Source organism: Camelus ferus, chromosome 12, assembly GCF_009834535.1.
Source record: "Camelus ferus isolate YT-003-E chromosome 12, BCGSAC_Cfer_1.0, whole genome shotgun sequence".
Classification (NCBI taxonomy): Eukaryota; Metazoa; Chordata; class Mammalia; order Artiodactyla; family Camelidae; genus Camelus; species Camelus ferus.
This window is the reverse complement of record NC_045707.1, coordinates 3,140,576-3,209,437: the sequence shown is the minus strand read 5'-3', so window position 1 is coordinate 3,209,437 and position 68,862 is coordinate 3,140,576. Positions and strand designations below refer to the sequence as shown.

General features: G+C 53.2%; 3 protein-coding genes across 8 annotated transcripts; all 3 read left to right on the top strand.

Moving 5' to 3' along the window:
- The first annotated feature begins 12,036 nt into the window (after positions 1 to 12,036).
- RAC2 (Rac family small GTPase 2) lies at positions 12,037 to 29,294 on the top strand. 2 transcript variants are annotated; one of them, XM_006174918.3, is made up of 7 exons: positions 12,038 to 12,215; positions 14,130 to 14,201; positions 21,483 to 21,600; positions 22,362 to 22,424; positions 22,849 to 23,008; positions 26,348 to 26,480; positions 27,075 to 29,294. In XM_006174918.3, the coding sequence occupies exons 1-6, from the start codon at positions 12,181 to 12,183 to the stop codon at positions 26,476 to 26,478; spliced, it is 579 nt and encodes a 192-aa protein (XP_006174980.1). In that variant the 5' UTR covers positions 12,038 to 12,180; the 3' UTR covers positions 26,479 to 26,480; positions 27,075 to 29,294. The 2 variants fall into 2 exon arrangements, with proteins under 2 accessions (XP_032348071.1, XP_006174980.1); XM_032492180.1 differs by lacking the exon at positions 27,075 to 29,294 and having other exon boundaries at positions 12,037 to 12,215; positions 22,849 to 23,021; positions 26,348 to 26,408.
- A 9,570-nt stretch (positions 29,295 to 38,864) lies between these two features.
- SSTR3 (somatostatin receptor 3) lies at positions 38,865 to 47,115 on the top strand. Its single transcript, XM_032493836.1, has 2 exons — positions 38,865 to 38,964; positions 43,584 to 47,115. Exon 2 carries the CDS (start codon positions 43,619 to 43,621, stop codon positions 44,888 to 44,890), a length of 1,272 nt encoding a protein of 423 aa, XP_032349727.1. The 5' UTR covers positions 38,865 to 38,964; positions 43,584 to 43,618; the 3' UTR covers positions 44,891 to 47,115.
- Positions 47,116 to 51,577: 4,462 nt separating this feature from the next.
- On the top strand, positions 51,578 to 62,856 carry C1QTNF6 (C1q and TNF related 6). Of its 5 annotated transcripts, none has more exons than XM_032492178.1 (4): positions 51,578 to 51,673; positions 55,314 to 55,442; positions 57,808 to 58,066; positions 60,555 to 62,856. In XM_032492178.1, exons 3-4 carry the CDS (start codon positions 57,814 to 57,816, stop codon positions 61,100 to 61,102), a joined length of 801 nt encoding a protein of 266 aa, XP_032348069.1. In that variant the 5' UTR covers positions 51,578 to 51,673; positions 55,314 to 55,442; positions 57,808 to 57,813; the 3' UTR covers positions 61,103 to 62,856. The 5 variants fall into 5 exon arrangements, with proteins under 5 accessions (XP_032348069.1, XP_032348070.1, XP_032348068.1 ...); XM_032492179.1 differs by lacking the exon at positions 51,578 to 51,673 and adding an exon at positions 52,456 to 53,404; XM_032492177.1 differs by lacking the exon at positions 51,578 to 51,673 and adding an exon at positions 52,456 to 53,404 and having other exon boundaries at positions 53,761 to 55,442.
- Positions 62,857 to 68,862: the final 6,006 nt, after the last annotated feature.

Below are 68,862 nucleotides of genomic sequence, written 5' to 3'. Positions count from 1 at the left end.
ACGTCCACGTGGGAGGGAGGGGACACAGAGAGTCAAAACCCAAGACCCTCTGTTGGAGGAGATAGGGGAACACATCGGATGGAGTGGAGAAGTTGCCCCAAGACTCCTCTGTCCACTGGAGCAAAGGTGTGTTGTACATTGTCTTGTTCTGTGCAGCTCGTGTGGGTGCCTGGGGGCTGGCAGGTGGGCTGGGTGGGGGTCTCTGCTCCTCCCTGTCCATGATAAGGTGGAGGGGCTCTGCTGAGGAGTGGGGAGGTAAGTGATGGGGGCCAGGGGCCCACGGGGACACCCAATGTGGAGTCTTGGGGTGAAATAGGATCTTGCCAGGCCGGAAGAGGAGGACAGACTTCAGGGAGATAGAGTGGGCAGTGGAGGACCTTCGAGGGGTCTGGCCTGGCAGCAGCAGAGGGGTAAGGTGGGCAGGGACGGTCAAGGAGATGGGAGTGGGCCTTCTCTGGGGAAACAGGATCCCGTGGACATCTCAGAAAGCTCAGGGACACTGACATATCAGGATGCCCCTGGGGAAACAGGCTGAATTCTAAACCAAGCCGTGGACATGAGAGAAGGAGGCCGATTCAGGGACTACTCAGGAGGGAGGACCCCCGGGCCCTGGATGCAGGGACTCTGGGGTAGGAAAGCCTAAGGGTGCTGCCTGGTCACATGGGCGAACGTGGCATGAGATGAAGGCCACTCTCAGTCAGCGGGGAGAAAAATACACTTTTGGTCAGTGGGTAGACATCTGGAAAAAATAAGGTCGGCGCGGTACCTCACATGGTACAGCGGGATAACGTGAGATGTATCAGATAGTTGAGTCTAAAAAGCTAGACCACGACAGCAAGAAGAAACTGTAGAAGGATGTTTTCTTTTTTTTAATTTAATTTTTTTATTGAAGTGTAGTTGATTTACAATGTTAGTTTCAAGTGTACAGCAAAGCTATTCAGTTACACATATACACACATATATACATATATTTTTAGATTCTTTTCCATTATAGCTTATTACAAGAGACTGAATATAGTTCCCTGTGCTATACAGTAGACCTTGTTGTGTATCTATTTTATATATAGTAGTGTGTATCTGTTAATCCCAAACTCCTAATTTATCCCTCCCGCACTGTCCCCTTTGGTAACCACAGTTTATTTTCTGTGTCTGTGGGTCTATTTCTGGTTTGTAAATAGTATTTGTATCTTTTTCTAGATTTCACATGTAAGTGATACCATATGATATTTGTCTTTATCTGACTTACTTCACTTAATATGATCATCTCTAGGTCCATCCATGTTGCTGCAAATGGTATTATTTCATTCTTTTTTATGGCTGAGTAATATTCCATTATATACACCACATCTTCTTTGTCCAGTTATCTGTTGATAGACATTTAGGTTGCTTCCATATCTTGACTACTGTAAATAGTGCTGCTATGAACACTGGGGTGCATGGGCCTTTTTTTTTCATTCTTAATTCTTTTTTTTAAATTGAGTTATAGTCAGTTTACAATGCTGTGTTAGTTTCTGGCATACAGCACAGTTTTTCAGTCATACCTGAATATACATATATTCATTTTCGTATTCTTTTTCCCCATGAGCTACTACAAGATCTTGACTATATTTCCCTGTGCTATATAGTATAAACTTGTTTATCTATTCTATATATACTTGTCAGTATCTACCAGTTTCAGGCTCCCAGTCTGTCCCTTCCCACCCACCTCCCCACTGGCAACCACAAGTTTGTATTCTATGTCTATGAGCCTGTTTCTGTTTTATATTTAAGTTCATTTTTCTTCTTTTTTCTTTTAGATTCCACATATGAGTGATATCATATGGCATTTTTCTTTATCTTTCTGGCTTACTTCACTTAGAATGACATTCTCCAGGGACATCCATGTTGCTGCAAATGGCATTATGTTGTCTTTTTATGGCTGAATAGTATTCCATTGTATAAATATACCACAATTTCTTTATCCAGTCATCTGTTGATAAACATTTAAGTTGTTTCCATGTCTTGGCTATTATAAATAGTGCTGCTATGAACATTGGGGTGCAGGTGTTTTTTTGAATTAGGGTTCCTTCTGGATATATGCCCAGGAGTGGGATTGTGGGGTCATATGGTAAGTCTATTTTTAGTTCTTTAAGGACCCTCCATACTGCCCTCCATAGTGGCAGCACCAATGCACATTCCTGCCAACAGTGTAGGAGGGTTCCTTTTTCCCTCTCCAGCATTTATTATTTTGTAGACTTTTTAATGATGGCCATTCTGACTGCTGTGAGGTGATACCTTATTGTAGTTTTGATTTGCATTTCTCTAATAATTCGTGATACTGAACAAAGAAGAATGTTTTAGAAATGTAATTTCAGGTTGTAACTCATATGACCAAGAGCTAATTTCCCTAAAATGGAAATCAGTTTAAAAAAAAGACCAACCCCAAATAAGAAAATGAGCAAAGAGTATGAACACAGTTCACAGAAAAGGGAAATGCAAATGGTTTTCAACGCTCTGGAAAAAATGCTTGCTTATGTTAAAAGAAATGCAAATTAAGCCTCCATTGCTCTGTTTTGACCTCTTGGAATATTAAACATAAGAAAGTTGTCTAAAAGACTGTTCGTGAGAACATGGAGAAACAAGCTTTACTTTCCTGCGTTGCTGGTGGGAGGATGCTCAGGTCCAGCCCCGGAGGAGGGGATTTGACACAAATGACACAGTCTATCACCTGGCAACCCTCCCACTAGGAAGGCAGCCTTCAGACACTGGCATCTGGCAAAGCAGCGTTTGCACATCGTTACACAGGGCAGCAGAGCTGGAGGAGTGGCAGGAGGAGGAAACCTAACCATCCTTCAGTAGGAACTGATCAGATTACTTCCAGCTTGCCGAAACAGTGGAATTCTGTTCAGCTGCAAAGATGAATGAGCGAGCTCTTTGTGAGCAAATATGGAACAACCTTCAAGGTAAATAGTAAATGGAAACCAGCAACGTACAGGACACCAGGCATCATGTGCTCCCTTTTGGGGTGAGATAAAGGAAATTAAGCAGCTTTTTTTTCCTGCTGGGATATCTCTGGAAGGACACACAAAATAATCAGCAATGGAGGTGGCCTTCTGGGAGGGGACTGTGTGGCTGGGAGGTGGGCTGGAAGATGGGCATGTCATGACTTTTCATGGTAAGCGCTTGTGTGCCTTTTGAGTTTTGGACCATGTGAATGTTTTACTCATTCAAAGGTAATATGAAAATATTACAAGAACCAAAACTTTATTTTTAAACTTCAAAATGACGCTTGCTGCCTAGGCCCCCAGTTTAGGGGACTGGGATGGTTGTGTTGTACTGGGAGATGGGGAAGACTGTTGGAGTTCTGGGGGCCGATGGGGCATGTGGGGTTGGGGTGAGGGGCATCTCCAGCAGGCAGTGGAGATGGTTTCTATGGATCTAGAAGCTGTACTTTGGGGACCACGATGGAAGCCATGGCGTGGCTGAGATGGCCCCAGAGGGGTGTAAACAGAAAAGCCCAGGCAGTGCGCTGGGGAACAGGTGTGGGAAATAGAGGCGGAGGAGGGTGCACCTGCTTGGAGACCAGGAGGAGCAGCTCTCGGTAACCTGTCAGTCGGAGGGTGGCCTGTGGGGAACGCGGGGAGGGCTCTCGGGGTCCGAGGGCTGAGGGTCAGTAGGGCCAGGCTGTGCTCAGTCTCTGGGTGCGTCTGGGGCACAGAACCTGATCTAGGGACAGAAGGAGAGCCCCTGATGAAGAGAGGGGCCCGCACTCCACATCCAGGGCTTCACGGGGATCTCCTGGGAGAAAATCCCCTCCCTGTGCCCTGGACTTGCCCCCATGGAGGCTTCTGAGCCTGAATTTGGCTCTTCCAGCAGGATGGAGGGAAGTGACTGGAACTGAAGCATGGCCCGAGGTGGTGGGCGGAGGCAGCTGTGCTGGGAGCCGGGGCTGGGGAACAGTCATCAGCGTCTGTCTGAACTAGCCCCTGAGAATTTGACCCCAGAGCCCAGTCATTCTGGAAGGACCGTGCCAGGCTGGGGACCAGACTCTAGTCACCAGAGACTGTCCGGAGCTGGCCACCCCTCTTCTGACAGCCCTAGGGTGTACTGCTGAGCCTGGGGCTGACCCAACGCAGGCTCCAGGGGCTCCCGGCGCCGCCTTCAGGGGGACTGCTAGGACACCCAGGGCACCCACTTTCACGGGTTTCTTTTTTTTTTCAATTTAAAATTTAATTAAAAATTCTTATTTCTGTAACAATTTATGAAGTGCTAAATCTGTGCCAGATCTTAGACTACAAGCAAAGACTTAGAAAATGTTGCCTATTATTTTAATAAAAGGTTAAAATTGTTATGAAGACATATTAATTCTGAAGTTATAGGCATTTGATGATATAGCCCAAAGATTCATAAAGCAAAAATCAAAAGCGACAATTATAAGGAGAACTGACATGTTCACCATCATCGTGGGAGAGTTAACATACCTTTCTCAGGAGCTGACAGATCAAGTGAGACAAATAAAAACAATCTGTAATGATATAAAAGATTTAAGCAGCAAAGTTAACATCTTTGATTCATCAGACATGCGTGGAATTCCGAATATCTGCACATTTATGAAAACAACGAACCTCGTGCTAGGTTCTGCATAAAGCAAGAATCAGCAAATGTAAACGAATCAGTTTGATGCAATCCATGTGCTTTGATGAAAATACCATTAAGAAAATAGTAAAAAAAAAAAGATAACGATCTTTCCCCCAGCATTTGGAAATTAATAGCACACTTTCAAATAACTCGTTGATCAAAAACACTAATGAAAATCTTAAGATGCTTAGAACTAAAGCATGATAAAATATCACGTATCAAAATTGTAAGCTGGGGTAAATGTTATGTATACTTTACCACAATTAAAAAAAAAACTATAAGTTGCAGCTAAACTAATATTTGAGGAAAATTTATTGCCTTAAAAGCTAATATTAGTAATAAAACAAGGCTGAAAACTCATGAACAAAGCACTCAAAACTGAGCAGTAAAGTCAGAATGATAGAATAAACCCTAAGGAAAAAAGAAAATAAGTAATAAAGATAATAACAGAAATTAAGTGGAAAGATTATATAGGAGAAAGGATAAATAAAGCCCAAAGTTGGTTCTTTGAAAAGATTAATAAAATTAACAGACTTGGGGGTCGGTTAAGAACAAAGATTGGAGGCAAAAATAATCAATATAAGATGAAAGGAAGAGATATAACAGAAATTTTAAAGCAGAGATTAAAAAGATATAAAGTAATACTAGAGTAGCTTTATATCAGTAAATTTGAAAAACCAAGCAAAATAGAAAAATGCATTAAATATTTTTATAAAAATATATAAAAGGTGACTCAAGAAGTAATAGAAATTCCAAATAGTCTTATATGCATTAAAGAAATTGGTTTAGTAGTTTAAAGTCTACCATTGCTTCCTCCCACATAATCCAAAACCAAGCCCAGATGGCTTTACAAATATTACAAAATATTCAAGGAGGAGATAATTCCACATTATCCAAACTTCTCTAAAAATAGGAAAAAGTTACATCAACTCATTTAATGAAACTAGTCTAACTTTGACCCCCCCAAAAGACAAAGACAAGGTGAGAAAGGAAAATTACTAGCCAGTCTCACTGATGAACATGGGGACCCCTGCATCAATACTGGTGATTTGAAGCCAGCAGTGTATAAAAGGCAATCACCGTGACTGCGTTTGTCAGGGTATCATTTAAGCTGCTGTAACAAAAAGGCCCCAAAACTCAGTGGCTTAAAGAAGACAATGTGTATTTCTCTCTCACATCTAGAGGTGAGTGGATCCCCCAACATCCAGGATCGCACCAGAATTTCTACTTCCTAACTAGTGGGGAGGGAAAAAGATGTACAGGACATGGGGCATAAGCCTTCAAGGAGATGACAATGGAAGTTGCACTCACCACTTCCATTCTTTCTCCCCGTGTAATCATGGGGCCACACCTTGCTGCCAGGGACACCGAGAGATGTGGTCTTCAGCTGGGTGAGTGTGGGGCTGGCTGCTAGTCTTGGAGCTCTGTTCTTAAAAAAAAGAAGTGGAGAATGGCTGCTAGGGGACAATCAGCAGCATTCCCCACAATGACTAAGTTAGGTTTACGCAGGAACACACGGGTAAGTGAACATTAGGGAATGTATTAATGTTGTTCACAGCATCTCCATAGATACAGGAAAAAAAAAGCATTTAATAAAATCAAACACTTATGATCAAAACAGAACTGTTGTTACTAAAAACAGCATGGAACCTTCTTTAATTGATAATAATATCTGCCAAGAGTCTATATTATATTAGATGTTAAAACACTGGAAGCATTCTTTTTAAAATCAGAAATATGCAAAGATGCTCGCCATCACTGATTCTATTCCACCCAAGGAAGTACATTATAAAGTATGTTATAAACAAGCCAAAGAAGGAAGAAATAAAACTGTCATTTTCCACAATAAGAGTGTCTACAAAGACAGTCTTAGACTTGTTAGTAGCGAACTCTCTAGATAAGTTATAATTAGAATTTCCATCCAGGTGGCCATATTTTTAAGTCCAATCTGCAACGTTTGACATTTTCCTAAATTTAAGCAACAGAAAATGCAATTTAAGAAGGTGTTAGTTACAGTGGCACTGAAAGTAATAAGGTATCAAGGAATAAATCTTATGAAAAATGTACATGACCTTTCTTGGCGGAAATTATAAAGTTTTATTGAAAGATAGAAGAAATATGACATATTAAGGGGTAGGAAGACTGAATATTACAGTGATGTCAATTCTCCCCAAATTTGTCCATAAATTGAACAGAATTCTAATCAGAATTCTGACAGGGTTTTTCTTGGAACTTGACAAGCTGATTCTAAAACTGATACGAAAGAGAAAATGGTCTGTGACAATTGTAACAGTCGTGAAAAAGTTCAAGAGAGGAGCATTTGCCCTGCAGGATGTAGAGACCTGACATGGAATTTTGGTAATTAAGGCGGCATTGTGCAGGCTCAGGGTGGACAAATAGACCGATAGACAGAGGAGAGGCTGAGAATAGACTCCCACACGTATAGACACACTTGCCGTGAGACAGCTTGGCTCAGTGGGGAAAAGGCAGGCAGCGCTCCTCAGTCAATGGTGCTGGAAAAATTGGTCATGGAGATGATAAAATTAAATGTTGAATCTCACAAAAATGGAAGAACTCCTATCTTACCATGCCTTAAAATCCAACCCAAGTGTGTAAAGACCTGAATATTATGGAAAACAAAACTTTAAAAGCCTTAGAAGAAAATGGAGTAACACATCTTTATGAATTTGGGAGTAGGGAACAATTACTTTCGTAAGCAAGACTCATTCCAGAAGCACAGGCCATTAGGGGATAAATTTAAATTAGATGACGTTCAAATGAGAATTCTGTGTACTAAAAGTCACAGTTGATTAAAAGACATCCCAAAGACTGGAAAAAAAGATTTGTAACACATATGACAAATTTGAGTTTGGAAATCAGAATATAAAAAGAACTTCTCCAAAGAGGTATCAGACAGGAGAGAAATGAACAAAAGAGACAATTTATGGAACAGGAAACACAAACATGCAATAGATACTTGCAAAGCTACTCGACATCACCAGAAAGAAGTTAATGTAAATGAAAATCACGAGATGCCAATTCAAGCAAGTATAAAGCCTTATGAGGCCAAGCGCGGGCGAGGGTATGGACCGCGAGGACCCCTGAAGAATGACTTCTCAGTCTATATTCAGGTGCAAGATGTGAGTGTCCTACAGCTCTGCTGTCCCACTTCTAGAGAAACCTCACCTGCTCCAGGAGTCCACAAATATTTGCAACAGAACTGTTTGTAAAGCAAACATCGCCAGCCTCATGCATATCCATCAACAGGAGATTGGATAAATGCATTTTGGTATATTCATATCAAGTGATATTACACACAAGCAAAAATAACTGAACTGGAGCTGTCAGTTAAACATTTACCAGCACACTCCTTGGTGGAGCCTGTGCTTCTGAACCCTGAGGCCCGTGGGGGGAAGGTGGGGGCTGACTGATCTGAGTGGCCCCTGGATGAGAAGTAAGACCTCTGTGGGCACAGTCTAGGGAGGCAGATTGGGCTGAAAATGAGGAAGGGTGTTCCAACAGGCCCAGCTGCCCAAGGATGGAAGAGACTGTCTCCTAAGGGAATGATTTCCCCGTCATTGGAGATATGTGAGCAAGGGCTGGGCGGCTGCTTTGTGGGCAGTGAACCGAGAACCGAGTGTTGGATACCAATGGTACAAAGGCAGGGTTGGATAACGATGGCCTTTATGATCCTTCCACGCATGCCCAGAGGCCCCGTGCTTCTGTGATTCAGTGAGTTGGCAAAGTGTGGTTAAAGGAAGATAGGACTGGATGAATAACCAAACTGTGACACATCCCTGGACTGGAACGCTGCTCACTAATGAAAGGGGATGGACCACGGCACATGCAACAGCACAGAGGGACCTCAAAAACGTGCCGAGTGCAAGAGGCTGCATGCTGTGTGATTCCATTTATGTGAAATTTCAGAAGATGCAAAGTCATCTGTCATGACGGAAAGCAGACCAGAGCTGCTGTGTGCGGGGGTGGGGGTGGGGGGCTGGGCTGAGCAGGGGTGTGAGGAAACTTTCCTATGGCAATGGGAATGTTCTGGAATGTTCTGCATCTTGACAGTGGTGGAGGTTTCATGGGTGTGTATTTCTGTGCAAACAAATGGAACTGTACACTTTAAATGGATTCATTTATTGTATATAAACTATATCATAATACAGATATTTTTTAAGAAGAAGAAAAAGAAACAGTGAAGAGGACTGGACAGGAGGCCAGGGCTGTTGCATCTTGGCTTTGGTCTCAGAGACATGGGCCTCAGTTTCCCCATCTGTGAAATGAGGGTATTGAATAAGGAAACCTATATTTACTTCCAGTGTGGTGGCTACAAGTGTGTCATCTGGACAAGTCCATGAGCCTCTCTGGGCCTCGGTTTCCTCATCTGTAAAATGGGGGAATAATAGAGCCAGTGGTGCACGGCTTGGCCCCGTTCAAGATGCTGACAAACTTCAGGGCTGGCGCTTGAAAGAAGCTTTTCAAGAAGATAAGGTGTGTTTGAACATGTGACGATTGACATATACAGAATAGAGGTTTTGGCTTTCTTTGCCCCTTTCATGGCGGTAGCAGGGGTGAACTTTTGAAAAGATGCCAAATATCTGTAACAGCATATATCTGCCCCATAAAAAATGTCTGTAGAATTCAATTCTATCATTTAAAATCGTTTTTCTTCCAACCAGCCCCAGCCTGAAGCTTGACACAGTAACTGGATTGATGTAGTCTACAACTACCTTAAGACAACTTTGTTGATCACTTTAATTTTAAGTCCCATTTCTTTTGACTGTTTTAAAAATTATATGTTCCAAGGAATCCTTTTAAAAACTTTATGTGCTTACAGTTTTTTTCTATAATAGATCATTCTAATGATTAAATTTGGTCCCTTTGACAAATCTATGGATTCCTAAGGATCACGGAGTTTATTTGCAAAGGGCTTGGGGGACTTTTGAAGAACTGTTCAATACTTTGATTATGGTGGTGATTGCATGTGTCAAATTTTGGGGTGAATTTTACTGAACGTAAGTTCTACTTCAATAAACGACTTTTAAAACTTAAAAAAAAGAAAACAGAGCCACCACTGACCAGGGCTGAGAGCAGCGGTCGCTGTGCTGGAAGCACCCTGAGATTGCTACTATCCTTCCAGCCCTGAGGCCACCGGCTGCTGTCATCCAGCCTCCCTCCCCATCTTGTTCCCCTCCTGACCCTGGCCTCTCCTCACAGCCTGAGGGCCACCTGCAGATCCCAAGATGTCCTGTGAGCCCACAGGCCCTTATGTAGCTCTCCTTACAGGTCACGAGTTCTTCAGGGGCAGCTTCTGGTCTCCTTGTTTTGTAACCACTGCAGTGCCAAGCCCAGAGCTAGATATTCAAGTGGTGCATAATCAGTGCATGCAGAATGAAGGAAGGAGTCTGGTGGCTGTAAGTCAGCGAGAATTTTTCTTGGGCTGTCCTGGAAGTGGCCTTCTCAAGATGGAGGGCAGGTGCAATTCTAAGGCTGTCGTGGCTGTGTACGGTTGGGTAGGTTGTTTACTGCACAAGGAATCTCCACCCCAGGCGGCTAATGGGGAATAAAATCCAGTACATATATCCCTTAGCAAGTCATGTGACCATATTCATTGGCTGTATCTTCCCAAAGAGGTGCATTATTCTTTTTTTCTTTTCCTTTTTTTTTAATGAACACCTTATTTTGGAATAGTTTTATATTTACAGAAAAATTTCAAGGACAATAAGAGAGCTCATGATATCCTTCACCCAGTTTCCCCTATATTCACAGCATTTACATAACCAGAGTGCATTTGTCAAAACGAAGGCATTAACCTTGGTACAATACCGTTCTCTAATTTTAGATTTGTCTTGGACTTCACTACTTTTCTCACTGACTCCTGCTCCAGGATCCAATCCTGGATCCCACATTGCACTTAGTATATTGTTTTTGTTAGATTAACACAGAGGTTGCCCTTATGGGATCACAGCGGTTGGAAAAAAGAATGTGGATGCAGGGGGAGTAGCCAGAACAAGACCTTAGGTGGCCTGTGAGGCGCCCAGGTGGGTCACCAGGGGGACACTTGGCCTCCTGACCCTGGCCAGGCGCTGTGAAGTGCTCTCCACTATTTCTGCTCAGCCCATGCAAAGCTCAGAGCAAACACATCAAAATTATTGGCAGATCTTAATCACTGGCTAGCCAAAGGTTGGAGCAGGTCCTTGGGGAGGCAGCATTTCCCTTTCTGCAAACCCTGCAGCTTGTGTGGAAGCTCTGGGAAGGCTGGGCTTGGGTGCTCCCACCATGGGGAGTGGGAGGGGCACTGGGCGCCCAGCACACCCAGCACTCCGCACTCTCCTGCCAGTGTCCCAGTTTGTCCTGAGGGAGTCTGGGGTGGGTGACCAGCGGCTCTGCCCATCCCCTCCTCACCCCTCATCCTTGAAGCCGGAAGGGTGCTGGGCATGGGGGAGCCATGGCAGCGAAGAGTAAGAGCTAGGTGAACTTGGAGCCCCCTGCAGAGACACAGTGCCTGCTCAGATCCGGAGTCTCCCTGTGGCTGAAGAGGGGCACTCGCCCTCCCCACCTGACTGCAGAACTCAGGCTTTTGTCCCCCAAATGGCAGCTGGGGTGACAGAAGAGTTGGGAGTCACTTGGCCCCGGAGTTGATTTCAGCCTGGGCAAGTCTAGTGAATCAACTGACTTCTCAGATCCCGTTTTAGCATCGTTAAAATGGACATGGTTCCTGAGCAAGTGTGCCCGGTCCCCAGGGCTGCCTCCAGTGGAGGGCCGGGCTGGCATGGGGCACTGCCTGCCACTTCCCTTCTATTTCCCCTTCTCCATCAGTGCACACAACCCCCCACTCGGTCCCTTCCTGCCTCATCACCCTCCCCCTGTGTCTCTCCCATCCTTCCACACTCGGGGGACCCACACTGACCCCTCTGTGACTTGCTCAGAATCCCTTCTGGAGTGCCCTCTCTCTGACCCCAGCTTTCAAGTGCTGGCTTAAATGCCACCTCGCAGGCCCCAGCTCACCCTCTGTGTAACTCTGAGGTCTCCTCCCTGTCAGTCCTCCGTGGTCCCCCATCACTTCCTGCCTTGTTTTGTGGACACCTGTGATGAGCCTGTATCTTCCCAAGGGACCGGCTATAATTCCTGCATCCTGGACTCATCGGCACCTGATACCGTGCCTGGCACACAGTAGGTGCTCATTAAATGCTTATTGCTTAGAACTAAATTCTCGGAAGCCTCAAGTTCTTGGAGAACAACTCTGGCCCCGTCCATGGAAGTGAGTCTCCCGCTGGTGCTCCAGAGCCAGGATGTCTGTAGGGGTGGCCCAGCCCAGCCCAGCACCTGAGGGCCACCCCACCCTTGAGCTGTTCTGCCAGACCACATGCTCCGCCTTCTGCAAACGGCCGTGGGGGCAGCAGCTTGGGTAAGTTCCCCTTCCGCTTCCTCCTGACTTCTGTCTCGCTGCTGCTGCTCCTCGGTCAGGGTGCCTGTCCAGGCTCTCATCACCCCCGGTGCCTGCAGAAACGCTCCGTGCCCTGAACTGTCACCACCACCGCCCCTCAGGCCTCGGACACGATGCAGGCCATCAAGTGTGTGGTGGTGGGAGATGGGTAGGTACCTGGCTGGACTTGCACACAGCTCCCTCCTGGGGTAACCCTGAGACCCCCGCCCCGGGAAACTCTGGGGAAGCCCCCTGCCCTGCAGATATAGGAGTCCCTGGGAGGCAGCCGGAGGAAGGGCTCCCTTTTACTCTCAGGGCCCAGAGAGAACCCCGGGGGTGAGCTGAGAACAGCTCCACTGTTGCTGCCTATCTCACCCCAGAAACTGCCAGGTGGAGGGTACAAGGACTGTGGTTGAGGGTGCCTGGGGCCGCTCTCTTCTGGATCCTCAAGTCTTCTACTCTGTGGATGCTAGTGAGGGTGGGTCCCCAGGCTGACCTGGGCTTTAGTTACTGGCTTTAGTTACTGACTTGCACTGCTGTGTGGCCTTGGGCAAGTCACACTGCCTCTCTGAACCTCAGCTTGGCAGTCTGGGAAGAGGTCCACGCTCTCAGGGTTGATGTGGTGTCACTCGAGATGTTTGGAGCGGCTGTCCTGCATGTACACACATACTCAATAAAGGTAGCCTCCTAACGTCAGCCTGCCTGGTTGGGGAGGATGTGTGGGGGATGAGGAGCAGAAGGGGGAGGGGCATGGGACACAGAGCTAAGAAGGAGGGAGGGGGTGGGAGGGTGACTGTGGGGGTCAGTGCGGGCCAGGCTGGGCTGAGGGGCCTACTCAGCTGTCAGATCTCAGGGACAACCTCAGGTTGTTGTGTCCCACTACAGACCTCAGTTTCCTCATCTGTAAAATGCCAGGTTCAATATGCTAATCTCTCCAGCCTCTCCAGCCTGGCCAGCAACGGCTGTCTTGGGGTCCAGCCCCCAGGTACCTCCTGGGGTTTCCTGTAGGTGCAGCCCTGGCACCCCAGCGTGTTCCAGCTGGGCAGGCCTCTTATCCAGCCCTCTCATCCTACAGAGGGGCAGCCTGAGGCCTTGAGACTCGATTTTCCTGTCCTGGGGCGGGCTGGTTTATCAGGCAGGCCTCAGCTGATTCTGATGCATGGCTGCCCGTTATCGGCCCGCCTGCCCAGCCCCGCTCACTTCTGCTTTGTATCTGATCTGAAGAGGGGAGGGCGGAAGCCAAGGGCAACGTTCCAGTTGTTCAAAGTTACCTTGGTGGCAGGCCCTGGGGAGGGGTGAGGAGGAGAGGGGGCCAGCCCCCTCTGAGCAGGAAGTGACAAAACCTGGTGGAGCAGGGGAAGGCCCAGAGCTACCTGCACCCCCTCCCAGCCCAGCAGGCTGAGGGTGAAGACAGCAGCAGATAATGGCGGCCATCCCTAATTTAGTACTATGTGTCAGACCCTGGGCTGAGTCACATTTTCTCTTCCCACCAAGCCCAATATTAGACCCATTTTACAGGTGGAAAAACTGAGGCTCAAAGAAGTTAAGCAATTTGCCAAGACTTCACGGGATTTGAACCCTGGTCTCTCTGATTCCTGAGGCATAGGGAGGTTAAGTGACTTGCCTAAGGTTGTACCACTACTGGGTAGGTGGTGAAACAGGAATCTGAATCCCAGGGGAGTGATGGCAGCACCCTGGTCAGGCACCAGGGGCCTGCGGCCTGGTCCATTTCAGCTGGCCTCCTGGGCACCTCATGCTCTTAACCCTCTGGCCCACATCCATGTCACCTGGGGACAGCCTATTAAAAATACAGATTCCCAGCTCCACCCCACACCCATGATCCAGAATCTTGGTGGTAGGACCCCGAAGTCTGCCCTTTAGTGAGCACCCCAGAGAAGTCTTCTGACTCCCAGGTGTGAGAAGACGGATACAGGGAGTCTCAGATGGGGACACAGAGGCCCAGAGGGGTGGACTTGGGTCTTCCCTGAGGACCGGGCTAGGGAACCCAGCAGGTGCCCAGAAATCTCGTGGTGTCTCAGGCAGGGCCCATGACAACTGGCCTCTCGAATTTCCTGTCTTTCAGAGCCGTGGGCAAGACGTGCCTGCTCATCAGCTACACCACCAACGCCTTCCCGGGAGAGTACATCCCCACTGTGTGAGTTCTGAGGGCGGGCTGGCTGCTCAGAGGACGGGGGGTGGGGGGGACATGCATCACCAAGCCCACCCTTTTCAGGCACTTCCTGTGTGCCAGGCGTGCGTGCGTGGGCACTTGGGGTCGTGCCACAACCAGTCTGTGCCCGGCACAGCTGCCTGCTGATCCAGTAACCAAAGCCAGGATGGTCGCCGAGGGCTCCCAGGGGAGCAGGAGCGCTGGCCTGAGGCAGCGCAGGGTAGAAGAGGGGCTGGGTCGGAGGAGTGGCAGGATAGGGGTGGGGTGGGTGGAGGAGGAGGTAATTGAGGGCCTTGACACAGAGAACCGAAGTGGGGCACACGCGTGTCCCTGGGGGGAAAGGGCAGTGCCTCCTGGCGGCCAATCGGAGGCCTGCCCTCGTGTTGGGTGTGGAGGCAGGGCTGTCACCTGACGAGTCTGTTCATAGGAGAACGTGGGTGTCAGACTCAGGGAAGGGTAAACCGCAAGCACCAGTCCCTCCCTCACCAATGCTCAGCGGGCCCCCATCCCTCTCAGGACAGCCCCCCAGCTCCGTAGCTCGGCGTTCAAGGCTCTATGGGACCTTCTCTGGCTTCAGGGCTCAGCACTTCACTTCCTGTTCTGTCTGCTTCCCGCCCCCTGGTCACCAAACGCTCCCTGGGCATTTCTACCTCAGGGCCTTTGCTCCAGCTGTTCCCTCTGCCTGGAGGGCCTTTCCTTCCCGCGTCCACATGTCTAAGAGCTCATGTGCCCCCTCCTCCAGGAAGCCTTTCTGACCCAGCTGGAGGGAGTCTCATTCCCCAGAGTGACTTTGTCTGATCTTTCCCAAGATCATGAGCTGATGGAAGGCAGGGGCCGTGCTTGGTTCTTTTCAGGTCTTCCCACTGTCTTAGGAGAGTGTCTTATGCACAGTGTAATCTACACTTTGTCTTATACACGATACACGTGTTTTGAGTTAACCTGAATTGAACATCATGGGGAGGCCCTAGAAGGATGGATCACAGCTACCATCTATTGAGTGCCTACTGTGCATGGGCCCTGGATGAAATGTCACACACGGGTCACCTCGTTTGACCTCACGGGAGGTGGGTGTTTTTATACCCAGGGTGCCCATCGGGGAAGCTGAGGTTCACAGCAGCTTGGGGGCCTGTCCCCTAGGTGGGCTGGGCTCCCTCTACTTACAAATCTCCCCGGGACACTGATCCAGGCTTCAGTTGCCTCAGGGACCCCAGCCTGAGGAAGGAGAACGGCAGGCAGCCAGGAAGGGGGCAGAGAAACCTGAGTAGGAAGCCTGGGAAAACTGATTCCTGCCCCAGTTCAGTTCCCAGCTTCCCAAGAGGCCTGGCGCCAGGGACCCCCCACCCCCCGCCCTTATCTGCACACTCACCATCAGCCATCAAACATTTCTCAGCACCTTCCAGGGCCGAGGGAAGGGAGGCAGGTCCTGCAGAAGGTCATCGTCACCAGGGCTGTGCTGGCACTGCCCTGTGCTCCTGTCTCTGCCTGTCACAGCAGGGCTGGAGACCCCCCTGACTCAAAAACCTTAGACCAATCGCTTCCCTTCTCTGAGCCTCAGTTTCCCTTTCTTTAAGAGGCGGTGTTGGGCTGAGAGACGCTACGCTCATCGCCTGGGCGCCTTCTCTGTGCAGGGAGAGGGGAGGCGAGTTCTCTGGGTGCAAGATGGCAGGACTAGAGGGGCCGGGGTAGGGCCAGTCGCTCTCAGCAACCTGGAGAGACTGGCCCCTGGTGGCCCCGAGTGGATTTGGTTTTCCTGGGCAACCCTGCAGACTGGACAGAGAGGACTCTAAGGAGTTGAGTCGGGGAGAGGGCTGGCTTCTGGGTGGGCACAGCACCCCACAGTCTGAAGGGTCCTGCACTTGGTTTAATGCTCTAATGTCCCCATCCTGAAATTCTCTTTTGTTGGTGTTGTTTTTTATTTGTTTGCTTTTTTTTACTGAAGTATAGTTGATGTACAATGTTGTGTTAGTTTCTGGTGTACAGCACAGTGATTCAGCTATACGTATATATATATTCTTTCTCATTATTAATTATTACAAGATATTGAATATAGTTCTCTGTGCTATCCAGTAGGACCTCATTGTTTATCTATTTTGTACGTACTGAAATTCTTTTTTTAATAAGGTTTTTTTAATTAAAGTATAGTCAGTTTACCATATACTGAAATTCTTAATGTTTGAACACGGGGCCCTGCATTTTTGTTTTGCATCGGGCCCTGCCCAGTACGTGGCCAGCCCTGCACCCCACCCTCTTTGCCTTCCCTACAGAGTTGCTCAGTTCTGTACCAGCTGCTGCAGGGCCTGCACCCCTGTGACAGGGAGGGGAAATAAGTCACACTGAGCCCTCGGCACTGGAGGGTGGGGGCAGCCGGGCAGAGTGGAGTTGGGGAAAGCAGGCAGCTCGTGATCTCTGGCACAGAGATAAAGGTCCAGAGAGCGCTGGGGCCGGGGATGGGACGGTTTGGTGGGGCCAGGAGATGCGGGCTGGAACAGATAAGAGGGAGAGCTGGACTCAGCTTGCTGCGAGGGTTGGGGGATAACAGCCCGTCTCACAGGCGGGGAGACCGAAGCCTGCTCTGTGGATGGTCCTGTGCTGGGTGTTGGGGATACAAAGACCTGGCAGGAGACCCTGCTCTCCGGTGCCTGTGACATTGGGGGGGAGGTCCTCCCTGACCTGCCCTCCTTTCTTACCATCATTCTCAAACGGAAGCCCAGCTTTCAAATCAAAAATTAGATGGAGCCACATGTTGACCCAAATTCCTCCCTTAAAAGCCATCTCTTAGCCATTCCACTCTGGACTCCCGGCTTCCTCAGGGACCAGACCTGACAGCCTCCCCTAGGCCGCTGCGCTCCCCACTTCTCCACCTAGTGCCCTGCTCAGATATCCCCTCCCTGACCCCCACCTCTGAAGCCGCTCCACCCTCTCCCTGGGCCCTGTCCATCCCTCCCCCCTCCTGAGGGTCTGCATAGCCAGTCCTGATCTGACTTCCCCTGCTGGGATGGGAGCTCCATGAGGACAGAGCCCTGGTCTGTCTAGTCCACTAGATCAGCGCCGAGCACACTGAGGGGGCTCCGAAGTGACCCGACCACCTGAGCATGCTCCAGCCTGCCCTGAGAAGGTGCTGGAACCCAGCCACCAGCAGGGGCTCAGCTCTGTGGGGCTTCTCTCTGGGAAGGAAGGACGCATGTGGTTAATTTAGGTCAGATCAGCTGGTACTTAGTTTTCACCTTCCTTTGTAAACTGGCAAAGCAAGCAATTCCCATAGACAGGGTGCCCTCCAGCCTCTCGAGCTGGACGCACCAGGGGTCCTGCCGAGCTGCCCTGCTGGCCTCCCGACTCCCCTGACCCTGTACTCCTGCCACCAGGCATGCTGGCCCCGCACTGTGTCCAGCTGGCTCAAGACTCCCCGCTGCTCATACACCCTTTCTGTCCCCTCGAGCCCTATCTGGGGCCCCTCTTCGCTTCCCCCATCTCCTCTCTGTAGGAGCCTCCCATGGCTCTCCCGGCTTCCCCTCTCACCCTTCTCCAAGACTTCTCCGGCCACCGGCCAAGAGGGCCTTTTCCTAAATGCAGAGCTAATCACGTCACCTCCCTGCCTGGGTGGATCCCCACTGTCTGGAGAACCATGACCTTGAGACAACAGTGGTCCAAGCCCCACCTGACCTGTCAATCCTCCCTGGCCCCCAAGTCACCAGACAGGCACACCCCCTGGTCTCTGTGGTCTGTGAGTGCCTTGGCGGGGGTCAGGTGATGTCTGGTGCTGAGCCCCCTTTCATGTCCCCCATCCCCCTCCTCCACTCCATGCCAGGCCTGCAGCCCTGGTGGGGGGAGGGGGTGCAGAAAGAGGCCACACGGACTCTGGGTGAGAGCACTCCAGCCGTGTGGCCATGAGCACTCTCATGCCAAGCGTCTCTCTCAGGCACTGGATCTTAGTTTCCTCATATGTAAAACGGGCACAATGATAGCATCCTCTTCCTGAGCCCACTGAAACCATCTCAGTTTAAGAAGATCATTGAGCTCCCTGCCCTCTCCATGGCTCAGGGTCAGCCCCCACACCCTGGCTCAAATGCCACTCAGTCCCCAGCCAGGAACTGGGAGTGATGCTTCCACCGTGGGCTTTTCTGAACTGGGTAACAAGATCGAGCCCTGGCTCTGCCACCAACTGATTATGAGATCTTGGGCAAGTCCCTTCCTGTCCGCGAGCCTCGGTTTCTCATCTGGAAAATGGAAGTAAGGGTTAGCCATGGTGGTGGTGTCAGGTTCCTCTGGTCCTGGCTGCCAGAGGGTCTCCGAAGTAAGGGGGACACCGGGAGTTTTGGATCATTGTCCCTGCAGTGACCATTCAGGCTCTGGCAGCTCGTCCCCTGGGGAGGGGCCAGGGATGGGATGTTTAGGGATGAGAATGCTCAGCTTCTCAGCATCTCCCCATGGGGTGGCTTGAACATCCTCTGTCCCTGGATCCTGCTAATGACCCCAAAAGATAGGGCATTTTTCACAGTGAAGAAAGCGAAGCTCAGAGAAGCTGGGTTGCTCACCCAGAGTCACACAGCCAAGATGAGGCTTCACAAGGAATTCTCTGCTCTCTCCCAGCTCTGGGTGGCTAACCCCAGGCGAATGAACCCTCCTGCAGTGCATTTGTCTACTTGCTCTCTCACAAATGAGTGTGCAGAAGGAGCCAGGCTCAAATCCTAGCTCCTCTCCTTATGAGCTGGCTGGCTTTGGACAAGTTATTTGACCTCTGGGGGCCTAGGTTTTCTCAACTGTCTAATGGGAATAACTTGAAGTTCTTTTGTCTTGGGTCACATGGTCCCTAATGTATGTATGAAGGTCCCTGGACCTCTGCCCAGCCCCAGAGTAGGTGCTCAGTGTTGCTATACCTCCCAGAAATCAGCTCTTTCCCCATTGCTACTGGAGGTGGCTTGGAGAAGACAGATGCTTTTGGCTCAAGGAATCTTGGGGGGCTTTTTGGTGCTAGAATTTCAAACTGGACATTAGAGGAAAATGTTTCTACATCCTGAGCTCATCCCAGAGGAGTGTTTCTGGCCAAAGCCAAAAAAAACCTCAGGCACTTCTTTTCCCATCATGCCCAGTGGTGTCTCCCTGGACAGCTCCTTCTATCTGAAATCCCACGGCGATATGAGTGGTACCCAGAGTAGGTACACAGAGCACCTACTATGTGCCCAATGCCATGCTGGCCTCCAGGGGCAGTGAGGAACAAGCCAGGCTTGATGTCTGCCATTTGGGTGCTGAATTTACCAAAGATTTCTGAGTTGGGATTGGGTGGGGGCCCCGAACAGGCTGGGACTCAGATCAGTCTTCCTGGAAGAGGTGACCTTGAAGTGGGCTAGACTGGGGATGAGTAAGAGTCAGCCTAGCACGGCGAAAGAAGAAGAGTGGGAAGTCAGGCGTTTGCAGGAGCTTTCCAGGCAGGAGGGAGCAGGGCCATCTGCGGAACCAGGGCTGAACGGGCACAGTGTGTTAAACACGTCAGACTGCCCACTCTTTTTAGGGGTGGGTGCCTGTCTCAGGACAGATGTCTTTGGAGTTGCTCTGAAATATTAGGGCTTCTGCAGCCTGTCACTGAGCAGCATTCTGTGAGGGCTTCGTGGAGAAGGTGGCACCCCAAGGGCTTCAGTTCGGTTTGGTTTGACTCCGATCCACCTACCCTCACTAGGTGCCAGTCCTGAGACATCAGAGGTGAAGCAGACATGGGCCCCGCCCCCACAGAGCCCACAGCCTGTGGCAGGAAGGAGACACACTAAATGTTGGCTCATAGTTGAGTCAAAGCAGTTGCCTGAGGGTGGGGACGACAAGCTCTTTCCAGGTGGGGGACAGGGAAGGAGGTGGCCGGGAGTTTTCCCCACAAAGGAGGGACTGCTTGGGCAGGGTTTTGAAGCATGAATAGGAGACAAAGGTGACAAGGGGGTGAAAGGGTGTTCCTGAGAGGGGCACAGACAATAGCAAAGGCTGGAGAGTGCGGAGGACCACGTGGTCTGGGTACAGGCAGGGGGTACATGGTGAACAAGCTCAGGGAGGCAGGAGGGGTGAGCCTTACCTGGAAATGGAATGGCTTGGCTGGTGTGTGAGGGGAGGACTAGGAGGAGAAGGTGGAGGAGCCTGAGGTCTCAGTGGCCCAGCTTAGAGGACGAGGAGCAGGGCCTCCGTGGGTGACCTCAGTGAGGAGAGAGAAGGTGGTGGTCCCCAGCCCATCTGTGGCAGCGCAGCTGTGGCAAGGGGCAGGGAGCACTGGATGTGGAATCAGATGAAACTGGCTCCTCACTTAGTTTGGTTGCTCACTGGCTGTATGGCCTTGGGCCAGTCACTCTACCTCTCTGATCCCAGTTTGCTCTTCCAGAGTATGAACCAGCTTCTCCCTCTTAGGGATGTGTGCAGTGAGAAAACTACTGGACTGAATTCAAAAAATCTGGAAGCTCGTTTGATTGCCGCGGAGGCCTCTCTGGTACCAGCAGGGAGATTTTAGCATCTGCCCCACCCTATCCCTTAGCAAGAGTCTTTCCAGTATGTGCCAGTGATATTTCCCGAAATCTTCCATGACTGACAGCTTTTGGCACGTGCTCGGGGTGGGCTGGAAGGCCAGGGGAATTAACACCCCAGGACATCCCTCTGTCAGTGCGTGGTGGAGATGGTGGGTGAATACCCTGGCTCCCTCCTGCATCCTCTGGGGGACGCCCTGAGCACAGTGGCACCAGCAAAACCTAGTTCGAGTCCCTCCATGCTCTCCCCCACCCCCGCCAGTAACAGCTCAATAGCATGTTCTATATTGGCTGCTGTCCCTTCCTCTTCCCCACTCCCTTTCCTCGGCTGCCCGGGGTCACTTCCAAATAAACCACTTGTACTGCTTCCTCATCGCTGGGTTTGCTTCTGGGTGAGCCCCAACCTAAGATGGGGATGAACACTCATTCAACAAATACTGGGTGACTAGCCACAGCGTCCAGCCTAGGAGGCAGGTAAAGTTTATTCTCATCATGCCTTGGTGGGAAAGTTGTACAGCCTCGAAAAATCATCTCTCCCAAGGATGAGTAAGGGCAGAAAATAGCTGATGCTTGCTTAGCTGTGTGTAAAATTATTTAATGCAATGAATCAGTATTTCAAAAAAAGAAAAAAGAAAACCCAACTGCATAATGCTGTGTGACTTGGGTCCTGTTGTAGCCCTTCTCTGGGTCTTGGCCTCTGCTGTAGGACCGTGGACTGCAAGTCCTCAGACTCTGGGACTGGAGACTGACCCTTCTGCCTTGCCTGCTCCCACAGGTTTGACAACTATTCAGCCAATGTGATGGTGGACAGCAAGCCTGTGAACCTGGGGCTCTGGGACACGGCTGGACAGGAGGACTATGACCGCCTCCGGCCGCTCTCCTACCCGCAGACGGTATGTTGCCCCACCCCGTCTTTGTGGTCTTGGCCTTTGCATTCCTGTTCCCTCTGCCTGGGATGTCCTTTGCCCAGCTCCCAGCTCGGCCTGGTGAACCCTGACCCTCTCCTTAAGGATGAGCTGGAGGAATCCCTGCACTCCCTCCCAGCCCTCCATCAGCCCCTGTCATCATTCTGCCCATCTGTCCTCCCAGCCCCTCTGCTTTAGGGGCTCTGGCACCACCTGGTTCTCAGTGAGTAGGGGAGGCAGATCCTGGACAGGGACCCACTAGGGAACTCAGGATGGTGAGCCCTGGGGGTGCTGGGGTGGGGAGGAGAGAGGTGGGTACACCTACAGTTGGCTCTGTGGCTGCTAGTTTCTCCCTTTGGGATAGGGAAAGGGCTGGGGCTGGTGATCAGACGACAGGGTAGTGAATGTCTGGTGAGGAGTGTGGATTCCGGAGTTCCAGATAGCAGACCCTTTAATCCTTATAAGCCTCACTTTTCCCATCTGTAGAATGGGGCTTTAGCAGTGCTGCTACAGCAGGTGTGTGAGGGTAAACTGCTTAGAACAAGCCCTGGCTTTTAGGAAGGATTGTTCCTTCCTAACAAGCAGCAGCCTGGTAGCAGAGGCAGGAAAGGAGTCCCTTCTCCAGTGGATCCTCAGTACCCAGCATCCCCCAGGCTATTCCAGCCCTCAGTGGCTGCCCAGGTGTGGGAGGGCCCAAGGGGGATGCCTCCAGACCTCCCTTTAGGAATGACCCTTGCCTGATCCCCCAGGATGTCTTCCTCATCTGCTTCTCCCTCGTCAGCCCAGCCTCCTACGAGAATGTCCGTGCCAAGGTGAGTGGGACGGAGCAGGAGCTTGGGGTGATGGAGCAGGTGACCCTGAGGGAAGGAGCATGGGAGGGAGGGACCGGAGCAGCGATGGTATGGGCAGAGAGGGTCCTCCGTGCCAACAAGGGCTGGTGTGGGGCAGGGGGAGTCAGGGGATGAGACTCAGAGTCTCAGCGGGGGCTGATACATTGCACTTTGCTTTCTAACTGTGTCTCCTCCCCTCCTCCCACATCCTCATGCCTGCCTCTTTTCTCTGCACAAAATCTGGCCTCCTCTTTTCCTGCAACCACATGTCCTGGGCCTTGCACACGTCTCTTCTCACACCCTCACACCCCCCCCCCATCTTTTTCCAACTTGGTGCCCCTCTTCTCCCCCACTCTCCCGCTCCCCTGCTCCCTGCATGAACCCCGCACCCCACTCCCCGGCCCAGTGGTTTCCTGAGGTGCGGCACCACTGCCCCAGCACACCCATCATCCTGGTGGGCACAAAGCTGGACCTGCGGGACGACAAGGACACCATCGAGAAGCTGAAGGAGAAGAAGCTGGCGCCTATTACCTACCCGCAGGGCCTGGCACTGGCCAAGGAGATTGGTACGAGGCTCGGGCTCAAAGAGGGGAGCTGGGTGCAGGGGGAGCCCCGACTCTGCCTGGTGGTGATGGCAAACACAGGCTTCAGGGCCAGGCTGTGAGCTTCCCACCCTGGCCCTGCTGTGGAGTAGCTGTGGGACCTGGGCGGGTCACTTAGCCTCTCTGTGCCTGTATTTCCTCAACAGTGTCAGTTCTGGGTGGTTGGGAACATTAAATGAATTCGTACCCAGGAGGTTCCTAGAGCAGCACCACCCATGGGAAGCACTCTGAGTTAATTATTATTAGCAGTATAATCCATAAGCAGGTGTTGAGATGAGTGCCTTTTGACAGACAGAAGCAGGGGTGTGCTGTGGTTGCACAGAGCACCGGGGAGGCTTCCTGGAGGAGGTGCTTCTGCTTGGGTTTGAAGGGTAATGCCTTTTCTTCTGCCTCCTTCTCGTCTTCCTTTCCCAACTCCCACCATCCCCCAGCCCCCGCCCCAGCTTCTCAACCCAACTCCTCTTTGCTTCTTGATCACTGGGCCACAGAAGTGTAGTGGCTTCTCAGGGTCACGCAGCTGGTAGGTGGCAGAATCAGGATCTGAACACAGGACAACAAACTACTGGCTTGGGGGCCTCCTCGTGGTGGCTCAGGGCTGCCTGCACCATGGAGGTGATGACCGATGGGTCTGGCCTCTTCCATGGCGTACAGGCCTGCTGTCCTTGGTCAGGCCCTAACCTGCCTACAGCCCAGGGATGGGACACTTGTCCAAGAGCCTGGGACCACCAGCTGGATTTGGCCACTCTGAGCAGCGACCTGCCTGCCCAGGATACTCTGTCTCACCACAGGGTCCCTGCAGGCCCAGGGTTTGGCCCCTGAACTAGTTGGGCCTTCCCCAACCCATCCCTGCCCCAGCCTTACCCTTCTTCCTTCCGCCGGAACTGGGAGGGCCCTGGGGACTCACATCTCTTCACAGGAAGAGAAACCGCAGCCGTCACCTCCCCCTTCACATGACTAGCCCAGTGACATGGCCATCTGTCCCAGGAGCCCCCACTGCTGCTTAAACCCCGGCCCTAGGCCCCATTTTAGGGGCTCTGGCTCGCAGCCCCGCTGGTCTTTCCTCATTAATGCTGGGGACTGCACGCCTGCCTGCTCATCTTTCTGACCAGCCTGTCCTCTCTGGACTCCTTTCCACCCAAGACAGTGACTCTCCAGCTGCATCTGACCCTTCCTTTTTAAAGCACAGGATTTGGTATAAGACAGGCCCTGGAAGCCTGGATTCTGCTCCCAGCTCTGGCACTGACTGTCTGTGTGACTTCGAGCCAGTGGCTCTCCCTCTCTGGACTTCAGTTTCCCCATTGACACAAGCCAGCCTACACACTCCCCAAAGGTCCCTTCTCTTCCGTGAGGAGATGACTGGGGGGTCCTGCCTTGGCCCCCAGCCAATCCTTCCTGCAGCTGATCCCAGGTGGGGATGGGGCAGGGGAAGTGACCTTGAACTTGCCTCAGACCAGCCCAGGCCAAGGGGGAGCCTGAGGGACCTGCTGGGCTGATGAGCAGGACAGCTGCTTCCTCTGCCCACCAGCCCAGGACGATGATAAGTTGTGGGGCAGCTCTGATCCCAGCTGCTAATCATGGGCGGCATAGATTGAGCACTTCCTGGGTGCTGGGCCCGTGCATTCTCCCACTTCACTGTCATAGCAACTATGAAGGAGGGACTCTCACCACCTCACTTTACAGGGGAGGAAACTGAGGCTTAGGGAGGAGAAGTTACTGTCTTAATGCCATCCAGCCAGGATGTGGCAGAGTCTAGACTCGAACTCGGGCTGCCTGGCTCCCTCAGTCATGACTGAAATCATCTGTTGCCCCCACAGATGAGAGACTGAGGCCCAGAGAAGGGGACTGGCCAAAGTCCTGGAGTGGCCAGGCCCCCAGTCAGGACCCTTTCTCTGGACACCACTGAGTCAAGAAGCAAGAGGGTGGCAGGTGCCAAGGAGTACGCAGTTGGTGGGTGTGGAAGGAACAAGTGGTCACTGGCTAGGGTCCCTTGCAGGGAGACAGTGGCCAAATGCCCAGTGACACCCTTCTGGGCACAGAGGGTAATAGTGACGAGACTCCTGGCCCCAGCTGGGGATGCTCCGCTCCTGCCAAATGAGCCCTGAGACCACTGCCCGTGCTCCCCGGTGGGAGAATGTTCCCACAGGCAAGGGGGACATCCAGTGTGGGACGCTGGACAAGTGACATCTCCTCTGAGTCTCAGTGTCCTCTTCCTTGCCCCACCCTTTCCTTCTCCCAGCCCCAGGCATTGGCGGGCTTCCCTGGTCCCCAGGCTGCCCCTCCCTAGAGCCTGGCTCCCCTCTCCCAGCTGTGTGTCTCTGGGTCCAGGGCTTCCCCTCTCTGGGCCTGTTTCCTCACCTGGGACGTGGGGAATCATAGTATCTCTTCACAGGGTTGTTGGAGGCGCCCAGCTCAGTGCCTGGCAGGGAGCAGGTGCTGATCACCGTCCATCTGCTTCCTTCTCCCCAGCGAGGAGACATAGTTTCCCCCTCTCCCCTGGCCCTCTCCTTCCTCTTATTTCTGAAATCAGCCCCCAGGCCTCTCTCAGGGGGATTTTTTTGTTGCTCACTTCAGGGAAACTGCTTGGGTTGTAGTGAACACAGGAACTCACACAGATTCCTTCCAGAAGGCCATGGAACACTGGCCCTGGGAGTCAGGGCTCAGCTTGCCTTTCTCGCTGGCTGTGCCCCAGGCTCCAGCCTTGAATGGTCACATGGGAGAAGTCTTGTCCCCTCCTGGGGGAAGGGGGGCTCCCTAGTCCCCATTCTTCTTGCTGAGGGCCCCCAGCCACCTCTAGGGGGAGGGGACATGTCTAGCGTGTGACTTTGGACAAGCGACTTCTGAGCCTCAGTTTTCTCATCTGTAAAATGGGGTGATGCTAAGGACCAATTAGGTGACATTTGGAAGGGCCTGGTGCGTGAGCCGTGGGTTCCTCAGGCCTCCCAGGGGAAGCGTGGAGGTAGGTATGTGGCGATGTTCTTGAAGAAAGTGAGGTGCCCATAGGTTTAGTCACTGTAGCTTGAGCTCCTTTCTTGCCAGGAAAGTATCAGAATTCCTGCTGCCTTCTGCAAACTGAGGGCTTCCCTGCCCAAGAAAGACACACACCTGCTCTCATGGGTCTTAACTTCTCCCTCTGAATTCAAACTCCCCATTTCAGACATGAGGAAGCTGGGCCCGAGGGGTGAATACCCTGCCCTGAGTGACACTGCCCAGGTGGGCCCCACAGCCTGGCGCAGTGATGTGGCTTGGGAGGGGGCTCTGCCCGGCCCTGACCCAGGCCCCTACCCTCTTTCTGCCCTGACCCAGACTCGGTGAAGTACCTGGAGTGCTCCGCCCTCACCCAGCGAGGCCTGAAGACCGTCTTTGACGAGGCGATCCGCGCTGTCCTGTGCCCCCAGCCCACACGGCCGCAGAAGCGGCCCTGCAGCATCCTCTAGGGGTGAGAACCCCTCCCCTTCGGCTTCAGGACCCTCTGTCCCCTCCCCCGCTCCCCACACCACTTCCCACACAGAGCGGGCTCCAGCTGGGAGGGAGGCCCCTGCTCAGGGGCCCTAAGTTTCACTGGGATGGCATTTAAACCAGGACAGATGAGGGAGCATCAAAGAGGCGTCAGTTTCCCCATTTCTCGGATCCAGTCCCGCTCTGTGAGCCCAATTCCCAGAAGGAAGGTCCAGGGTCTCAGAAAATGCCAGGAAACCTGAGCCAAGGCGTGGGGTCAGTGAGTTCCCACTCCGCGTCCCTGCAGGAGGGCGGGAGGACCAGGGTGCAGATACCTTGGCCCCTGCCCTTCAGGAGACCTGAGCTGAGCCAGGAAGGCCTGACACCCATATATAGGGGTGAAGCAGGGCAGCCTGAGCTATGATGCTGCTGGGGGCAGAAGATGGGTGGGTGTGGGTTGGAGGCAGCCACAAGGCTTCCTGGAGGGGGGACAAGAAGAATGGAAAGGACTTGGCAGACCTTGAGCAAAAGCTGGGTGTGGGCTGTGGATTCTGCTTGTCCCCAGATTCTTACTGCCTGCCTATCTTCCTTCCAGGACGTACCCAGCCCTCCCAGCCATGGGAGGTGCTTCTGACCCTTCAGGGCCCCCAGCAAAAGCCCGACGGCACCCCGACTGGCCATGCTGTCCCCTCCCTGTGGCGTCTCTTAGCAGATGGCTTCAGAGCTTGGTTGATCGTCTTCTCTGTGCTGGAGGCCCTCTGGGGCCCGAAGGGTATGAATTTGTAGGCGCTGCATCCCCATCCCCTCATGCTCCTGCACTCCCAGGGGCCAGAGGGGAGCCCCAGGACCCAATAAACCACCCCTGCGTTGCTGCGGTCAGACGCCCCCACATAGCATCATCTACCTGTATATGCCTTCCATCCAATGCCTGAATCCCCTCTGGAAACGTCGGGCCAGATGGTTGCCAGCCACCACTTGTGTATGTTCAGGGACAAGTCTCTCCCTCCTGAGGCAGTTTACCCCAATATCGATGGTTTTTCTTGTCTGAAAGTTCTCCTACTGAGCTAAAATGTCTCAGCAGTTTACTTCTCTGGTCTTAGTCCTCTTTTGGGACAACATAAAACATTCATATTTTCTAAAATGTCTGCGGGCATCTGCCCAGCCAGTCAAGAGGCTGGGTCCGGCTGACTCCTGCCATCTCAAGCCTTTCTGCTCCACTCACAGGATCCTGAGCTGCATTTACTTGTGAGAGTCTTAAGACTTTCAGACCCTGCCAGTCAGGACTTTTGCCATTGCAAATAGAAACCCAGTTCAACCTGCTTAAGCAGAAAATAAATCTATTGATTCAAGGTTGGAAATATCATGACTTCAGTTATAGCTTGATCAAGGGGACTCAATGGTGTCATCAGGGCTCACTTTCCTGTACCTCTTTGCTCTACCTTCTGCTGTCTGGTTCATTCTTAGGCAGGTGACTCTTAAGGCTTCATCCTTCCAGGTTCAAGTTCAGTTTAAAAAAAAAAAGCAAGTGTCTGCCGCAGGCTAAGTTCTGATTCAGGCTCACTCTGATTGGACTAGCATAGGTCTTGGGCTGTCCCTTCAACCAATTATATTTGTTAGGAAGATGCTGTGGTCCGATTGGTCAAGTCTGGGCTACATGCTGCACAGAGCAAGGAGTGGAGGCAGCCCCGCGCCAAACCACACACTCTAGGTGAAGGGGGGGGGGGCGCTGGGTCTGAAATGGAGACTGAGAACCTTACCGGAATTCGGGAATCTGGGTGTTAAGCAACCAGAAACCCCCAGTCGCCACTATTGGAGGTCCCAGGAAACTGTCTGAACGGTGTAAAGACGCAATGCCGGCCCCAGCAGGCTCTAAGCACAGGCAAGTTTCTTTAAAAGAGAGATGAGGCTGCGGTAAGGACTTAAGAAGTTCATCCGAAAGGGTCATGGTACCAGGTGTGGAGCCTGTCCCACCTCAGTGTTCACTAATTCATGAGTGCCAGACTTTCCCATCCTGAAGACGATTACGCTTCTCTGTCTGAGCTTCATCCATTCATTCAACACAGGTTTACTGAGCACCTGCTCCTTGCCAGGCACTCTTCTAGGTGCAGGGGGCCAGCGGTGCACCTGAACTCTTGCCCTCAGGGGCTGCCACTCTAGAGAAGCTAAAAGAAAGGAATGAAAACAGAGATCTAAGACCCCGTTCCTGCCAACACAGAAGTCCCCCAATTCCCAGCCAGGGAAACACTGTGGGCTTCCATTCCCCACTCTCCCAGAGCTCCCGGCCACCTCCACTGCCCTCCTAAGTCCTGAAGTTCCAAGGCAAGACCTCAGCTTATTTGCCTCCCAGGAGACCCACCCTCTTGAAAGGGACAGGGTGCAGGGGGAAACCCCAGGGCCTTTCCTGGTCTCAGCTCAGACAAGATCGTTGTGTTTTTAAAGTTACTTCTCCTCTGAAACAAACCAAAAATCCACTAACTCTCCCCATTCCCACCCCCATACACACACACGACACATGACACAGACACAGATGTGTAGGGGTCAGACCCCATACATTAATATGTTCAGTGTTTAAAAGCCCCAAGAAACCCCTTCCAGTGGGCCAGAATAGAGGAGAGCCTCTCTGCTCCCTGCTCTTCTGGGGCCTTGAGATAAATTGAGGACCCTCCTGGTGGCCCTGAGGCCTGGCCACACCCCACCTCCCTCTCTCCTGTGCTCACACCTGCTCTGCCATGTGTTTCTTCCACTGAGCCCACCCCAATGGACACAGTCCTTGCTCTATACCAATAATAATGTCAGTAAATAAATTCTCTCACCATTGCGTGGTCTCACTGAGCACACACGATCTCATTTAATTCTAATGTAGGTACGAGCTGGTCTGGTTTGTAAAGAAAGAAATAGAGGCACAGGAGTTAGAGCTCGGCTCAGTAAAGCAGACACTGTACTTTTCCACCCACTACCACTACTCCCATCCTCCTTGCTAACAGGACCCTAGTTTTGTGCAGAGCAGCAATCTATCTAGCCCCAGACACAAATATTTGTTTTCCCAGGCTGCTTTGCAGCTGAAGTTCCAAGTTTGCACAGTTCTGGCCAACAAGACCAGAAAATCAGCTGGAATCAAAAAAAGTTTTTGTTTTTTTTCCCATAAAAAACGATAGAGCCAGCCAATGCTACCTTTTGTCCTGTCCCCTTCCCTGATGAACACTGATGAGATGTCTGGAGCTGCAGCAGCCACATTATGAACCTGAAGCCACAAACTTGAAAATACAGCCTAACATGTTAAGAATAGAAGAGCAGAAAGATAAAAAAGCCTGGATCCTTCCCAACTTTGGTCGATAGCTGAACAAATGCCAATGGCTGCCTTGTTAAGGCAATAGAGTGAAAATGAAACCACCTATCTCTTTATGTCACTGTTAGTCAAGCTTTCTGTTACTGTTAGTTGACAGCAATTATAACTGAGATTTTAGGACTCCTGGCCTAGTGCTCATTCCATTGTATCATTGTGTCCAGAACTCACTGGACATGGGGTGAGTAACTCGTTTCTGCTCTGAAAATTGGCTGAGGACCAGATCCCCTTTAGGTAAGAAAGAAAAACCTTGAAGGAAGTGGGTGAGGGGTTTTGAAACAGGAAGAAATGTTAGTTGTGGGCAGGAGCTGACAACATGATGATGCTCACTCATTCGACAACAGCCACTCCCCAAGCACCCACCTAGTGCCAGTCCTGGGCTGGGTGGCAGGGCTTGGGTGTATTAGATTTGGCCCCTTGCAATAACATCACTGCCTGATGGGTGAGGAAAGCACCTGCCAGATAAGCCTACTTCATTTGGGGCTCTCTGTCTGGCTTCTCCATGGGCCTTCTCCCAAAGCAGAGGCCTGGGGTCCCCCTGACTTCTCCCATTCTGTCACCCAGCATTCATTGGTCACCAAGCCTGGAAAATTCAGTCTCCCAATATCTGTTAAACCCAACCCCTCATCTGCCACTGCTGCTCCTGGCTCTAAGCCTTGCAACCATCCCCTGGACAGTAGCTACAGTCTCCTCACTGGCCTCCCTGCCTCCACTCTCCCTGCCTATACTTCAGCCTCCTACCAGGCAGCCTGGGGGGTCTTCTTCATTTAGAAACATAATTATGCCACTCAGATGCTATAGTGTAGGGCCACCATGATCCACTAGTACCTGCGCCTAGTGGACGCTGGGATAAATGTTTGTTGTTTATATAATTGAATAAGCAGATGAAAGAATGGACTTTAATGGAGAGAGAGACCCAACCAGTCTAGTGACCCAGCTGAGCCCAGCCTTCCAGCATTCTCACCCAGGCACCAGTCATATGCATGAGCCATCTTGGATGTGCCAGTGCAGTTGAGTCCCCAGATGACTGCAGCCCCAGCCAACAGCAGGTGGAGCAGAAGAGCCACCCAACTGAGCCCAGCTAACTCACAGAATCATGAGAGATGATACAGGGCTACACTGAAACAATGACTTTTCTGGGGCCAAAGTCTCTGCTGTCTCTTCCTTTGACCTCTTACCCCTCCTCCCTACACTCTTAACTCCCTCATTGCCCAAGAAATAGTCATCCCTGGGGACATCTGACTATCTAGGCCTTGTGGGATGTGGGTGGCAGGGCAAGGTAGGCTCTGGGGAGGGTGACAGATCTAGGATAGTTCTAGAGACTTCTGAAGCCTTTGAAGAAGTGAAAGGATGAGCAGTCATCCATATAATGTAAAGTTCAGATCAATTCAGTTCCCATGTATTAACAATACACTCTATGCCAAGTGGTGCTTGGAGGCAGGGGTGAGACCCAGCCGTCTGCTCCCCAGGGGCTCAGAGGCTAGTGGGAGAAACAGACGTGTAAATCAACACCTGCCATGGGGTTTGATCGACATACCACAGAAGTGCATTCAACAGAAAAAGGAAGAGATGCTGGCCTCAAGGTGCCAGGTAGAGATGTTTCCACCCCCTCACCCCTGGCTGAAAAGCAGCCCAACAAGAAGAAGAACATGAAACAGAAACACAGACTCTCGTCTTCAAAGAAAGCCGGAGACACCTGTGACCCCAAACCACAGCACAGAAGCAGGAAGAGCAGATGGAGGGGTGGTAAATGATTTAACAGAGCCTAGGAAAGACAAACCTAAGTGTCTGCTGTTCTGTGGTGGATGGGGTGGGGGCTTGGAGATGGGAGAGATGCAAACCTACTGGCCTTATGGAATCCTGGGGGGCTCTAAAGTAGGGGATCCAGACACAACAGATGGTGAGGCAGTAGCCTGGAAACAGAGGGGTTGTTTGGAAATCTATTTAAGGAGTACTTAGACTCCCCGGGTCCTCCCCACTATGCTAAGCAGCCAGGCAACCACCCCTTCCTAATGGGGGTAGGGAAGTCCAACCAGAGAGTTCTGGACCCAAGGACATTAGCTACACATCAGGTTGGGGTGAGGCCCCAGACTGATTCTTGGGGATGTGGTAGACTTAATTATGCTTAGCAGGTAATCACTCTCTCCATCCCCTACCTCCAGGGAGGAGGGTACTTTCCCACTCCAGTGAGGCTGTCTTGGCCATGTGACTTGCTTTTGGCCAATGGGATGTTAGCATATGCACCACAAGGACAGACTTGATGCACTTGCACCATGTTCTCTTGTGCTGACAAAAGAACAAGCCTTGGTAAACCTGCTGGTTCCAAGAGTACAAAAGAAATAGGGAGCAGAGGTATCCAGCTGACCTGAAGACCTGCAGCTCAAAGGAGATCAGCCTAGCTAAGCCCAGCCTAGATCAACCAATTCCAGCTGACCTGAAGTTGTGTAGTGAAATAAATGCTTATTATTGTGCACCACAGAGATTTTTGTGGTTGTTTGTTACACAGTAGTAGCTGACTGATACGGGGGGGGGGGTTCAGTGAAAATCTGAATACTTAACAGACTGTCTTCAGAGCCTTTCCCTGGCCCAGTTTAGGAATGCTACCACCCAGGAATACACTCATCCCAGACAGGAAACTGGGGACAAGATCCAACCACTCCAGTGAAAAGTTTTACAGATGCTGACATCTGGTGACACCTGGATGTCCTTGACAAAACATCCAGCTGTACCTACAGAGATGTCCACTATTTTGCAAGCCCTGCCTTCCTACATGGAGTTTCCAGTCTGATTTTTAATGCTTCATTCTGAAAAATGAATGGAAGGCAAAAGATGGCTAGTTAATTGAGGAAAGCCCTAACATGAAAGAGACCCAGTCAAACGAAGAACAAAAGGAACTAGCAAGAAATAGAGACAAGGCAGTAATCAGAAAAAAAATTTTTAAAGAAATCATTATTGCTATCCTTACAGATATAAGGAAACGTATTATATCCACAAATAAATACAAAATGCCATACTGGAGGAATAATCAGGAAACAGAGAAGAGCTCTTAGAAATTAAAAATATATTGATTAATTTTTTTAAAAATGGAAGAGTTGGAAGATAATAAGAATAAATTTCATCTCAGAAGAAAATAATTCTATCTCAGAAGCTAGAAAAAGAGTAAAATTAAACAACAAGAAAATTAAAGGATTAGTCTAGGAGGCTAGTAGTAAAATAATAAAAGTTCCAGAAGGAAATAATAAAAAAAATCTTCTCCAGAACTGAAGAACACATCTCTTCAGCTTCAAATAGTTCACTGAGTTCCCCAAACACTTGGTGTTGGTGAGCGGAACATGACCCAGGCATTATAAAATGTCAGAAATGTAAGGATAAAGCAAAGATTCTAGAAGCTTCCAGAATAATGAAAAAAGCTATCTAGAGTTACACACAAAGGATTGAAACTAAGAATAGGGCTAGAAACCAGAGACATGGATGGATGTCTTCCACCCTCTAAATCAAAGTCTAGCTTCTCAACCTGGAATTCTACACCCAGCCAGGCCATCCACAAGGGTGAGAGGAGAATGAATTTCAAACATGCATAATCGCTCAGGAAGTTACTGAGGATGCACGCCAACAAAATAAGGGAATAAACCATTAAAGAGGAAGACGTGGGATTCAGGAAACTGGATGTAACACAGAAAACACTGAAGGGAATCCCTGAACTAATGGTGGAGAGAGAATCCCAGGGTGTCAGCTGTGCCCAGGCAGCGGGGGACTGCGGGGACAGACAGGAGGAGTTTAGAAGTCTCCAAGAAAAAATTATCCCTGAGGTTAGCCCCCGGAAATGCCACTGTGAAGTTTTTATGAAGCCGTAGGTGTGTATGGAAGTAGTCCAAGAAAACGAAGGTATTTTTTTAAAAATCTAAGCAAATGAAGAAATGAGGCAATTATTAACCCCTGGCTGAGCAGGAGATAATATCTACATTGCATTAATAATGGAAACATTGAATATGCATTTAACAGAAAATTTGTTATTTTGAGAGGAAGAGGAAAAGGGACCAGAGTGTGTAAGAAATCTAAAATCCTCATCTACCATAACAGGAAGTCAGTAGATGATGGGTAAAATTGAGGATATGAGAGACAGAGAAACAAACCCGATTTAGCAAAATGGAGATAAATACAAGGAGAAGTAGCTAAGAGGGTGAATATGCCTCTGGGACACGGGGTGGGCCAGGGCCTTGGGAGGACTCCTGTTTTTTTGCTCTTCTAAGTCTTTTTAGCACTATTGGTTTTTAAAGCTTATTTGCAAAGAGTACTTTGAGAAAAGCAAATCAAAAATAATTTCATTACAGATAGAAAGGAAGCCCAGAGGAGGGAGTGGCAGAGAATGAAAAGGCTTCAGAGAAGGCTTCCCTGAGCAACTGATGCCTAAAACTATTGAAGGATGAAGAGAGGGCCAAGGGACAGCCTGTGCAAAGGGCCTGGGGCATGTGTGAAGTTCAGCCTGAAGGCCAAGGCAATTAGAAAGAGATGAAGGGTGAGTGTAAAGAGAAGCAGGCAAAGGCAGCTTACATGGGTACCCAGCCATGGGAGGGATTGTGGATTTCATTCTACAGCAACGGGTGGCCCTAGGATGGTCTCAAGGAGGAAGCAACTGGTGTGACTTATTCTTAACAGACTCTTCCTACTTGCTGAGGAGGGGGTGAGGGCAGAAGCAGGAGGACCAACAAGAGGTGATGGTGGTTTGGCCCAGAAAGGAGGCTCCAGGGATGGAGAGCAGTGGACAGGTTAGAAAGAAGATTTTGAAGTAACAGCAATGAGGCTTAATGCAGAGAGAGGCGGGGACCAGCTGACAGGAGTTTCCTTCGTTTGACCTTCACATGAAACTTGGGGGCTGGGTGGGAATGGGGGCACATTATACTGAAGAAGAAAGTCTGCAGAGGAGTTTCACAAAGTCGTGCTGCTTGACTGAAGCAGAACTGGGGCTCAGACTCACCTTTCCAGTCTGCTAACCCACCTCCGTCGAATGCAGGAGGTGTCCCTGGGAACTGCTGCTGGGAAAAGGGGTTAACTAATTCTAATTCCCAGCAATCCTATGCAGTAGGTGTTGAGGATGAGGGATGGAGGCTCAGAGAGGTTAAGTCACATATCTAAGATCACACAGCCAGTAAATGGCAAAGCTGAGATTCAACCCCAGCAGGTGCCAGCAGGGGCTGATGAACCAGAGGACGTCCTTAACAGGGGCTCCAGTGACGGAGCCCCAGAGGCTGGGCATGGAAGGCTTTTTGGCTCTTCTCATCTTATTTGAGAAGAAAGACCTCAGCCTCACTAGCTGAGCCCCCAACCCTGCCCTCCAGCCTAGGCATTGTTGGGGCCGGGAGAGGTGGGAGGAAGTTTGGCCCTGGCTCTCGGGATGGGAGGAGGCTGAGCTGCAGCTCCTGGAAAGCCACCAGTCTGATGGCAGAGGCACAGTTGTTGATCTGGGGAAGCCCTCCAATCTGAGTGTAGAGACACAGCCCTAGTCTTGAGGAGGCCAAGGTGTGATGGGGGAGACATAGCATTGTTCTGAGTTGGGGAGGTGGGCCCAGCAGCCCCTCCAGGACACTAGGCAGAGGTTACAGACTGAGGGGCCAGGTCCAGGCCTGAGAGTAGAGGCTCTCACTCCAGGACCTCAACGCCAGGCAGGGCGGGACCACCCCACAGCTCCCAGACACCCAGCGACACAGCACCCCAGAGTTCACAGGTATGAAGCTGCCTTTCCTCTTTCTGCCCCGCCATCCCCAGGAGGAGGGCTGATCAGGGGCCCCAGGGTCACTTCTGCTGGGCCAGGTCCCTGGGGCGGGGGCTGGTGTCTGACTCAGATCACACCTCCCCCAGCCTGATGCCCAGGACCCATCACCATCTCTCCAGCCTCCAGATGACATTCAGCAGATCACAGCCTCCCCTCCTTTGCCACCTGGCAGCTGACCATCCATCCACCCTCTTCTCCTCATTAAATGTGCGGTGCCGTGCTGGTGCCAGGCCTGGGGACACGGAGGGGAGACCCACACAGAGTCTGCTGTTCCGGAGCCCACAGCCTAGCAGAGGACACGGCTGAGTCTTGCTGAGCCTGGATTAGAGGCCGTGTGGGGCTCGGGGCTGGGGGGGTGGGTATCCTGGAGGTCCAGGGGAGAGGCCTAACTAGTCCAGGGCAGGGGAATTTTCCAGCAGGAGGCTCTCTGAAGGAGGACTCCTCACGGATGGGGATGGAATGGGGTGAGAAGAGTGTCCCAGGCAGGGGACACAGACTGTGCAAAGGTCCTGAGGAGAAGCAACACTTTCTCACCAGTTCCTGACTGGTGAGCCTTTGAAAAACAAATCAGGTCACGAAACTCCTCTGCTTGCACCCGGAGGGGCTCCCAACACTCTGAGCCTAAGACAACAAGGCCCTCCATGGCCTCGGTGGTCTCCCCACCTCCCTCCTCTCTCCTGGTCTCCTCCTCGTCCCTCAGATGCACGCTGGTCATCACCTCAGTGCCCAGCACGGCCCTTCCCGATCTTCCCAGATATTTGCTCCGTCTCTCTGACCTCCTCAGAGAGGCCTTCTGAGGTCATCCGGCTGATGAATGAATGATAGATGAAACAAATGAATGAATGAGTGAGGCTGGGTGTGCCTGGAACACAGACAGGTGAAGAAAATGAGCAGAGGAGGAGACATGAGCAGGTGGTGAGGCTGGGAAGGTGTGAAACCCCTGGGAATGCTTCGGGGGGGGACTTTACTCTGAGCTGCTGAGAAGCCCTGGAGGGTTGGGCCGGAGAGGGACAGTGCCCCTGATAGCCCCCTCACTCCCAGGAGCTGCCTCAGAGCCCAATTACTCCTCGCAAACTTGTGCAGACAGAACCCTGACGCCTGGAGGCAGGGCCTTGCCAGAGAGATGGACGGGGAAGTGGGGAGGCAGGGAGGGGGGCTCCAGGTGGAAGTGGTGTGTCCCTCCCTAGTCCTACTGTGTGCTGCAGCAGCCAGAGCACCCCCTCCGGAAAAGCTGGATTCCCTGCTCTCTGAGGGCCTACCACATGGCAGCCCTGGGGACCTACTGACACAGTAGGTCCAGCTCTGGTCCTAAAAAATGGCTCAGTACAGAAAGGGGCTTGGATGGTGCCTGGCACACAGTAGGTGCTCAACAAAGACTCATTTCTTTTTTCCCTCTGTTCTCTGATTGTTACCTCCTTTGCCTTTCTGTGGGCAAGGTGCTTCAGAGCACACCTTTGGCACAAAGCCGTCCCACCTCTCCACTCACTAGCTGTGTGATCTGAGTAAACTGCTTGCCCTCTCTGAGCCCCAGCTTTCCCATCTGAAAACCGGATACACTAACTCTGCTGATCATAGGTGGTGTGGTGGCCATGAGGCACAGTGATGTCCTTGAAGCAGCCGGCTCCGGGGGAGAAGGCTTCATAAAAAGGCTGCCATTACTAATTGACTCTTAGGCGCTTATAATGCTCATATTGAAAGAACTTAGGAGTGATCTAGTCGACCTCCCAAAGATCCAGATGGGGTAACTGAGGCTCCGAGAGGAGACAACTTACCCACAGTCACACAGCTAGCTGGTCAGCACAAGCTAGGGCACGGCGTCCAGGGGCAGCCAGGCCTGTGCTCAGGCCCCAGGCAAGGGATTTTAAACCAGGGGTCTACCAACCTGGCCAGTCTACCGCACTGCCTGGTTTTGGACAGTCTGCCAGCTAAGGCTGTTTTTTTTACAGAAGACTATTTGCAACTGATTTGATGAAAGGAAATACTAACTTTGAACTCCAATTAAGCAAAATGTTACCCCATTCAAAAAAAAAAAAAGAATTCTACTCTTCTCAGTAGTAGATCAGATTACCAAAAAAGTCCTCAATTATTAGTATTAGGTTTGAAATTTGGTCAATTTATAAATATTGGAAATTTGTTTCCTCCTGTATAATAGCTTTGATTTTGCCTCTTGGCCCCCGAAGTCTGAAATAGTTCTTTTCCCTGTTCTAGTCTTCACCCTTCCGGGGGCTCTCCAGACCCATCTAGACTGATAACCCCCGCCTGGCTTTCCTCTGTGGCTGACATCCAGCCCCTGGGCGAGGAACCTAGACTGCGGAACTGCGGACTCCCTGCCCAGTGCTCGTCCGATGCTCCCAGCCCTCCTCGCAGCACTGGCCTTGGGACCCAGCTGTTGCTCTGGGGGATGTGTGCCCACGGTGGCCTGGGAGGCGTCTGGCCACTGGCTCTCAGCCCCCAGCAACCCTGAACACCACACTCTCATTTCCAAGCCCCTGCGGAAGCCAAGGCCAGCGTGGGTGGCTGAAATCTCCCCGGTAACAGGGTCTGCCCCCCTTCCAGCCTCCTCCCCTAACCTGCCGCCCCTCCCCGCACCGCCCCCCCCCGCCCCCCCGCCGCACCTGCGCTCCGGCCCCTCCTCCTGGCCCCTCCTCTCAGCCCTTCCCGCACCCCCACTCCTGCTCCCTCCTTCCCTGGCTCTCCATGTCACCATCTGTGGCACAATCCCTCTCTGTCACTCTCCCTGCCACCCCCTCCTTCTCCTTTCTTCCCTGTGCTCTTTCCCTGCATCTCCCTCTGCATTCCTCTCTCTTGCCCCTTCTCTCACTCTTTCCTCCTCTTTCTCTTCTCCTGTCAGGCAGGCATTTCTCATCACTCCCCCTCATTCTGGCTTTCCACCCACTCACCGTCTTCTCTCTCTGGCTCTTCCTTTCTCTGGCTCTTCCTCTCTCTCCACCTTCAACCGACCCCGCTTTTCCCTCTATTTCTATTGGTTTCTTAGAGTCCCCTCTTCCCCATTTCTCTTCTTTCCCTTAGGAAGCTTCTCCCTCCACCCCCACCCCAGGCTCCTGCCTGCAGACCCCCTCATCTCTGCCCCTACCCTCCCACCCAAGGACGTGTCCTGGAGATGGGGGGGTGATGCACCAGGCGCCGGTGGGAAGTCAGGGCTGGAGACCAGATGGGAGCGGCTTTGTGGGCAGACGTGGCTGCCGCAGGCCTAGGAGGGGGCCCAGTTCCTCAAGCAGTGTAGAAGTGGGCACTGTGTGGGGACCCCGGCTAAGCGGTGCTCAGTGGGGCCTGGGGACTGGACAGGGAGAGGGGGCAGCAGAATGATAACCAGCTTGGCAGCAAGGAGGGGAGCCCTCAGCCTGTGGGCAGGTAAGGAGGCTGGGGCCCTGATGGGGTCCCAGAGGGTGGGGTGCTGGAGCCCACCCTCTGCCCAGGATAAACTTGGGAGGCTGGAGCTGGGGGCTGGGAGAGGGTGGGTGGTCCCAGGGAGGAAGAAGGGCTTCCTGTGACCTCTTGGTGGATGGCGGGGGCTTGGGGAGTGGACATTAATCTCGGAATCTCATGCCAGGATTCTAGAATCTAGAAGTCACGTAACAGCAGAATGTCGGAGCGGGACGAAACCAGATGCTCATGGCATGGCATGTGGCCTCCTTGGTTCAAGTGCCAGCTTTCCTGAGCCCCTCTCTGTGTTGGGCTGTGCTCAGCATGCTCCCCTTTAATCTTTACAGCAACCCTGGGAGGCGGGTATGCTTGTCTTCATTTTCATAAGAAGAAACTCAGGTCTAGAGATGTGAAGTGAGTTGCCCGAGGTCACACAGCAGTTTGGCATCATTGCTCTGTGGCAGAGCCCCAGCCCCCAGCCTAGGATTTGTGGGCTTGCGGGCTGTGTTTCTGGGGGTCAACCGGTCTGAGGTGGGAGTGAGGCAGCTGGCACTGATCAGCACAATCTGGGCCTCGGCCCTGGGGGCCGGCCCAGGGGAGCAACAAGGAGCAGAATGCACAGTCAGCCAGGGAGATCAGGGGCTGTTCCAGTCGTCATTTTCTTTTAGTCTGAGGCCCTCAGGGAAGCCCACAGGGCCAGGAGGTACTGATAGTTTAAGAATGGACAGGACTGGGTTCGAATTCTGACCTCCTACTCATCAGCTGAGTGACCTTGTATAATTTACTGAGCCTCTCTGAGCCTCAAATTGCTCCTCTCTAAAAAGCCTCCCTCTTGGGCTTGGTGAGGATCTCATGGATGTGAGTCCGAGGCCTCTGCCCAGGAGCGCCCTCCCACCTGGCTGGGGCTTCTTCTCGCTGAACTTCTTGGTCTGCTCCCATTTGCAGATGTCCTGGGTGCCGTGTTAGGCGCTGGGGTTACAGAAATAAATAACTCAGGGTCCTGCACCCAAGAACCGACACTCTAGAGGGGAAAGGGTGGGAGACAGACAAACGGAGAATGACTGGGGTGTCTCGCATCCCTGAGGGGCCGTCCTGAATTGCTGTGGGGCTCAAGACAGCCATTCACCCTCTCTGGACCTCTGTTCCCTCTGGAACAGTCCTCTGAAGAGTCCGCCCCCGGCTTCCAGGCAAGCTTGTGCCAAAGATAAACCAGACAGGGAGAAAAAGGCCCTCCTCCCCAAAGGATGAACTAAATCATGCACAGTGTTCCGGCTCCTTAAAGAAAAGACGGCATCTAAATTGCGGGTCTGACCTACGCCCACGGAAAGCTGTAATTTCCTCGCTTCTGGCACTCCGACCCGTTAAACTTTGATGGGGAAGATGAGCCCAGATAAGGGTGCAGGAAGGGAGTCTTCCAGGGGGGCCAGGGGCTCTGGAGGGGCTATTTCATTCTTCTGAACAAAGGCAGGGCCTGGCTGGTACACTGCGTTCCCATGGCCATGAGTGTTAGCACGTGTTCGTGTGAGTGGGTACACACGTGTGTGCCTGGGCTGGAGGGGCTGTGCTCAGAGCTTACCCTCAGGCTTTGCCGGGGGGCATCTGTCCCTGCAGCCTGGAAATTAGGTTTGCCTGGCTCACTGCTCCTCTCCGGGGAGCCTGGTGCTCCCCTCCCTCCTCCAGCCCTGGGTTGTGATTGGCCGCCTGGCGAGGATGCTATAAAGGGGATCTGCACACAGGGAGGCGAATCAGATGGATGGGTGACGTAGGGCTCCCTGGCTGAGGAGGTCTGGACTGTAAGGTCCCAGGTTCACAATTCCAGGTCTAAAGAAGGCTGATTCCAGCATGCTGGAATTCTGACCTTTTCCAATTCAAAGACACAGAGTCTAAAAATCTATGACTCTACAACTCAGTTCTAAGATTCTAAAATTCTATTTTTAGGTCTCTAAGTGTCTAGGGATTTGGGTCCATGATCTTAATAGTTCAAGAGTCTGAGAAGCAGTGAGGAGAGCTCTGAATAGACTGGTGGGAGGGGTGGATGCCAGCTGGGGGCCCTGACCAGCTATGACACTTAGATGAGTGCCTTCTTCAGGACTGGCCTCAATCCACCCACCTGTGAAGTGGAGGGGTGGGGGATGGTCTTAAGAATCCTCGCAGCTTTGCCCCCTCCTAGCTGTGTGACCAGAGTGCATGGCCTCAACTCTGTTCTTTGTCTGTATTGTGGGGACAACACTAGTGCCTCATGAAACCCTGTAGGACGGTGCACATCACTCCTTAGCCTGGAACCTGACAGTCAGGGCTCAGTGACAAGGGGCTGGCAGCACTGTTGGGATCCTATGAGTGCACTGTCGACTGCTCCTCCCTTAGTGCCTGGGGTGAGGGTGGGTTGAGGGCTCTCATCAGGCATGGAAGAGCCCGGAGGGGATGCTCTGAGCCTGGCCAGCCTGCGGAACCATCAGGAGGAGCCAGGGCCAAGGGGTTCTTTGCCACTCTTGGCGTTGCCTCTCCTGGCTCTTGAAGCCCCTGGAAGCCCCAGGTCATTGCGCAGGATCAACCAGGCACGCTCACTTACTAGAAGCGTTTCCTCTGAGTTGGGGCACCTCCCCTTTCCAGGAGGTTCACATCTGAAAAGTGATGTCCAAACAGGGCAATGTGGACCACAGGTCCCACTGGAGGCACTTCAGATCCAGTGTTGGGGCAGGAGGATGTTGGAGAAAGGAGCCTCTGAGAGCCTTCTTTTTCCTTTGGAGTCTCTGTAGGAAGAGTCAGGGCAGCCAGCCTGCAGGAGACTGGTGACGAGGGGGTCACTGGAAAGAGGGGAGGAGGTCTAGGCCCCAGAGGAGGCTCCATCTTTTAGCCTCGGCCTCTAACTGGGTTTCCTGAGGTTCTGCTGAGGGAGGCTAGCAAATCCTGAGGTAGGGAACCTCTCGTAGCAGGGCATGAATTTCCACAGTCAGCAATCCATCCTCCCTTTGCAACCAGATTTGTCCACCCAGGTTCCTCTGATTCCCTCAATGCCTCAAACACGGATGCAGAGCTTGTGCTTGCGTGAAAGGGATGAGGAAAAGGGCCAGAACTGAATCCTGGCATCTCCACACTTGAGGAGAGTCAAGTCCAGCAGGGGAGCCAGGAGGAGTCCCAGCTCCTCATCACACACGGGAAGTGTGGTAAGAAGATGCCCTCAAGGGAATGAGGGCTCGGGTTCCCATCGAGCTGCTGGGCATGCTCTTACTTTCAAGATCCACTTGAAGGGTCCTCTCCTGGGAGGAGCTGCCCCACCAGCGCGGGGGGATGTGGTTGTTCTTGTACTTACCTCCTGCGTGTTGTGAATTTCACCAGTCGTCCTCTGGGGCAGAAGGGGTCCCAGCCGCCCACCCCCCAGGTTCACAGCCAGTCATCCTGGGCAGGGCCTTTGTGGGGACGCTGTGGGACGGCCGGGCCTGAGAGCAGGCCCTCAAGGGCTTTGATTCCCAGGGGAGGGCACACCTCTGAGCCAGTGGTTCTAAACTCCATGCAGAATCTGAGGAATGTGATGAACACACATGAAAAAAACAAGGACACATTAACTTGCACGTGAGTTTGGGGGGTTTGTGGATCCTCTGATGCTCATATAGGGACTGGGTTCAAGGTTAAGGACCTGTGATATGCAGCAGAGTTTTCAAATGTGAGAGCTGAGACCTGTAGGGGGGTGACCTGTTGGAGCATGTCAGTCTGTTTCAGTTGCTGTAACAGACTACCACAGATTGGATGGCTTATAAACAACAGAAATTTATTCCTGACTGTTGTGGAGGCTGGAAAGTCGAAGGTTGAAGTGTCAGCAGATTCAGTGTCTGGTGGGAGCCTGCTTTCTGGTTCATGAATGCCTGTTTCCTTGCTGTTTCCTTGCTTGGTGGAAGGGACAAGGGAGCTCTCTGGGGTCCCCCTTAGAAGGGCACGAATCCCATTCATGAAGTCTCCACTCTCATGACCTAATCACCCCCAAAGGTCCCACCTCCTAATACCATCACACTGGGGGTTAGGATTTTAACGTATCAGTTTGGAGTAGGGGAGGACACATTCGGTCTATAACAGTGGGTGATCCACTTGGGGCTATGCCAGCTGGGCAATCATATGTAGAAAGGCAAGGATCATTTTATGAAGCAATGTGACCTCACCGGGTTGCAAAGTAAAATGCAATGGTGTCCAAAACGTTTAAAAAGTGCTGCTGTAGAAGAAAGGGCTCATGTTGTCGTCAGCTGATTGGATGCTCCACTCAGCCGTTTACTGGACATTTGTGGAGCCCTCTTCCTGTGCACAGGCGAAGGGACACAGTGCGGCACCGGCCAGGGCTGGTTCCTGCCCTTTGGAGCCAGGCAAGCCCGAGTCTCACGCCATAGCCCTGCTATGTGGTACAGGGCGGCCACTTCACCTCTCTGAGACTCAGCTTCCTCATCTGAGAAGTGGGGATAACTTGCAGGCCACCCTTACTGTTCTGTGCAGAGTGGATGCGCTGTGACAGGTCAAACTCTGGCCAGGTGCCCAATAAGTCTCCAAGTTCAGTGTGATGGGGGAGGGGCTGTGGAGAGAACGCCATTCCTTGCCATGACCAAGCTGTGTCCTCCCTCCTCCAGGCCAGTAGCTGACTGCTGACCACCCTCCCTTGGCCATGGACACCCCTGGCTCTCCTTCTCTGGTACCCACGACCTCGGACCCTGGGAACACCTCCTCGGCCTGGTCCCTGGATGCCGTCCTTGGAAACGCATCTGCAGTGCCGAGCGCAGCAGGGCTGGCTGTCAGCGGCATTCTGATCCCATTGGTCTACTTGGTGGTGTGCGTGGTGGGCCTGCTGGGTAACTCACTGGTCATCTACGTGGTCCTGCGCCAGACGGCCAGCCCGTCCGTCACCAGCATCTACATCCTCAACCTGGCGCTGGCTGACGAGCTCTTCATGCTGGGGCTGCCTTTCCTGGCTGCTCAGAATGCCCTGTCCTACTGGCCCTTTGGCTCCCTCATGTGCCGCCTGGTCATGGCAGTGGACGGCATCAACCAGTTCACCAGCATCTTCTGCCTCACCGTCATGAGCGTGGACCGCTACCTGGCGGTGGTGCATCCTACCCGCTCAGCCCGCTGGCGCACGGCGCCTGTGGCCCGCACGGTCAGTGCGGCTGTCTGGGTGGCTTCGGCCGTGGTGGTGCTACCCGTGGTGGTCTTCTCTGGTGTGCCCCGTGGCATGAGCACCTGCCACATGCAGTGGCCCGAGCCAGCAGCAGCCTGGAGGGCTGGCTTCATCATCTACACAGCCGCACTGGGCTTCTTTGGGCCACTGCTGGTCATCTGCCTCTGCTACCTGCTCATTGTGGTCAAGGTGCGCTCAGCTGGGCGGCGGGTGCGGGCACCTTCGTGCCAGCGGCGGCGGCACTCGGAACGCAGGGTCACACGCATGGTGGTGGCCGTGGTGGCGCTCTTCGTCCTCTGCTGGATGCCCTTCTATGTGCTCAATATCATCAACGTGGTGTGCCCACTGCCCGAGGAGCCCGCCTTCTTTGGCCTCTACTTCCTGGTGGTGGCACTGCCCTATGCTAACAGCTGCGCCAACCCCATCCTTTACGGCTTCCTCTCCTACCGCTTCAAGCAGGGCTTCCGCAGGGTCCTGCTGCGGCCTTCCCGCCGTGTGCGCAACCAGGAACCTCCTGTGGGGCCTCCAGAGAAGACTGAGGAGGAGGACCATGAGGAAGAGGATGGGAGTGGTGATAGGAAGGAGGGGGCAGGGAAGCAGGGGGAGAAGGAGATGAATGGCCGGGTCAGCCAGATCACACAGCCTGGTTCCAGTGGGCAGGAGCAGCCACCCAGCGGCACCGCCAGCAAGGAGCATCAATTCCTCCCCCAGGAGCCCTCAGCTGGGGAAAAGTCGGGCACACTGCACATCAGCTATCTGTAGGGGACTGAGGAGGGCCAGGGTAGCCCGAGGACAGGGCAAATGTGGGTGCGCTAGGGCATGCTGCCCAAGGTGCCAGGGGCCCGTGATGGGATGTTTGGAGGCCTGGGCTCTGATCCCATTGCTGCCGAGACTTGCTGTGTGACCTCAGATAGGTCACTTTCCCTCTCTGGGCCACATGTTCTCTGTGACTCAGGGATGGGCGATATCCTCCTGGACGAGCTTTATCAGATGAGAAGTCTGGAGGGGCACCCCTGCTGGGCTGATCTTTCTGAGTAGGGCCAGGTTAAAGGGGTAAGTGCAGACTGGCCTTCCCCTTCGGAGACAGAGCATCCTGGTGCAGCAGCCTGAATCTTGGCCCTCAGAGGGATAAACCAAGGCCTGGATTTCCTGGGCTCAGAGTCAAGTTCACAAAGGAGGGATTGGGGCCCCAGGTTCATGGGGAGATTCACTGCAGCCCCGAATAGGAGAAAGTATTTCCTGGCAGGAAGGAGGGGCTGCTCAGGCCCCACATCTGCCCTCCTCCTCTTGCTGCAAGGCTGTGGGCCGGCTCTTCTCCTCTCTGGGCCTCTGGCCTTACCCGCTGACCAACCCAGCAACCCCCAGGCCCTCTTGGTCCAGATGGTCAGTGCCAGGACTCCTGCGTTCCTGGACAGGAGTAGAAGAAGTAGATCTTCCAGGAAGCTAATTAAGCCCAGCTTCAAGGTTCCTGACTGCGTGGGCCCCTCTGGGGCCCTGAGTTGAATTTTGTACTTGTAAATTTGTATCCCATTTCTCAAAGAGGGACCTCAACTTGCTCAAACTTAGGCCACCCAAAGCCTAGCTCAAGCCCTGTTGGGGGCAGCTGACCAATTCTCAAAGCAGCTCGCTCTGTGTCCTGTGGCTTGAGAGGGTCTCTGGGTCTTTGAGGGCTGCAGGATCCTCCTCATAGGAAAATCCTCCCTGTCCCTCCCTCCCAGTTACGAAGGCAGGGACCTGGCCCAAGCAGGCTGGCATGGAAAGGCAGAGTGTCTAAACAGGGCTGAGAGGATAAGGCAGATGATGGCGAAGGGAGAGAAGGGAGAAGAAGGAGGACAAGAAGGAGGTGGAGACCAGATCTGTCCCATGACCTTGGAGCCGACCTTGGCCCCTCTGGGCAGAGCTCAGTTGCAGCATCCATGAAACTGGATCGCTGGTGCCTGACCTGATCTGATCAGCCTCAAGGAAAAGATGCCATCAGGGTGGAACAGCAAATGCTCTGAAAGGTATGGGGCCAGGCCCGTTGGGGGCCCTCAGTGCTGGTAAGAAGGGCTGGGTGTTGATGGAAGCCTGGGGGCAGAGCTGGGAAGCAGGGCCTGGCTCCCTGGAGAGGTTAGGAGGAGTGGTGTGGCCCCAGCAGGCTTCTGTATTCCCTAGGGCGACAGGTCGGGAAGGCCCAAGGAAGACAAGACTAGAGGAGTCTGGAGGGAGACCATAGGGAGAGGCCACTGTGCAAGGCTGGGCCTGGACTCCCTCCCAGCGGCGACCCCTTAGAGCCCCAGCAAGACTGGTCTTGGGGACGGTGGTACCTCTGGCTAAATCCCTCAACCCGCGGCCCCACAGAGGGTAGGGTGTCCTCAGGGAACGCGTGTGAACCACACGTTGGGGGACCTAGATCTTTAGCTCACCTCTGGATCCTGTCTAGCCTTGACCTCTCTGGGCTTCAGTTTCCCCAACATAAAATGGAAGTGGTTGTCCCAGCTTGCCTGCCTCCTGGGATTTGGGAAGAAAATGAGTCATTTGGGGGCACTGCCAGGCTCACTACAATGGGTGGGGGTAGGGCATAGCAGATTACAAAGTGGAAGCAGCCCCCTGCCAGGCATGGCCTTCACCTCCTTCTCCTTCAACAAGTGGCCTCTCTGTCTCCAGCTCTTGCGGGTGAGGACACAGCAGGACATGAGAAAGGGGGAGTTGGGGGTCAGAGACCAAGGATCAGGGAGGCAGGGCGTGGGGTAGAGTGAGGGCCTCTCAGGGGGAAGGAAGTTTACAAAATCGAGCTTGTGTGGCGGTTGGAGGCTGGAGGCCCAGTCCTCAGTCTGGGGTTCCCCTCAGGAGGATCTGGGGGTCTGACGGAAGAGGGCCCCTGGCATTCCAGCATGCCCTGCTTTCCTGATTCCTAGGGCAAGTGAGCCTGTTCCACAAGGGTGGCTGGGAGGCCCCTTAGGGAAATCCTTTGCTGTTTCTGACCCCAGCTTTTGTCAATAAAGATGGTAACACATGACAACTGGCCTGGGCCAATTTCTCTGCCAGGCGCTGTGTGTTAGATCAGTGTGCGTGAGTAGGGGTGTGTACAGGCACCCATCTTCATCAGGATGCTCCTAACTGTCTCTCATCGCTGCATGACCAGACCTCCTTGTATATAGCCTTCCATAGTCCTGGCCTCCAGGGATCGTGGAAGATGCTCCTGACAAGCCCCAGACTACATCCTTACAGATCTGGATCCCAGAGCGTAGATATTCTCTCTTCCTGTGTCCAAATATTAGATCTCATGGAAGAGAGTTGATTGGCTCCAACTGGGTCACATGATGGCCCCTTGGGCCAATCACCAAAGACAAGGTGATAGAATGCCATGATTAGCCAGGTGTGGGTCATGTGCCCATCTTTCCAGTCAGAGAGAAGGTGGGACACTGTGATGGACAGTTTGGCCTTACCAGTGGGGTAGGGGTTGGGTCAGGGACAGACTCCCAATGGCAAGGAGAGATGAGCCAGGAAGCAATGAGAGTAGGATTGGGGAGAGGGGGTCTCAGCACAGTGCAGGGCACATAGTAGGTGTGCAGGGCATCTCAGACATACCCGTGAGTGAACGTGTACTGGCGTGTAACACCTAGGGCCTGCTGTGTGTGTGACAGGTATGCACCGAGTGGGAGCAGAGAGACTGCTGGCAGCCGAGGTGGCGTGGGAGCCATGCCTGGGCCAAGGTCCCCTCTCTGGATCCCACGGCCCGCCCGCTTCCCCACCTCACCGTGTGTCACTGCCTGTGCACACTCATGTGCCTGTGTGTGGGGGTGTCCCACGAGACTTGTCCTTCCAGGCAAGGACTGCGCCCAATGCATCTGGGTTCCCAGGGCCTGGCAGTGCTGGGGACTCTTCATATGAGTATTTGGAATAAATGAACGAATGGGGGAAATTCCATTTCACAATTCCAGGGGGAGATTTTCACACTGTGACTCTAACCTTTGGATTTGTGCAATGTAGTGACCCTGAATACTTGGGGGAGGATCGGGGAGTGGAAGGAGTTAGATGGGGGTTTGGGGTTGGAATATGTGGATTATGGGAGCCGAAGGGGCTGTGAGGTGAGGGGAGGCTCTGGGGCTGTGAGCCTGAGCAGGCAGGAAGGGGTGGTGATGACCCTTCTTGACTGACTCCTTCTCTCCAGACATCTGAGTTGCTCAGACCCAACACCTTCCCTTGAACTTGTCTCTCAGAGGCTGTTGCCAGGCAACAGCCCATGGCCACCAGGCCCTGGACCAGGACTTAATGCATCTGCTTCAGCATTAGCGGAAAGGAGCTGGGAGTCTGTATGGCCTGGGTTAGGAGAAGCCAAGGTCCCAGGGCTTCAGGCCTACCTCATCTCCAGAGAGTGGGGGAGACAGGCCATTGTCCCATGGGGAGGAGACAGCCTGGGCTCCACAGGACTCCAGACACAGAAGAAAGCATCTAAAGGCAGGGAGGACCCCGGGCTGTAATGAAAGGGGCTCTCCCTGGACTCTTGCAAGGCACGGTCTCACCAAGATCTCAGGATGCCCCCCGTGCCACCGTCACTGGCAGGCCCTGGTGAGACTCTTGGCGAATCAACTGGAAGGCCATGGGGCAAACGCATCCCCTAAAAGTCACGAGAGCTAAACTCAGGAGGCCTGGGACCTACGCCATCTCTATCATGAAACTACCGCACGGCCTTGACCATTCACTTGACCTCTCTGGGCAAATTTCATTAAGACAGCAAGGATATGACCGAGCATCCACTGTGCGCAAGGCCCTGACACTGGGCTGGGAGCACAGTGGACGGAAACAGACACAGTTCCCATGCTTCTGATGCTCACAGGCAGCCCCACAAGTAAAATGTATCACTATCTGGCGGGGACAGAGGTGCAGTGCGCTCTGAGGGGAGCACAGCGTTGGGGAGGGGCCATGGTGGGAGTGGTACCAAAAGCAGAGTGAGCCTGGGAGTGCCTGGCAAAGGGGCTATATGTGCTATGGCCCTGTGGCTGGAGGAAGGCGGGGAAGGAAAGGGAGAAAGGCAGAGGGGAGGCCCAGTTTGAGGACAGAAGCTGTGTCAGACAGGACCTCCTAGGAGGTTAATTCCTGCTGTGCATTGGATTGTGTGCCCCTCAAATTCATAGGTTGAAGTCCTAACATAGGTTGAAGTACCTCCGGATGTGATCTTATCTGAAAATAGAGTCCTTGCAGTTGGAAGTAGTTAAGACGAGGTCACCCTGGAGTATGTAGGGTGGGCCACTTTTCTGGTGTGACTGGTGTTCTTAAGAAAAGATTTGGACACAGACATGGACACAGAGAAAACGCTGGGGTGATGCTTCCAGCCAAGGGATGCTAAGGATGGCCAGCAAGCCATCCCAAACTGGGAGAGAGGCCTGAAACTGACCCTTCCTCACAGCCCTCAGAAAGAAGCAACCTTGCCTGACACCTTGATCTTGGACTTCCAGCCTCCAGCACTATGAGCAAATTAATTTCTCTTGTTTAAACAGTCTAGTTTGTTGCACTTTGTTCGGGCAGCCCTAGCAAACGCATACAATTCCCACCTGCAAAATGAAGCCAACAGCCCCTCCTCTCTTAGGTCTCCAGAGGACCTTGGACAAATTCATTCATTCTTTCATTCAACAAGTGTTTCCTGAACAGCTGCCAAATGCAAAAAGAGGAAGGCAGAGAAGTACCAGGCCTGTCTTCAGGGGTGAAGGAAGTCACATTGAAGATAAGCGATAAAGAGGTGGTTCTTTAGCCCCTGGAATCTGGGACTTCCTGGGTTTGAATCCTGGCTCATCCATTCTCTAGCTGTTTGATCTTGAGCCAGTTCATTAACCTTTCTGTTCCTGTTTCCTCCTCTTGAGATGAAGATGAGAGCAGATGTCTATTGTTAAGAGGTTTAAATGAGTTGATACTTCTAAAGAGCTTAGAACAGTGCCCTGTGCATCGTAGCTGCTGTATGTTAAATAAACATTTAACAGAAGCAAGAATCCATCCATGGGTAGGGGTGGAGGTCTCCCTGGGAGAGGTGACGGCCCAGCTGAGTGCCAAGAGGAAACTGGAGTTGTGCACCAGAAAGGAGGCGTGAGAGATGTTCAAGCTACTAAGAACAGCTCTGATACCCATTTTACAGCTGAAGACAGTGAGGCCTGGGTTGGTCATGTGATTTTCCCAGAGTCACAGCACCAGAGGCAAGGCCAAGAGCCCCATTTTCCTAGCCCCCAGTCCAACGTTTATAGTTTTTAAAAAGTACAAGGATGAGGGCCAGGGTGGAAGGAGTTATTCTGGAAGTGGGAAGAGCTTAGAGGCCACTGGTGCCAGCTCCTTGGTGGCCACTGAAGGTGACAGATGATGCCCTTGGGCAAAATTCCACAGGCATGAGAGGCAGCCCAGACCCCATGGGGACCTCAGTTGTTTCCTAGAGGCCCCGCCACCCTCCAGCGAGCCCTGCAGCCTCGGCACAGGCTTTCCTGGCAGGCTAAGGTGGTGTGCACACTGAGGTGAATGACAGTGACACACTCGTGCCTACATGCGTTCATGGAGGGCAGGCCAGCCTCCACTGTTTCACAGGCTCAAAGAAAGGGCCCGGGGTCACGCTTTGCCTCCTCCAGGGTCCCAGACACCTCAGGTCCTGGCTCGCATACCCTAGGAACACAGCCTATAGACAGCCAGGAGCTCCTGCCTTCTATGGCCATATTGCTAACAGATAGGAAAATGACCCTGCAGTAGCACATGGCCTCTCCATTCTGCCATCTGCTTTAATGACCAGGAAATATGTCAATATTTGCACATGGGAATTGCAGGCCCTGCCGCCCTTGGTCAACGTGTCCAGAGTCTGCTTGGTTTCACTGTCTGGAGGAGGGGTTATCTCTGTGCTCCGGAGCGGGCGGCTCTTCAGACAGGGCGGGTCCCTCCTCCTCTCTGGACATAATAAATGGCAGCAATTATGGGGAAAACAAAGCAAAAACACAATGTCCATTGACGTGCGTGGCAGTAGCATGTGAGCTCTCTGCCACACAATCAGTTTCGAACCCCACAGCCACCACTTCTTAGCTCTGGGCCAGTCTCGAAACCTCTTGAAGCCTCAGTTTTCTCATCCATAAAATGGGCTCCGTAGCCCTCTCTCACAGGACTGTCGCAGGTCGGGGAGGCGGTGGGTTGGTTCTGGCCGAGGCCAGCGCGGTGCTCTGTGTCCGGCAGGGGGCGCCGCGGGACCTCCCCCTTTCCGCTTGGCGCCCTCCCGCAGCTCCGCTCGGGCCAGACTCAGCTCTATTCGGCCCCACTCGGATCAAACTCGGTCAGACCCGGCTATGGTCGGCCCTACACTCTGGGCTCTGCCGGACTCGGCTCTGCTCGGCTACCCTCGGCATGACTCGGCTCTCCTCGGCCAAGTTCGGCCTTGTTCGCTTCTGCTCGGCTCTGCGGAGAGCCGGACTCGCAGAGGCCCCGCCCCGGCGCCGCAGCGGTTCCTCCCGCCCCTCTAGCGTTCGGCTTCCGGGATAGAGGCGCGGAGGACCGAGCCGAGCAGCCCCCTCCGCCCCGACACCGGCAGGTTTCCCCGCGGCGGAGGTTTGGTCTAGTTAGGCCCTGGCTCGTGCCAAGAGTGGCCGCGGCTGGGCGGCAGACTTTTTCCAGGGCTTGAGGCCGAAACGGGTGGGGATGGAGGGGCTCCCCGGCCTTGGGGGTGGGAGAGTCGCTCCCCTTACTCTGCCTAGAGAAGCGGAGAGGATGGCTGTGGCATCCCGCGTGCCTTGGACCCTGTCGTCTGGCTCTGCCACTTAGTCGACCATGGCGAGGGAGCCAGTTGCTGCACCTGTTTTCCCTGAGCCTCAGTTTCCCACTCTGTAACAACAGGGTCATCGTCAGAGTCCGGGGGAACTGTGATGGCCCTGGTTCTTTCCTTCTCTGGGCCTCTTGGGGATTCAACTTTCTCTTCTGTAAAGTGGGATTAAACTCGCCCAACTTGCATACTCGCCCAACTTGCATTAGCACTTTAGGAACAGACATGGGTTGCAGAAAGACCAGGAAGGAGAAATTGAGCCCAGAGAGCGAAGGTCACCCAGGGTCACCTAGCTAGTGGAAGGGAGGGGCTCCGCAGAATTAGGAAGCCAAATGAGCTAGCTCCTTGGGAAAGGGAGAGTTCTGTTGGACCCTCTGCCCTCTTTGCCGGGAGTGGGGTTTGGAGAAAGCAGTGAGAGAATGGGCGCTCCAGCCAGCCCGTGGCGCGTCTCAGTGGGCCCTTCAGCCTCCTCCTCCTCCTTTCCCTACCTGCTTAGTTCCCTAAGAAGGGGGGGGGGGGGGAGGCGGGAGCATCACAAGCTGCGGGTGGGATGGGGTGGGTGCCAGGCGCGAATGGCTCTCCCCAGTAGGTGGCGCTCACTGTTTCCTTTGTTTAGTGTCTTAGTTGGTGACTGTCCTTGAACAATTAGATCTGTGACTTGCTGTTCACAGCTTGCATCTCTGACTCCGGAATCATGTTTTCTGTTCTGTCTCACTTTTTGACAGGCACACATTTTACTTTTTAAACACACGAAGGGTTCTTGGCTCTTTGTAAGCACTGACTAAATGTCATTATCTTCATACCTTCTTCCCAGCCCTGGGTGGGAAGGTGGATGTGGCTACTGAGCTTGGTTCTGGGAGTCAGTGAATCTATGCATCTTCATCATCTGTGTGCAGGAGGAGAATGAGCTCGTATTCATCACCGTGTTCAGGGTTTAGCCAGGGAGAAGCACTGATTAGCGGCCAGTGTAGAGTACCAACACTGGATATCGCACCAGGCCGCTCGGATGGTCTTGTCCTCCGCATGTCCCTCTGCCCAGGGACACCAAAGCTCAGAGGTAGGGAGACTTGCCCAAGGTCACACAGCTAGAAGGAGGTGGAACTGAGACGTAACCCAGTTTTGTCTGCCCCAAGCCTAGGGCTCTGTCTCCAAGCTACCTGGCAGGCCTGCTGGGGAGATCCTCAGAATGGCTGGGAGACCAAGGGATGATGTACAAATGATGCACCAGTGGAGGAGCTTTGGTATGGTGAGGAGAGTGGGAGGGAAACTATTAAAGTACTGTATAATATTCCTGAGCCCGGCTCTCTTGTCTGGCCTTTCCCGTCAGCTGCCTTGGACCAAGGCGGGAAGGGGGCCCTTTCCTGGGGGATTGATGTGGCTGGAAATCAAAGGAGCTGCTGGCTTTAGAACCTGGTGAGAATCGTGTGCTTTCCAGGTCTCAGCCTCCTCACTTGCTAAGTGGTCTGAGTGGCCTTCTCTGCAGAGGGGCTGTTGAACGTGGAGCACGTTGCCGGCACACAGTAAGCCTTGGACCAAACCATTCCTGTGTCCCCACCCTGCTTCTCCTATTCCCCCACCCATATTCCCTTCCCTTCCCTTTTTCTCCAATGCTAGGCTTACTAAGCCAGATGGCTCAAATACAGCCAGGAGCTGTGTCCCCTCCGATGCTGCTGACTCAGCCCTTTTCCCTCTGGTGGCAGCAGCCAGGGGAGGGTGGGGAAGGTGGCTCCCCTTGCCTCCCTCCCTCTGCTGGCGCTGTGCCCTGGGAATGCTGCCTGGGGCCAGGCCACAGAGAGGGCACAGCCAGTGTGGACCTGAGAGTTTTCCCAGCGACCATGGTCCTTTCAGCTGCTTTCCTCTGGGACTCCTAAAATAGGCCTCGGGGAATCTCAGTGGGCTTGGGAAGCAGAAACAACACAAAGCAAGAAGTTGGGAGATCCTGGCTCTCATCCCAGCTTGGACTCCAGGCTGCTGTGTGACCTGGGGCCAAAGATTTGCCCTCCTGGATCACAGCGTCCCTGTGGGACAGATTAAGGAATTGGATTAGATCATCTCGAAGGGATTTTCCAGGTCTGGATATTCTGCTGTATGATTATCCCCCAAACTAAAAGGAAAACAGAAGTGCAGAGAGGAGAGCTGGTCAAGGTCACCCAGCCAGGGCTGTTACACCCTCCGCACTTGGCCCAGCTGTGAGTTAGGACTGGGGTTTAATGCCCAAAGACCCAGATTTCAATAAATCCCCCTGAGGTCTCTGCACTCCTGTGCCTCCGGAGGGTGAAAATGTCACCACCTCTTGTTGCCCAGGGGATGGACCCTGAACTGCAGCCTTTGCCCCGAACCATGCCCAGTTGTGCCATCGTGGGAACTCTGCTGGGGTGGAGGGCACTTCCGTTCTGTAGGGTCGTGGTTCCTCTTCACTGTGTGACCCTGGGCAAGTCACATCAGCTCCACCCTAGCTTCCTTTCCCAAGGCGGGGGTAAGATTAGTAGAAATAAAGGATAGTAGATACCCTTGGGGTACCAGAAGCCCCTGCAAAGATAAAGCCTGAGCTGGGTGGTAAATGTGCAACAAATGCAGAAAGAGAGGGGGCTGGAGGGTGAGGGACATTTGAAAGAGCCTCTGCCCAGAGGTCTCTGACCCCAGGGAACCCGGGCTGCCGCCTTTGCAAAACTTCCTGCAGCCTAACCAGAAGGAGACTAAGGCAGCACCCTGCCCTGGGCCCCGGGGGCATCTGTATGGGCTGCTCTCCTGTGAACTTCTTGGGGGTCATTTCTGCAGGGGGATTGGCTCTAGAAGGCTAGGAAGATGGTTCATCCTGGCAAAATCCCAGGCAGAGGAGGAGGAGGACTTTGGTGTCCCTTGGGGGTGGAAGTGTTGCCCAGGCCGCCACCCTTACGTAACAGATACCCGAGAAGATAATGCCCTCACTCAACACACATTTACTAAGCCTCCCCTTGTGCATGGATGGGGCTGGAGGCTGGAGTTGTATAGACAACTAGGGTCTGAAGGAGAAGGGACAGAGAAGGGACAGGCCAGTGGGTGCCAGTGCCAGGATTTGAAACTCAGGCTACTGGGCTTGGTGTTCTGCAGCTTAGGCTGGAGGCCACCCCCCCCCCCCAGCACTGCCTCCTTCCTGAGCAACTTACGGGGCTCCTGCTCTTCTCCCTTCTTGGCTCAATTTCCCAGCCCCCACATCAGCCTCAGACCTCTTCCTGACTTGATTGGGTCTCTATTAAACAGGACCCTCTTGGACCACCAAAGAGTTAAGCAAAGGAAATCCATAGTTCCCTTTATCTCCGAAGAACCCAGAGGCTGGAGGGGAGGGAGCAGGGAGGAGGGGAAGCGGGAAGCCAGCTCAGCCCGCTCCCTCCGCCCTCCCTACCTCCCTCCCTCCACTCTGTCTCCATCCCTCTCTCTGTCCCTCCTCAGCCAGCTAGACAGCCGGGCCTGGGGGTCTGGGCCAGCAACAAGTTATTATTGCAGACATGGACCAAGGAACCAGAGGCCGCCCAGAGGCCCGGGGTCCATGAGCTGCTGTTGGAGGCTGCAGGACACTGGGTGAGTGATGCGAGGTCCTGCAACATTTTCCAGCAGGGCCGAGGGGGTTGGGGTCAGAGCCTGGAATTCTTCTCCTTCGCCCTCTCTTCCTGGATACATCTTGGACCCCACTCTCTCCCTTTGACCTCGGTCAGCCCCTCTAGGCTCTCCCCTCCCAATTCCCTCCTGTGGCTGGGACCTTAGCCCTGGTGAAGGGCTGCCCTCCGCTGCTCCCGGCTTGTGCCCACCCCTGCCTGGACACAAACCAACTCAGCTCAGCAGCGCCTGGCTCTCCCCCCACCCCACAGAGGTCCCAGCTCCCTAGTGGAGGCAGGCGGGACCCCCAAATCACCCCCGTTGTGGCATGGTCCTGCACACTTGATCTCTGCCCGACACACATCCCCCCCCCCATCCCCAGAGGCCAGTCAGTGACCCGTGGCTGTGGTTATTATTACTTTTGTTAAAGGCTGCTTTGCTTCCTGCTTCCTGCACTCCCCTTCCCCCAACCCACCAGCCCCAGGTCACAGTTCTGTGTCATAGATCTTTTGATTCCCAGCAGGCTGGGCCGAAAGAAATGTCCCCAAACCATGCCAGTGCTCTGGGAGAAGTCCTCCTATCTCAGGCAGGCCCTGGGAAGAGGTCAAGTTGGGCAGCAGAGAAAGGAACAAACTTTTTATTGAGTCTTTTACAAGTCAGGCATTTCCCCTGCATTTAAATCCTCCCAAACAGCTTGGTTGGGAGACGGTGTTGTCTCCTTCCAGTAAGTGTCACGGAGCAGGAAGCTCAGAGAGGTTAAGCCACTAGCCTTAAGTCACACAGCTTGTAAACTCTGCTGGGATCTCAGGTCTAACTCTAAAGCCTCACCTTTTCCCATGAGGTCACATCTACGGCCAGGAAAAAGAGGGCATTTTGCTCTTCCGAAAACCACTGGGATGTGTAATTTACAAATAAAAGTTAAGGGTGATCATTTCTGACAGAGGGGAGTTGACCTCTGAGGATTTGACCTGCTTTATTGAGCAGAACTAGGAAACCAGACCGGTGCAGGGTGTGTGTGTGGGGAAGGGGCATAGAGGAGCTTGGGACCGGTCACCTCCAGGAGAGGGGTGATGGCTCTGCAGGCTGCCCGCCCACCCCTCCCTTCTCCTGCTGCTACCGCAGCCTCAGGGAGTGGGGAGGAAGGAGGGTGTTGGGGGAGGGCTCCTGCCCCTTAAAAACTCAGCGCTTAACCCCAGTGCTCAGGTTAGGATAGAATGGCATTTAAAAAAAAATAATTTTACCTTATCTACCTGTATTAACCACAGAAAAATATTTTTGAATTGTACTAAATGTTAAAGGAGAACAAAAAGGAAATAAACAGAAGAAACGCCAGAAGTGTAAAACCCAGTCTGGTTTCAAGAGCCGAGTTTCTGATCCTGCGATAACTCAGGTGCCAGCCCCCAAAGACTGCCACCACCTCAAAGGCTCTTTGCCTGGCTTCCTGCCCACCCAGCCCGGCCTGTCTCCAGTTGCTGCTGTCCAGTCTACTTCCTGCCCTTCTTCTGGAACTCTGGATCCCTTCTTGGCCAAGGCCAAAGACAGATCCTCAGAGACTCTTGGCCTTCCCTGTTTCTTTTGAATTTTCCCCGACCTCCTGGATCTGGCCCCTTAGTTCCAATTTACCACCTTGGCAGCTGATTGGCAGGCCTAGGATGATTGACATAACCACCTTCCAATGACTTGACGCTCTCCTGCTCGGTCCCTGAAGGGCTTCCTGTGTAAGGCTGAGTTGTGTAGGTTGTTGACTGCCCAAATATGCTGGACGAGGAGGTGCGCTGACCCCAGTTACACACCTTCAGTGTTGCATTCCTGCAGGGACTTCTTTTGTTTGTTTCTATCTTGTCCAGCCCAAGTTAGTGCCGCCTTCTACCTTGCACTCCAGGGACACTGGATGGAGTCAATGGCAAGCAAACAAGCCAGAGGGAGGTTGGGAGGGTGAGAAGAGCATTTTATAGTCTCATTGGCAGCTGGGCATCTTCCTCACCCGCCCCAGCAACGGCCTCTTGGGATGCTCATCTGCGTCTGGCTGCCGCTCTCCTCGGTGGGTGGTGGTGGTCAGGAGGGGATCCTCCTTCACGGGCCCACATGTGGCAGAAACTCCCAGGGTCTGGATTCCAGGATACAGCCTCCAGGTCCTGCACTACAGTAAGTCTCTTTGTGACCTTGGAGAACTTGCTTCCCTGGGTAAGCCTCAGTCTTCCTGTCTATTAAATGGGGCTCAAGTGCTCCCTCCCCAAGCTATGTCAGGAATGCACTTGTGCTGCGGGTTGCGTCATCTACCGTCGGCATCGGGCATCGGCAGAGTGTAGTTGTTAAGTTCAATGTATTTCTGTCCCTCCTTCCCTGCCAGGTCGCCATGGGGATAGCTGCCCTGGGCCTCCTCTGGGCACTGCTCCTGCTCCCTCCCTCAGTGTCTGGGATCCCCACTGAGGAGCCCACTGCTGGGGAAGCCGTGGCCTTGAGTTCCTCTGGGAACTGTCGACGGTGCTGTGACTCTGAGGACCCCCTGGTCCTCGCTGATGCTGCAGATGCATCCTCGGCATCTCCATCCACCCTTCAGTACGTGTTGCCTGAGGTCAGGCCCTACATTAACATCACCATCCTGAAGGGTGAGGACCCATCCGGGGCTCAGGCTGGACTGGCCTGGCCTGGCCAGGGACTGGGAGGGTATGGGGATCTCTTCCTGGGCTGGGGGAGGTGAGGTGGAGGGAGCAGGAGAAACCAGGACAGAAGACTGTCCCAGACCCTTTCTTTCATTCACACATTTAGTGAGTCCCCACTGTGGGCCAGGACTGTTCTGAATTCTGGGATGGAGCGTGGACAAACTAGATAGAGATGTTCTAGTCAGAGAGGCAAACAGTAAGCGATAAACATACTACCCAAGTTAATGAGATGGATTGTTGGATGGTGATAAATGCTATGGAAGTGAGGAGGTGGAGCAGGGTAAGGGGCGTTGGGAAGGTGGGTGTGTGGGGGTCAGGTTGCCTATTAAATGGGGTGGTCAGTGTAGGCCTCACTGAGAAAGTGGGGGAGAAGCCACATGGATATCTGGGGAAGAGCATTCCAGGCAGAGTGAAGAGCAAGTGCAAAGGCCCTGGGGCAGGAGTGGATCTGATCTGTTGAAGGAGCAGGGGGCAAGGGGAGGAGCTGAAGTTAAAGACAAAACAGGGGCCAGATCAGACTTGGGCTTCTCCTCTGAGTGAGATGGGGAGCAGGGAAGGATTTGAGCAGAGGCGGGACCTGACCCAACTTAGATTTCAAATGGATCCCTCTAATTTCTCATGGTAGGTGATGGGGGACAAGAGTGAAGTAGGGAGACATGCGGGGGTCTCTTGGACTATCCAGGTGAGAGCGGGGTCCCTGTCATCTAAAACCAGACCTGAAGGAAGCTACTTCTGCTGTCAGGGGCTGTGAATGGCTGGCTGGTCCTGGAGCCAGGCCTGTGACATCCTTAACCTCCATCTTTGCTCAGAACAACCCTGTAACGTTGGTACGTCATTCCTCCCACTTTGCCGATGGGGAAACTGAGCCTCTGAGAGGTGGGGAGCTCTCCTGGAGTCACATGGCTGTCAGGGGCAGAGCTAGGATTTGTCCCTGAGGTCCTCATCCCACAACCAGGGGTCAGCTGGCATCTGAGACCCTCCAGCCTTTGGATTTTGTGGGTGAGGACACCTCCCTTCCTCTCCCCATCTTTCCCCACTGCCTCACATATCACAGCTTCCCTGAGGCCAGAAGAACCCCCATGTGAGGTTGATCAGGTGCCTGGATGCTGACAGTGTTTCCCACTCACAATCCTCCTTAAAACTCCCTGTCACCTTTCCTGGACCAGGCTAGCTGCCTGCCGGGCGAGCGGGCAGTCTGTAGGGGCAGAAGACACCTGGATGGCGTCAGGAGTCCCAGGTCCCAGCCCAGCTCTTCAGCTCCCTTGCTGTGTGAGGCTGGCTGGTCTCTCCCTCCCTGGGCCCACTGACTGACTCATTTGTAAAAAGGAGAAGGGAACCCCCTCCTACACCCCCCTTTACCCCCTCCCTCAGGGCTGGGGCAAAGCAAATGCTCTGCAGACTGTGAAGTGCAATGCATGTGATGCGTTTGTTAGTTGGCCCATGAGGCCACTGAGGAAGACCTCCCCAGAGCCATGGACTCCCTCCTCCCTGCTTCCCTCCAGGCTTCTCCTCCGAGGGCCTGCGCCCTCCTGCCTGCCCTTTCCTCCCCTCTTCCCAGCACTATTGCCATGGTCATAGGGGACCTCAGGAAAACACAAGGCCGTCCAGTTTGTTCAAAGGGACCTGGCTGAGGGTATGATTTCGGGCACTGTGACAGGCAGCAGGGGACTATTTGGGATCTGGTCCCTCAAGAAGTCGGTGGTCACCTGCTTGTCTTGCGTTCAAGGTCAGCCTGGAACAGGGGCTAGGCAGAGGTGTGCCTGCCTGGGGATGAGGGCAGATGCTGCCATAGCCAAGGGCCCATGGAGCCAGGCTGGGCAGTGCTGAGCGAACCAGCCCACCTCCTATCTTCAGAGTAGGCTGAGAGCTTTCCCATAGGGCTCGTGAACGCCCCCGTGAGGTGGACATTATCCTCTTCAAGATACAGACCCAAAAATCCCAAGACCCCAACCACGAATGCCCCTGGTCATAGAGAGGCAGTAACACCCACCAAGGGCTGCCTGGCTCCAAATCTGGACGATTCTGTCCAGGTGATTCCTTCTCTGGGCTGGAGACGCCAGGTGCGTCCACACCACATCCTCCTGGAGCCCTGTTGGGTGCAGTGACCCCCCCAGAGCCGGGTCTGGTCTCAGAAGGGAGGAAGCAGGCCGGTGTGGCGACAGACTGCAATTGGAGTCCTGCCTCCCCTGCTTCTGAGCTGTGTGACCCGGGCGAGTCCCTTCACATCTCTGTGAGTGGAGGTGGACACGGAGTGTCCTTCAGAGGGGCGTCCAGGCAGCGTTGCCTGGCATGTAGTCAGTGCTCAGTGAGTGCTGGCTCCTCCTCTAGCCTGCCTTCTCTGGGAGGGGGCAGAGCCTTCTGCAAACACGCGCAGGAGCCTCCTCAGTGCAGGCCTGGGTGGCTGTCCTGACGTCTCTCCTTCTTTTACCCACAGGTGACAAAGGGGACCGAGGCCTGCTGGGTACGCCTGGGAAGCTGGGCAGGGAGGGCCCCCGGGGGGAGCGCGGCCCCCAGGGCACCAAGGGCGCCAAGGGGCAGGCGGGCAGCCCCGGTGGCCCATGCCAGAGGCGCTTCTCGGCCTTCTCCGTGGGCCGCAAGACGGCCCTGCACAGCAGTGAGGGCTTCCAGCCGCTGCTCTTCGACACGGTCTTCGTGAACCCAGACGGGCACTTCGACCTGGCTGCTGGCCACTTCATCGCCCCCCTGCGTGGCCTCTACTTCTTCAGCCTCAATGTGCACAGCTGGAACTTCAAGGAGACCTACGTGCACGTCGTGCACAACGAGGAGGCGGCCGTCATCTTGTACGCACAGCCCAGCGACCGCAGCATCATGCAGAGCCAGAGCGTGATGCTGGCCCTGGCGCCCGGCGACCGCGTCTGGGCGCGGCTCTTCAAGCGCGAGCGTGAGAACGCCGTCTACAGCGACGACATTGACACCTACATCACCTTCAGCGGCCACCTCATCAAGCCCGAGGACGATTAGTGCCTCCAGCGGGGCAGCTCGGGTTGGGGGTGGCTGCGGGCAGGTCTGTCCCCTGCAGGGCCTCAGTTTGCACATCTGTAAAGTGGGCCGCAGGACCTGACATTCTGGGCAGCCTTCCTCTTCTTTCCTTCCCTCCATCACCCCTCTCAGGCTGTTTCTGCCTCTCTCCTCTCTTGGATGAATTTTAAGAAACCTCCTAACCTAATTCTTCTAGAACTTTCCCAACCCTTTAGACCAGCACCTCTCAAACTCGAATGTGCGTATGCATCACCCAGGGACTGTGCTAAAATGCAGATTCGACTCAGCAAGCATGCAGTGGGCCCAGGGTTCTGCATTTCTAATTTCCGGGGTGACGCTGGTGCTGCTGGTCACCCGACACCACTCGAGTAACCAAGTCCTATAACTTTCACAACATTCTAGTACTTTCTGAACATTCTGGAATCTTCCAAACACCCTGAAATTCTCTCATCCCTCTGGGACACCCCCTCCTCTGGTCTCTTGCCCCTTCCCCCTTCTCGTCTCACTCCCGTCTGCACCCTCACTTGTGTAGTCATGGTTCATTTATTCAGTCGTCAGACACTCACCGAGCCCTCACTCGGTGCCAGGTTCCGGGAAGGCTGAGGTGAATCCGTCACAGGCCCTGCCGTCAGTGGGCACCCAGTCCAGCCAGGGTGGGGACGCACAGAGGATTCTGAAACTAGACCCAAGGAAACACGTGGGGCTCTGATCACATAAGTCTGTGTTCTGGGCTCTCAGGCACTGTGGCCACTCGTTACCCACCAGTCCCCAAGGCTGGTGGCATAGGGTACCCGAGGTGGGGGATGGTACCCCCTGCCCATTCCTTGCTTTTCTGCCCAATGCCTGTCATTAAAGCAAACCCAGAGGGGCCTCAGTCAGGGCAAGGGTGTTGTGAGGAGAGGACCCAGGGGCTTGGGGACATTTTGAGGTAGGGGGCCCCTGGAGAAGGGAGCCTAGACCCGTTTCTCCCCACCTGGCTCCTACCCTCCTCAGCACATGCCCTCCCTGCCCCGCTCCCTGGACGCCATCAGGGCAGTGCTCAGCCCACCCTGCCAAAGTTGCTTGGGCCTCAGTTCTCCCAGGCTCCTGGCCAGTGTCAGACACTGACGTCTGTCCCCAGGTGCTCTGACCTCCGTGGCCCCTCTCGCCAGCCCGGTGCCCCCGGCTCTCTGGGCTCTATTAAGGTGCTGAGGCCCTGGTGGGCAACTCCTGCCCAGCAGAACCTCCTCTGGCCTCTGCTGTTGTGACAGACGCTGCTGGGCAATGAGCCAGGACGGGAGGCCCCGGGCTTTGGACCCCCAGCAGGTCTGGGGAACCAAAGTGAGCAATGTTCTGGGTCAGTCAGGGGGCTTCTCCTCTGAGCCATGATGCCAAGGGAGGTAGGTGCTGGGAGAGGCTGAGGCAGAATGAGGGACATCAGGGCTTCTGTCCCCTCCCCCTCTCAGGGAGGACAGCCTGGTGGCCCCCAGCCTTTCTCTCCCCCGACCCCAGGTGGCCTGAACCTCTCCGCAGAGGGAAATGGCCTCGGCCCATTGGTGCTTGTGCGGACTCCGGGGCACAGCTGGCCCGGGTGATGGTCTCTGGTGCTTAGAGCCAAGGGAGCCGTGGCCACGTGGCTGGGCGATGGCGGCGGGGCCTGACCCAGTGCCGTCAAGGCTGGTGCTATACGGCCACCCGCAGCCCAGTTTGCCCCTGCCCTGCTTGTCCAGCGTGATTAAATGTGTGTCTTCTTAGCAGTTCAGGCTGGTTCTTTCTGCTGGGTTTTCTTTGCCCACCTTGGGAGAGCAGCCAGTCCTGGTTCTGCTGGGGCCTGAGCCCAGGGCTCCCTTCTATGTGCTCCTCACCCACAAAGAGACCAGCTCCCTCGGTCACTCACTAAGGAGTGTGCCTTGGAGGTAGTGGAACCAGTCAGAGTCTGCTGTGCCAAGCCCTGGCTGTGACCTCAGGAAAAGTCCCTGCATCTCTGAGTCTCAGTTTCCTTGTCGGTAAAATGGGAATGATGATGATCTAGCTTACGGAGTAGCCATGAGGGTTAGAAGAAAGGTTGCCTGGTGTGCTGTGTCCATCCTTTGAACTGCACCTTTTGAGCATCTACTGTGTACCACCCCACTAGGCTCAGAGGCTGTAATGAGAGGCGTATCCATTACCTCGCCCTGGAGAACACCCCTGGAGTTTATGCTCCAGTGAGGCCCTTGGATGTGCTGAATAACCACAGCCCCGCAGCCTGGGCTCTGATCTCACGTTTTGTGTGTAGTATTTACCAGGGAACCACTGGGCATTGTCTGGAGGAAAGTGCTTTTCACCTCCAGTAGGCAGACTTGGCAGGTTCTGACTTTCTAAGCTAGCAAGGTAGCTACTCACCTACAGATACTTAAAAGGATCTGCGTCCACTCCCCTTCCCGGCTTGCTGGGCTGGGTGCCTCCTGCACTGCCTGCGGCTGTGTTTGCTGGCTCTCTGGGTACCACGTGGAAGAGGATGCTATAAAGACAGACCCACTAGAACTGCCCCAGGAGTCACCTGGACCTGCAGCCCAGGCAGGGGGAGACACAAGTCTCAGTTTCCTTGGGCTCCCTCTGGCCCCTGAGGGAGACTTGCAGCTCTCACCCAAGAGGCCCTAAGAGGTCAGAGGCTGCTCAGGGGAGCCATCTCATGGCATGCTTGTGGTCCACGTGCTGTTGAAGCCTCACTGGCCTAAACAGCAGCCCTGCTCCAACCCTGGTGGCAAAGGTTATCCCCAGTGCCAGGCAGAGCTTTTGGTCCCTGACATCACGAGGACTAGGTTTGCAGGTTACTGAGGCAGACAGGCTTTGGACACTTCTTGTCAAGCCCCTGTAGGAGGACTGAAGTTTGTCCTTTACAAACTGAGGCCAAAGGCCCCAGACGTTTCCAGGCCGTTAGTTCAGGGGTCCAAGACCGGCAGCCTCTGGGTCGTCTCATCTGACCTGCAAATACTTCTGTTCATGCTTCAAAGGCGCCCTCTGGTCTGTCCAGGCCAGTTGTTCCCACGAGGTCCCAGTCCCTGACTTGGTGGCTTATCATCCATGGGGGGTAAGGGCCACTAGATCTTTGTTGTGGACACTCTCCCCACAGGTAAGTTTTAGGTGGGGGTTGGGCAAGGGCCCTGGAAAACTGGAGCCCCGCCAGGCCCATGCCAGGTCCATGGGGATGACATCCTCGAGAGATGTGCAGTGCTTCATCCTGGTGACCCCAGCGAGCTGGCGAGATGCCCTTGCCACCTCCCCACGCCAGGGGGTGGGGTCAGTCCCTTTCTTGTCCCTAATGAGGACCGAATGTGATGGTGTTCGGTGCATTAGCAGTGGCTGGTGTGTCATCATGCAACCCTCCTGCTCCCTCCTGCCAGCTCCGCGGGCCTGTCCCAGTAGCCACGTAGTGCCACGTGTACATCTGGAGGAAGGGAAAAGCACGGGCAGAAACTCAACATGACCAGAAACAGATGTTGAGAACATTATGGGTGGGGCCGAGCCAGGGAGAGTCGGGGCCAGCCGGCAGCAGCGGGAGCCAGAAAGGAAGGAGGGATTTCCATGACACGAGTCAAGAGTGCACCAGGCTAAGCCGGCATGGCTGAGAGCAGCTGATCTGCAAACCCAGGAGGCTGGGAGGCTGGCGTGGCCAGGAACCAGGCTAGGGGTTGTAGCGCAGGGTCAGGATGAGGTGTGAGGTCGCCTGGAGGTGGTGGCGTGGGCTGGAGGAAATAGTAATTGGTGAGGGGCACACAGAGGAAACAGTGCACCCACTGCGGAGCAGCAGCAGGGTAGGGGGTTGCTCGATGACTGGCCTTCATCACTGCGGGGGACGAGCTGATGCTGCAAACTCAGATGTACGCAAAATAGAAATTGCTTTATTTCTGCACGACTAAACTTAATTTCTCTCCTGCTGACGTCGAAGAGATGTGATTTTGGCCAGTTGGGGTTCCTCCCCCACCACATTTCCCAGGGGGTTGCATCCAGGTGCCCCATCCTGGCAGTGGGAGGGGTCACCTGGCATGGCACGGCCACAGCACAGTGTCAGTATCCCCCCTGCTCTGGGCTCCTGGTTGTGCTCACATACCCGTTGAACCACCCGCATTCCTGCAGAGCCTCCTGGGTCCTCACCCGTCTTGGGATGTCCGGTTCCTCTCCGCACACATGCTTGTCTCAAAAATTCTGTATCCCTCAGAGGGCTGGCTAAGCCTGGCCCCATCTGCTGGGATGTACCATCAGACCATTTCTTCCCTGGGGTCTCAGTCACTTCCCCAGGGTTCTGCCCTGGGAGAGAGGAAAGGCTTCTCTCAGTCTCAGATGTCCCAGAGCTACTAGGGGTCTTTCCTGTGGCCCCTGACCAGGCTCAGCTGGGAAGGAAGGGCCAGAATCTACTTTAACCAGGAACCCCAGCACTGACACATCCTTGCTTCCCCTCTGCCTGCCTTCTGCCACCACCCCGGGGCATCTTGGGTGTTGGGGGGAGAGGGGACTGTGTGTCTATTCAGCACATCCTTTCCCAAAGCTCTTGGCTGGGAGTGTAGGCTCTTTCCTTCTTGTTTTGAGACTTAAATACCTGGAAAAGATGCCTTTCCTCTCTCTGCTTTTTGTTAGATATCCTTTCTATATTTGTCAGGATGATTTGGGTGCAAGGAACACATATCGAACATAAAGCATCAAAAGGGAAAAATCACCCTAAATCCCAGGTGGGGCATTCAGCACACTTACTGCAACAGCTTTGTTCCTAAGCTGGCCTCCCTCAGGGCCACAGGACAGCAGCCACAGGATGGTGGCCACAGGATTGCTGTGCCGGCTCCAGGTGTCACATCAGGAACTGGGCATACTCTATGTCTTTGACATTCATTATTATCACATCTTCTAGACAAAATTGCCTAGATTGTCCAAAATTTTTTTCCTTCTCTCTTGTTACTTTATTTAAATAAAGCCTTAAAAAGCTTAGAATCACATCTCATGTACTTTTATCTGATACTAGGACTGCCCTGAAAATTCAACCCTTGTGCTGACACGCTCCCTTAATTACAACTATCTGCGTATTTGTCCTACCCCCATAGTAAGAGACGCTTCCTTGAGTTAGACAGACTTCACGTCCCACACATCCCGTAACTCCCAAAGTGCCCAGCACAGGGCTGCCAGGAAGTGCTCAGTAAATCCCTGTGGGATTAATGAAGGGCTAAATAGACACCTTCTCAACTCCATGCCAAGACTTTCCTTCTTTCTATCCTTCCCTCTACTCATCCCTCCCTCCATCCATTCCTCCCTCCATCTACCCCTCCATCCATTCTTTCAATATTTGTCATTTGTGGATTTTTGAATGATGGCCATTCTGACTGGTGTGAGGTGATACCTCATTGTAGTTTTGATTTGCATTTCTCTGATAATTAGTGATATTGAACATTTTTTCATGTGCCTGTTGATCATTTGTATGTCTTCCTTGGAGAACTGCTTGTTTAGGTCTTCTGCCCATTTTTGGATTGGGTTGTTTGTTTCTTATTAAGTCGTATGAGCTGCTTATATATTCTGGAGATACAAGCCTTTGTCGGTTTCATTTGCAAAGATTTTCTCCCATTCTGTGGGTTGTCTTTTTGTTTTACTTATGGTTTCCTTCTGCTGTGCAGAAGCTTGTAAGTTTCATTAGGTCCCATTTGTTATTCTTGCTTTTATTTCTAATGCTTGAGTAGACTGTTCTCGGAGAACATTTTTGAGATGGATGTGAGATAATGTTTTGCCTATATTTTCTTCTAGGAGGTTTATTGTATATCGTCTTATGTTTAAGTCTTTGATCCATTTTGAGTTGATTTTTGTGTATGGTGTAAGGGAGTGTTCTAGCTTCATTGTTTTACATGCTGCTGTCCAGTTTTCCCAGCACCATTTGCTGAAGAGACTGTCTTTATTCCATTGTACATTCTTGCCTCCTTTGTCGAAGATTAGTTGACCAAAAGTTTGTGGGTTCATTTCTGGGCTCTCTATTCTGTTCCATTGGTCTATATGTCTGTTTTGGTACCAATACCATGCTGTCTTGATGACTGTAGCTCTGTAGTATTGTCTGAAGTCTGGGAGAGTTATTCCTCCAGCCTCTGTCTTTCTCTTCAGTAGTGGTTTGGCAATTCTAGGTCTTTGATGGTTCCATATAAATTTTATTATGATTTGTTCTAGTTCTGTGAAATATGTCCTGGGTAATTTGATAGGCATTGCATTAAATCTGTAGATTGCCTTGGGTAGTGTGACCATTTTAACAATATTGATTCTTCCACTCCAAGAGCATGGGATATCTTTCCATTTTTTAAAGTCTTCTTTAATTCCCTTCATCAATGGTTTATGGTTTTCTGTGTATAAGTCTTTCACCTCCTTGGTTAGATTTATTCCCAGGTATTTTATTACTTTGGGTGCTATTTTAAAGGGGATTGTTTCTTTACTTTCTTTTTCTGTTGATTCATCGTTAGTGTAAAGAAATGCAACTGATTTTTGAACGTTAATCTTGTAACCTGCTATCTTACTGAATTCTTTGATCAGCTCTAGTAGTTTTTGTGTGGTCCTTTTAGGGTTTTCTATATATAAATACAATTTGAACACCTACCCTGAGCCACCCATGGTTTTAGATGCCATAGAAGCCATGGGACTCCGTGGACTTGACCTGTGACTTTGAGGAGCCACAGTCCAGCCAGGAAGAGAGACCCCAAGCAAATCTTTCATCAATGCCCAACCAATTACAAAGGAGAGCAAATGCTCATGGGAGAAAGGCAGGTGCTGGGACCGAACAGGTCCGTGTCTGTTTTAGATGGGTTGGAGCGGGCCAGGGAAGGCCTCCCTGAGAGAATGACTCCAGGCCTCAGGGAGAGCTCAGTGGGAGCCTGGGTGAGGGCGAAGGCTGGGAAGAGCTCAGAGCCTTCCAGGAGCAGACGGGCAGCCAGAGGCAGGGGCGGCAGGCCTGAGGCTTTCAGGGCGAGGAGTGAGGTTGTTTCATAAGTGCAGCGGGAAGCCTTTGAGGGGTTTTAAGCAGGGATAGAACATTATCTGATTTTCATTTTAACAGGACAGCAGCTGGGGCCAGGGGTGGGACGGTGGTACTTGGGAGGCAGAGTGATGGCCGGACGAGCAGGGCAAGGGAGATGGAGAGCTGAGACAAGGGTCAGGGCTGGAGAAACCAGACTGTGAGTCCTTAGCACTCAGGGGTAGTTAGGGTTGGAGGTGGGGGTGTTGGCCATCACCAGGGCTAAGGGAAGGAGATGCAGGGGGAGCAGAGGGCCAGGGCCTGGGGCTGTCTCAAGAATCCATTTCTGATCTGCACCAACTAGAGGAAGATGAGGAACCCCCTGGGTAAAGCTCCCAGCTCTGAATCTGGGGGTTCAGTGGGATGAAGGCATCTGGGTGGCTGGAGGCCAGGGTTCAAACCTCTACTCTGCTGTGTGATCTAAGACTGATGGCTGCCCCTTTTTGGATCCAGACTGTACAGACCTAAAGAGCCTCCAAGATCCCTTGCAGGTTGTTGGTCTTGGCTTTCTCGTTCTTTGAGCTCCCCTCTGGGAGTCGAGGGTCCCTGCTTGCCTCCCCCTCTTGTCCTGTGGGCACCTGGAGCCCCCAGGGAGGAAGCAGCTGCTGTCCACTTTGGACCACTCTCCTCACCTTCACCTCAGCTCCCTCCTGCAGAACAAGCCCTGTGTAGAGTCTGGGGAGAGGCAAGCATTGCCCTCTGGTGGCAACTTCTGGGCCCATATGTCACTGTGCCCTGCAGTGTTTTAACTAAA

Bases quoted from the DNA above. Each gene is read 5' to 3' on its own strand.
- RAC2 (XM_006174918.3), top strand. From the start codon at position 12,181: ATGCAGGCCATCAAGTGTGTGGTGGTGGGAGATGG. The intron at 22,425-22,848 runs GTGAGTGGGACG...TCCCCGGCCCAG, and splicing joins ACGAGAATGTCCGTGCCAAG to TGGTTTCCTGAGGTGCGGCA. The intron at 23,009-26,347 runs GTACGAGGCTCG...GCCCTGACCCAG, and splicing joins GGCACTGGCCAAGGAGATTG to ACTCGGTGAAGTACCTGGAG.
- SSTR3 (XM_032493836.1), top strand. From the start codon at position 43,619: ATGGACACCCCTGGCTCTCCTTCTCTGGTACCCACGACCTCGGACCCT.
- C1QTNF6 (XM_032492175.1), top strand. From the start codon at position 57,543: ATGTGGCAGAAACTCCCAGGGTCTGGATTCCAGGATACAGCCTCCAGG. The intron at 57,603-57,807 runs GTAAGTCTCTTT...CTTCCCTGCCAG, and splicing joins CCTCCAGGTCCTGCACTACA to GTCGCCATGGGGATAGCTGC. The intron at 58,067-60,554 runs GTGAGGACCCAT...TTTTACCCACAG, and splicing joins TAACATCACCATCCTGAAGG to GTGACAAAGGGGACCGAGGC.